This window comes from Zea mays, chromosome 6, assembly GCF_902167145.1.
Source record: "Zea mays cultivar B73 chromosome 6, Zm-B73-REFERENCE-NAM-5.0, whole genome shotgun sequence".
In the NCBI taxonomy this organism is placed as follows: Eukaryota; Viridiplantae; Streptophyta; class Magnoliopsida; order Poales; family Poaceae; genus Zea; species Zea mays.
Window position 1 is genome coordinate 172,646,131 of NC_050101.1, and position 70,409 is coordinate 172,716,539.

At 42.9% G+C, this 70,409-nt stretch overlaps 6 protein-coding genes across 8 annotated transcripts; 1 reads left to right on the forward strand and 5 right to left on the reverse strand.

The window, feature by feature from the left end:
* The first annotated feature begins 24,699 nt into the window (after positions 1-24,699).
* On the forward strand, positions 24,700-29,610 carry LOC103630654 (tRNA(His) guanylyltransferase 1). The gene is made up of 15 exons (XM_008651698.2): positions 24,700-25,243; positions 25,591-25,795; positions 25,924-26,055; positions 26,387-26,431; positions 26,554-26,723; positions 26,961-27,046; positions 27,125-27,232; positions 27,302-27,431; positions 27,525-27,624; positions 27,721-27,852; positions 28,148-28,192; positions 28,281-28,450; positions 28,681-28,766; positions 28,847-28,954; positions 29,319-29,610. Exons 2-15 carry the CDS (start codon positions 25,689-25,691, stop codon positions 29,454-29,456), a joined length of 1,557 nt encoding a protein of 518 aa, XP_008649920.1. The 5' UTR covers positions 24,700-25,243; positions 25,591-25,688; the 3' UTR covers positions 29,457-29,610.
* A 247-nt stretch (positions 29,611-29,857) lies between these two features.
* LOC103630655 (type IV inositol polyphosphate 5-phosphatase 3) lies at positions 29,858-36,495 on the reverse strand. Of its 3 annotated transcripts, none has more exons than XM_008651700.4 (10): positions 36,032-36,495; positions 35,739-35,919; positions 34,711-34,782; positions 33,960-34,047; positions 33,622-33,726; positions 31,532-32,036; positions 30,836-31,020; positions 30,616-30,724; positions 30,404-30,546; positions 29,858-30,325 (listed from the first exon to the last, which is right to left on the reverse strand). In XM_008651700.4, the coding sequence occupies exons 1-10, from the start codon at positions 36,152-36,154 to the stop codon at positions 30,199-30,201; spliced, it is 1,638 nt and encodes a 545-aa protein (XP_008649922.1). In that variant the 5' UTR covers positions 36,155-36,495; the 3' UTR covers positions 29,858-30,198. The 3 variants fall into 3 exon arrangements, with proteins under 3 accessions (XP_008649922.1, XP_008649921.1, XP_008649924.1); XM_008651699.4 differs by having other exon boundaries at positions 35,739-35,925; positions 36,032-36,484; XM_008651702.4 differs by lacking the exons at positions 35,739-35,919; positions 36,032-36,495 and adding an exon at positions 35,046-35,263.
* A 559-nt stretch (positions 36,496-37,054) lies between these two features.
* LOC103630656 (type IV inositol polyphosphate 5-phosphatase 3) lies at positions 37,055-41,531 on the reverse strand. The gene is made up of 8 exons (XM_008651703.3): positions 40,704-41,531; positions 39,863-39,959; positions 39,455-39,562; positions 38,569-39,052; positions 38,065-38,249; positions 37,844-37,952; positions 37,627-37,769; positions 37,055-37,550 (listed from the first exon to the last, which is right to left on the reverse strand). Exons 1-8 carry the CDS (start codon positions 40,717-40,719, stop codon positions 37,328-37,330), a joined length of 1,365 nt encoding a protein of 454 aa, XP_008649925.1. The 5' UTR covers positions 40,720-41,531; the 3' UTR covers positions 37,055-37,327.
* Positions 41,532-43,097: 1,566 nt separating this feature from the next.
* On the reverse strand, positions 43,098-45,587 carry LOC542355 (histone deacetylase103). Its single transcript, NM_001111932.2, has 9 exons — positions 45,485-45,587; positions 44,764-44,834; positions 44,423-44,637; positions 44,271-44,332; positions 44,007-44,188; positions 43,852-43,914; positions 43,676-43,775; positions 43,424-43,559; positions 43,098-43,337 (listed from the first exon to the last, which is right to left on the reverse strand). Exons 1-9 carry the CDS (start codon positions 45,495-45,497, stop codon positions 43,277-43,279), a joined length of 903 nt encoding a protein of 300 aa, NP_001105402.2. The 5' UTR covers positions 45,498-45,587; the 3' UTR covers positions 43,098-43,276.
* A 7,803-nt stretch (positions 45,588-53,390) lies between these two features.
* Positions 53,391-55,217, reverse strand: LOC100281691 (UDP-glycosyltransferase/ transferase, transferring glycosyl groups). Its single transcript, NM_001154611.2, has one exon. The coding sequence runs from the start codon at positions 55,163-55,165 to the stop codon at positions 53,717-53,719; it is 1,449 nt and encodes a 482-aa protein (NP_001148083.1). The 5' UTR covers positions 55,166-55,217; the 3' UTR covers positions 53,391-53,716.
* An 11,330-nt stretch (positions 55,218-66,547) lies between these two features.
* Positions 66,548-67,719, reverse strand: LOC103630652 (uncharacterized). The gene is made up of 5 exons (XM_008651697.3): positions 67,406-67,719; positions 67,233-67,317; positions 67,028-67,152; positions 66,865-66,936; positions 66,548-66,765 (listed from the first exon to the last, which is right to left on the reverse strand). The coding sequence occupies exons 1-5, from the start codon at positions 67,596-67,598 to the stop codon at positions 66,680-66,682; spliced, it is 561 nt and encodes a 186-aa protein (XP_008649919.1). The 5' UTR covers positions 67,599-67,719; the 3' UTR covers positions 66,548-66,679.
* Between the last annotated feature and the right edge of the window lie 2,690 nt (positions 67,720-70,409).

Below are 70,409 nucleotides of genomic sequence, written 5' to 3' on the forward strand. Positions count from 1 at the left end.
GTTGGAGTTCTGACTTCTAGGCCCGCCTTGATGTCCGGTGGCGCACCGGACATGTACTGTAGAGTGTCCGGTGCGCCAGCATGGGCGTGCCTGACCTCTGCGCGCGCTGGCGCGCAATAAATGCGCTGCAGGTAGCCGTTGGCGCCTGAAGTAGCCGTTGCCCCGCAGATGCACCGGACAGTCCGGTGCACACCGGACAGTCCGGTGAATTATAGCGGAGCAGCTGGAGAAAACCCGAGGCTGGCGAGTTCCTGAGCCGCGTCTCAATGGAGCACCGGACACTGTCCGGTGTACACCGGACAGTCCGGTGAATTTTAGCGTGCTGGCTCTGCATTTTCCCGAGGGCGACGAGTTTGAGTTGAAGTCCTCTGGTGCACCGGACACTGTCCGGTGGCACACCGGACAGTCCGGTGCGCCAGACCAGAGGAGCCTTTGGTTGCTCCTTTGCCCTTTTGTTGAACCCAACACTTGGTCTTTTTATTGGCTAAGTGTGAACCTTTTGCACCTGTAAAACTTATACACTAGAGCAAATTAGTTAGCCCAATATTTGTGTTGGGCAATTCAACCACCAAAATTATTTAGGAACTAGGTGTAAGCCTAATTCCCTTTCAATCTCCCCCTTTTTGGTGATTGATGCCAACACAAACCAAAGCAAATATAAAAGTGCATAATTGAACTAGTTTGCATAATGTAAGTGCAAAGGTTGCTTGGAATTGAGCCAATATAAATACTTACATAATGTGCATGGATTGTTTCTTTGTTTTTGACATATTGGACCACATTTGCACCACATGATTTGTTTTTGCAAATCCTTTTGTAAATTCTTTTCAAAATCCTTTTGCAAGATAGTCAAAGGTAAATAAGATTTTTGCAAAGCATTTTCAAGCTTGAAATTTTCTCCCCTTGTTTCAAATGCTTTTCCTTTGACTAAACAAAACTCCCCTTCAAATAAATTCTCCTCTTAGTGTTCAAGAGGGTTTTAAGATATCAAGTTTTGAAAATACTACTTGCTCCCCCTTTAGAACACAAAGAGATACCAATTTTGAAATTTTCCATCCAATTGAAAATCATTAATTTTAAAATTAGGGTGGTGGGTGGTGCGGTCCTTTTGCTTTGGGCTCATACTTTCTCCCTCTTTGGCATGAATCGCCAAAAACGGAATCATTAGAGCCCTTTGAAGTACTTTCTCCTCCTTTGGTCATAAAATAAATGAGTGAAGATTATACCAACGTTGGAGAGTGATGCGGAGCGACGGCGAAGGATGAGTAGTAGAGTGGAGTGGAAGCCTTTGTCTTCGCCGAAGACTCCAATTCCCTTTCAATATACCTATGACTTGGTTTGAAATACACTTGAAAACACATTAGTCATAGCATATAAAAGAGACATGATCAAAGGTATACGTATGAGCTATGTGTGCAAGTTTAGCAAAAGAAATTCCTAGAATCAAGAATATTAAGCTCATGTCTAAGTCTGGTAAAAGATTGTTCATCAAGTGGCTTGGTAAAGATATCGGCTAATTGATCTTTAGTGTTAATGTATGAAATCTCGATATCCCCCTTTTGTTGGTGATCCCTAAGAAAATGATACCGAATGGCTATGTGTTTAGTGCGGCTATGCTCAACGGGATTATCCGCCATGCGGATTGCACTCTCATTATCACATAGAAGAGGAACTTTGGTTAGTTTGTAACCGTAGTCCCGCAGGGTTTGCCTCATCCAAAGCAATTGCGCGCAACAATGGCCTGCGGCAATATACTCGGCTTCGGCGGTAGAAAGAGCGACCGAATTTTGCTTCTTTGAAGCCCATGACACCAAGGATCTTCCCAAGAACTGGCAAGTCCCCGATGTGCTCTTCCTATTAATCTTACACCCCGCCCAATCAGCATCCGAATAACCAATCAAATCAAAAGTGGATCCTCGAGGGTACCAAAGCCCAAACTTAGGAGTATAAGCCAAATATCTCAAGATTCTTTTTACAGCCGTAAGGTGTGATTCCTTAGGGTCGGCTTGGAATCTTACACACATGCATACGGAAAGCATAATGTCCGGTCGAGATGCACATAAATAAAGCAATGAACCAATCATCGACCGGTATACCTTTTGATCCACGGACTTACCTCCCGTGTCGAGGTCGAGATGCCCATTGGTTCCCATGGGTGTCTTGATGGGCTTGGCATCCTTCATTCCAAACTTGCTTAGAATGTCTTGAGTATACTTCGTTTGGCTAATGAAAGTGCCCTCTTGGAGTTGCTTGACTTGAAATCCTAGAAAATACTTCAACTCCCCCATCATAGACATTTCGAATTTCTGTGTCATGATCCTACTAAATTCTTCACATGTAGATTTGTTAGTAGACCCAAATATAATATCATCAACATAAATTTGGCATACAAACAAATCATTATCAAGTGTTTTGGTGAATAAAGTAGGATCGGCTTTGCCGACTTTGAAGCCATTTGCAATAAGGAAATCTCTAAGGCATTCATACCATGCTCTTGGGGCTTGCTTGAGCCCATAAAGCGCCTTAGAGAGCCTATAAACATGGTTAGGGTACTCACTGTCTTCAAAGCCGGGAGGTTGCTCAACATAGACCTCCTCCTTGATTGGTCCATTGAGGAAGGCACTCTTCACGTCCATTTGATAAAGCTTGAAGCCATGGTAAGTAGCATAGGCTAATAATATGCGAATTGATTCAAGCCTAGCTACGGGTGCATAGGTTTCACCAAAATCCAAACCTTCGACTTGTGAATACCCCTTGGCCACGAGTCGAGCTTTGTTCCTTGTCACCACACCATGCTCGTCTTGTTTGTTGCGGAAGACCCACTTGGTTCCTACAACATTTTGGTTAGGACGTGGAACTAGGTGCCATACCTCGTTCCTTGTGAAATTGTTGAGCTCCTCTTGCATCGCCATCACCCAATCCGCACCTTGGAGTGCTTCCTCTACCCTGTGTGGCTCAATAGAGGAAACAAAAGAGTAATGCTCACAAAAATGTGCAACACGAGATCGAGTGGTTACCCCCTTATGAATGTCGCCGAGGATGGTGTCGATGCGGTGATCTCGTTGTATTGCTTGGTGGACTCTTGGGTGTGGCGGCCTTGGTTCTTGCTCATCCTCCTTTTCTTGATCATTTGCATCTCCCCCTTGATCGTTGCCGTCATTTTGAGGTGGCTCATCTTCTTGATCTTCTTGTTCAACATCTTGAGCCTTATCCTCAATTTGAGTTGGTGGAGATGCTTGCATGGAGGAGGATGGTTGATCTTGTGCATGTGGAGGCTCTTCGGATTCCTTAGGACACACATCCCCAATGGACATGTTCCTCAGTGCTATGCATGGAGCCTGTTCTTCACCTATCTCATCAAGATCAACTTGCTCTACTTGAGAGCCGTTAGTCTCATCAAACACAACGTCACAAGAAACTTCAACAAGTCCTGAGGACTTGTTAAAGACTCTATATGCCCTTGTGTTTGAGTCATATCCTAGTAAAAAGCCTTCTACAGTTTTAGGAGCAAATTTAGATTTTCTACCTCTTTTAACAAGTATAAAACATTTGCTACCAAAAACTCTAAAATATGAAATATTGGGCTTTTTACCGGTTAGGAGTTCATAGGATGTCTTCTTGAGGATTCGGTGAAGATATAACCGGTTGATGGCGTAGCAAGCGGTGTTGACCGCTTCGGCCCAAAACCGATCCGGTGTCTTGTATTCATCAAGCATGGTTCTTGCCATGTCCAATAGAGTTCAATTCTTCCTCTCCACTACACCATTTTGTTGTGGAGTGTAGGGAGAAGAGAACTCATGCTTGATGCCCTCCTCCTCAAGGAAGCCTTCAATTTGAGAGTTCTTGAACTCCGTCCCATTGTCGCTTCTAATTTTCTTGATCCTTAAGCCGAACTCATTTTGAGCCCGTCTCAAGAATCCCTTTAAGGTCTCTTGGGTATGAGATTTTTCCTGCAAAAAGAACACCCAAGTGAAGCGAGAATAATCATCCACAATAACTAGACAGTACTTACTCCCGCCGATGCTTATGTAAGCAATCGGGCCGAATAAATCCATGTGTAGGAGCTCTAGTGGCCTGTCACTAGTCATGATGTTCTTGTGTGGATGATGAGTGCCAACTTGCTTCCCGGCTTGGCATGCGCTACAAATCCTGTCTTTCTCAAAATGAACATTGGTTAGTCCTAAAATGTGTTCTCCCTTTAGAAGCTTGTGAAGATTCTTCATTCCAACATGGGCTAGTCGGCGGTGCCAGAGCCAACCCAAGTTAGTCTTAGCAACCAAGCAAGTGTCGAGTTCAGCTCTATCAAAATCTACCAAGTATAGCTGACCCTCTAACACTCCCTTAAATGCTATTGAATCATCACTTCTTCTAAAGACAGTAACACCTACATCAGTAAATAGACAGTTGTAGCCCATTTGACATAATTGGGATACGGAAAGCAAATTGTAATCTAAGGAATCTACAAGAAAAACATTGGAAATGGAATGGTCAGGAGATATAGCAATTTTACCCAAACCTTTGACCAAACCTTGATTTCCATCCCTGTTGGGGACCTTCGGTATCCGAAGGTCCTCAAAAACAGTATTTAATAGTGTTTCTGGAGTATAATGTGTGAACAGGTATCTTCGGACTCAAGTCAGGCATCACAGTAGACCAGAACAATACGAAGGTTGGTGAAGCGCCGAAGGTGTAAGCAGGAAAGCTTCGGCGAGACAGCAGCAGTTGAAACCGACTTAAAGATGAAAAGGCTATTAAGACCTCGACAGATTACTATAGGATTATCATCAAGTGTAAAGGGCATTAATGTAATTTTGTACGGGCTGCGTCCCGTGCCTATAAATAGGTGAACAGTACACCCGTACTGTTCACGCTGACTTGGCATTCGCTTTTTGCGTCACGCTTGTACTGTCATCTCATTCCGATTGAAGGTACACTTGTAATTCAATGGTATTTCTGTTTATACCTAATAATAATATATAATTGTTCATGTTGTCTTTTATATCCTTTATATTTCATCCTTCGTCATTGTTTAATGAATTTATGAAGGTACGTCCTTCATAACCTTCGTCCGCAAATCATTATATCCTAAGGGAAATAATGCTTCGGAGGACGAAGGACCTTAACGATTAACATTTTCTATGTTGCCTTGTTCTTAACTCATAGCACTTGAGAACAAGTCCCCAACATTGGCGCCCACCGTGGGTGAACTCACTTCCACTCTCAGTTTTTTGAACACCTTTGGCGATCATAAACCTTCGTCATGGCGCCGAAGAAGGCTTCAGCGACTGGGGCTGCAGCTCTGCAACCACTGGACCACAATCAGGAGACAGTCTCCCTGCGGGAGGCCCGAAGCCAGAAAAGGAAGGCTGTCAGCCCGACACCACCAGAGGACGAGATAGATCAAGAAACCAGAGATTTGGAGATGCTTCATCAACAAGTACAGAGGAAGAAAGAAAAGATGGCCAGGCTAGCTGAACTGCAGAGGCAGATAGACGAAGCCTCTGAAGAAGTTTGTCATCTTACCCAGGATGAGCAGCACCGAAGGCCTCAACACCAAGATCTTCATCAGGAGGGTTTCCCCAACGAAGATGACTGGTATGACAATTTCCATCATGGGAATTTCGTTTTTGATGATGCTTCTCCTCTGTCCGCTGAGCTGCAGGCTACACCTTGGCCTCCGTCCTACAAGCCGCCCCAGCTCCCTGTATTCGATGGCCACTCAGACCCGAAGCAGTTTTTGATGAGCTACGAAGCAACAGTATCTTCGTATGGTGGCAATGCTTCAGTCATGGCCAAATCTTTCGCTATGGCTGTCAGGAGTGTGGCTCAAACCTGGTATTCCTCCCTTCGACCAGGAACGATCACTTCGTGGCAGAAGCTGAAGGACTTGTTGTTAACTAGCTTCCAAGGATTTCAGACGAAGCCGGTCACTGCTCAGGCTCTGTTCCAGTGCACCCAAGATCACGAAGAATACCTTCAGGCGTATGTCCGAAGGTTCTTGCGTTTGAGGGCACAGGCACCAACGGTGCCCAATGAAATTGTCATTGAGGCCATGATCAAGGGGCTTCGGCCAGGACCGTCAGCTCAGTATTTCGCTCGGAAGCCTCCTCAAACTTTGGAGAAGCTGCTCCAGAAGATGGACGAGTACATTCGGGCCGATAATGATTTTCGCCAAAGAAGGGAGGAGGCTTTCAGGTTTTCTGAAATGACCAGGGGCTTCGGAGGGAGGTTTTACCCGAGGCACGTGAGGTCAATTCATAACTCTACACAAAATGATGATAGAGGAAGCCAACAGCAAAGGCCACAATGTTCCTCACAGGCTTCGGGGCAACAGCAAAGCTCCTTCCGACCACCAGCTCCAAGAGGCAGAGGCGCCAGGGGCTTTGGAGGAAGATTTGGCGATCAACCAAGAAGAATCTTTTGCTTATTCTGCGGTGAGAACAAAGGCCATACTACCAGGATGTGCCATGTTACTATTCAGAAGCAAAAGGAAATAGCTGAAGCAGCAGCACAACAAGCTCAGCCGAAGCAGGTCATGCATACAACTTCGTATCATTCGCCCTACATCCCAGAATATGTGGGCAATCATCCTGCAGTTTCTGTTGCTTCGGCAAGTTAGCCTCAAGCTTCCTGGCAACAGCCTCCGCCTCCACCTCCGTTGCAACAAGGCCAGCAGCCAGAAGGGAGCCAGTATGCTCCACACCAGAGGGACTTCAGAGAGCAGTCCGAAGCTCGTACAGTCAATAGCACTGTGCCAGAGTCAAAGCACATCTATTGACAAATATCCTACCTTAATAGCAATCTTTTTCATTCAGTTTTATTTTCTGTAATAAAGGACATTGTTTAGGTTTCATGTAATCAGTTTCGTTGATTCCTACAAGGAAAATATATTTTCTTCACAGGCATATATTGATTAAAATTCAAAGACTTGTGATGACAAAGACGACCTTCGAACTATCGGAAATTCTTCGAAGCAACAAAAAGTCGTTCTAAGGAACGCAGAGTAAGTTTACCGAAGTCACAAAAAAGTCGTTCCAAAGGGAGCGCAGTGTAAGTTTTCTGCTCCAAAGTCGTTCCAAAGGGAATGCAGAGCATACAGCGAAAAGTCAACGCTGATACCGCCTAAGTAAAAGGCGAAGCGCGAAAAGTCAACGCGAATACCGCTGAAAGTAAAAGGCGAAGAAGCTCCTAAGGGAGGCTTACAGCGAAAAATAAACGCTGATTCCGCTGAAGTAAAAGGCGAAGAAGCTCCTAAGGGAGGCTTATAAAAGATTGTGTTTTATTGCAGGGATGCGTATGTATCTTCGGAGTAAACATCATCTCACATAACATAACATCATCGCATCATTTCGCATAGCATAAGCATCATACATCATTTTGCACATGGCACAAGAGGTGGACACATTATCAATCTACGGAAGAACGCTTTGATAAAAAAGAGAAATCAGTCACAGAAAGATACATCATTGATCTTCGGAAGGGTAGCTTCGGAAAATATTTTTACGAAGCCTGGATATTATTCATCAGAACATTGGATATTGTTGTGACAATGAAAAATTCTTCTTCACGAAGCATGAAAAGAAGGGAAGGTGTTTTTTCGTCAAAGACTCAAAAGCGGTACGTGTAAAGTTTCATGCATCGTAAAGAATTTACTAACAAAAATAGGTATATTACATTTGCGGTTACAAAATGTTACAGTATATTACATTTCAGAAGTTTTCACAAAAATATTTAATCTTCTCTCAAAACGACTTCTGCAGCCTCATTCAGGAGCCGATTGACGACTTCGTCCATAATATCTTCAGCCATCTTTTTAATTTCGTCGTCTCCTTTCGGCTGAGGACCCGAAGACGTTTTAGCAGGATCTGAAGTAAGACAGGATACGGCTACATTGCTATTACAAATCGCAAACAAATTTTAAAGGCTAAAGATTACAACACAATAAAAACTATTAGTTAATACCTATTTGACCTTCGGCCTCTGCGTTCTTTTCAGCAGCCTCAGCTACTTCTCTAGCATCGTGAATGCCCTTTTCACTTCTTCGAATAATTTCTCCGGCCATTTCTCGGCCACCATTATCCCAGATATCGGTAAAAAATTTTCCACCAATTATACTAGCTTCGGCCGAAGGATCTCTTGCATCTTCAAAGGACAAAGCAGCTTCGGACTGTGCTAAAATTTTTACATGTTCGCAGCCCTTCTTCTCTAAGATGGTGGCAATCCCTCTGGCACCAGAGAAGGCACATATATCTCCTCGGCTATTTAAAATTTCTTCGAAGGCCTCAGCTTCGTGGTCAATCCACTCGATGGGACCTTCGGGATTGCCTCTCGTGAAGTTTTCTTCGCTTGAAAAGGCGCCAACCCTGGCGAAGCTAGCTTTTAACTTCTTAACACACTCTATAGATTTGTTATAGCATCTCTTTCTGGACGAACGAAGCTCTTCAACAGTTATTTCTAGGTGATCGGCCCATTGGTCGCTGAGTTCTCGTTTTGTTTCTTCAAGTATGCGTTCTTCCTTGGCTCTGGCCAGTTGTTTCCAAAGATCTTCAATTTCCCGCTTCTGAGCTTCAGCTTGACCTTTAAAAGCAGCTTCGTCTTCCTTTATTTTATTTATCAATGAGTGTAATATTTTATCTTTTTCAAGACCTTCGTTCCTCAGTTCAATAACTTCGGAACGAAGGTTGCTCAGGGCTATAGAACACCCTTCGTCTTCAACATCTTTCTGTGCCCTAAGGGCATTGCTAAGTATCAGGCCCTGCAAAGAGAAATATGTGTGCGTCAATAGGTTTAAACAAACGAAAAATTTTGGACTCAACAAAAAATACAAGGATTTCATTTGTTGCACCTTTAAGCTATTGTAAGCTAGGCTGTCGGCCAGATCGTTCTTCGACAGCACCGAGAGCCCGTCTTCTAAAGTTGGGAATCTGAAGCTCCTGCTCATCTCCCGGCAGACAGAAATTTCCTTGCTGTCGGGGAGACAATACAAGAAGTCTTCTTCTCCACTGCCATTGAATATTAACGCCCCCTTTGGATATTTCAGTTTTTGGGCGTGGTGCTGGGCCTCTTGCTCTTCTTTTTCTGATAGTTTTTTCCCCGAAGCATGACGAACAATATAATCACGAACTTTGGGGGATGCTTCGGGGGCAATGACACCGGTTTCTTCAACAAAAGTTGGCTTTGTTATTTTTTCTGCCTCACTTTCCAAAGATTTTATCTTTGCAGGCTCTGAGGGCCCAGCTTCGGCTTCAGTCTCTTGCCCGGGAGCTTTAGAACCAGAAATTTCAGTTGTTGTTTCAGAAATGACAGCAACCTTCTTCGGAGGTGTGCTTGAAGATTTGATCGTTTCCAGTACATCTAGCACATTAGCCATTCTCTTTCTTTTTGGAGTCACTGCTGGCACTTTTTGATTTTTTACTGTCTCAATGTTTGCTGCAGGACTCAAAACTTCTGATGTTTTGGATCCCTCAGTTGCTTCTTTTACCTCTTCTATTTTTTCTATGGACGGCGCTTCGGCTTTCTCTTTCGTTTCTGATAACAAAATCTTTGTTTGTTCCAATTCTATCTTTGTTGGCACTTCGGCCGTTTCTGCAACTTCTGGCAGCATGGTTGGCTCGGCTGGTTTTTCGGCTTCGGTGGCCGAAGAAGTTTCTTCGGTAAACTCAGGCACCGAAGCTGGTTCAATATAGCGCGGCCGATGTGTAAGGACCTTTAACTTCTTTCTTTTTGGTTCTGGCTCGCTAGGAGCAGTTGCAGCTTCTTCTTTTGCAGAGGTTGTGTTTTTTCTCTTCTGTCTTCGAATGGGATAGCAATAGTCAGGATAGACAAACCCGATTGCATCAAATACCCGATTCAGCCTCTTCTTTTTTCGGCCTCCGAAGGCAGCTGACATTGCGGTGTCTTCGGCCTTCGAATAAGCCCCAAGCAGTTCATCACTTAAATTTTCAATACTTTTTAACCAGTCGTCATCTGGCTCAACAAACTTATCTCCAAATTTAAAAGTGTACTTCAACCTGATAAGTCCACCTTCGTCGGCCTCTTTTACGGTTTCTTGTGGCATTTCCCATTTCTCCGCGAGCGGCCATACCCTGAAGGCAATATGCTCTTGTACTAAGTCTCTCGTTCCAATGAAAGAGCAGACTGCGCCGAAGGCTCTCTGGCATTCTTCGGCAGCTTCATTCATTTCAACCTTCGGCCTCCGAAGGCCGAAGCTTTGCCAGATAGGGCGCATAATTACACCTTTGATATCTTCTCGTATTGTCAGATCATTTTTCACATAAAACCATTCTGTCATCCAGTCACCGGGCCATCTCTTTCGAATGGTTGGTACGGGGCAGCTTGACCCGGACCGAGAAACAAAACTGTAGCAACCAAAATTATTGTGATACTGTTCCTTACCCCAAGGTTTTGTCTCATATGATAATTCGTGTATATTACAGAAGCTTTTTGCATCAGGCTTCAGACCTTGGCTTCTCACGGCCCACACAAAGATATTCAGCTTTATAATTGCCTCGGGGGTAAGTTGATGGAGATAGATTTCGAATATTTTCAGCACCTCCACAACGAAGCTGCTCAAGGGAAATCGCAGTCCAGCCTTCAAAAAGCTTCGGTACACTACAACTTCATTCTCTTCAGGATGTGGGCAAGTTTTTTCCCCTTCGTCCGCCCTCACAATGGACAAATCCCGGAAATACCTTCCTCTCATATTAACAAGATGATTTTCTTTGATAGTTGATTTACCATAAACTGAATGGCTTGGTCGCCAGGGACGATCTTCGGAGTCTTCCCCACCACTGTCCACATCATAGCTGTCACTATCACCAGTATCCTCAGACAAACCTTCCAGAATCTCCTTGGTGATTTTTTCTGTGTTGGTCTTTGACATCGCTATAAGAAACCCCAAATTTTTCTCTTCGTCGAGGCTTAGTTTCGTCTCAGCAGCAGTCTTCTTATCTTCGGACATCTTCGGAGACACTAAAAAACTATTTTCAAAGCCGAAGCTTCAAAACTAAAAGCTTAAGCAAATCGTAGTGCGCAAGAGCTAAAATTTGAGTGAGCGGAAGCAGTTGGCCAGAGAGCGTGTCAAATGCGTTTGCGGTATGGCCCTATTTATACGCCAAGTGCGTTGAAAATTGAAAGACCCCGCTTGTCAGTGAATGTTGCTATTCTAGCAAAGGGAAGGTGTTTTTTCGGACCTTCGGCGTAAAGCCTTCGTCCAGATCGCAATCTAAATTTATTATTTTGAACAAATTAATATTGCGAGGGGCTACTGTTGGGGACCTTCGGTATCCGAAGGTCCTCAAAAACAGTATTTAATAGTGTTTCTGGAGTATAATGTGTGAACAGGTATCTTCGGACTCAAGTCAGGCATCACAGTAGACCAGAACAATACGAAGGTTGGTGAAGCGCCGAAGGTGTAAGCAGGAAAGCTTCGGCGAGACGGCAGCAGTTGAAACCGACTTAAAGATGAAAAGGCTATTAAGACCTCGACAGATTACTATAGGATTATTATCAAGTGTAAAGGGCATTAATGTAATTTTGTACGGGCTGCGTCCCGTGCCTATAAATAGGTGAACAGTACACCCGTACTGTTCACGCTGACTTGGCATTCGCTTTTTGCGTCACGCTTGTACTGTCATCTCATTCCGATTGAAGGTACACTTGTAATTCAATGGTATTTCTGTTTATACCTAATAATAATATATAATTGTTCATGTTGTCTTTTATATCCTTTATATTTCATCCTTCGTCATTGTTTAATGAATTTATGAAGGTACGTCCTTCATAACCTTCGTCCGCAAACCATTATATCCTAAGGGAAATAATGCTTCGGAGGACGAAGGACCTTAACGATTAACATTTTCTATGTTGCCTTGTTCTTAACTCATAGCACTTGAGAACAAGTCCCCAACAATCCCGAATGTGATTGCTCGTTGGGGATCTTGGTTTTTCTCATATGAGGAGAACATCTTCTTCTCCCCTGTCATGTGGTTTGTGCACCCGCTGTCGAGTATCCAACTTGAGCCCCCGGATGCATAAACCTACAAAACAATTTTAGTTCTTGACTTTAGGTACCCAAACGGTTTTGGGTCTTTTAGCATTAGAAACAAGAACTTTGGGTACCCACACACAGGTCTTTGACCCCTTGTGTTTGCCCCCAACAAATTTGGCAACTACCTTGCCGGATTTGCTAGTAAGCACATAAGAAGCATCAAAAGTTTTAAATGAAATAGCATGATCATTTGATGCATTAGGAGTCCTTTTTTAGGCAACTTGGCACGAGTTGGTTGCCTAGAGCTAGATGTCTCACCCTTATACATAAAAGCATGATTAGGGCCAGAGTGAGACTTCCTAGAATGAATTTTCCTAATTTTGCTCTCAGGATAACCGGCAGGATACAAAATGTAACCCTCGTTATCCTGAGGCATGGGAGCCTTGCCCTTAACAAAGTTAGACAAGTTTTTAGGAGGGGCATTAAGTTTGACATTGTCTCCCCTTTGGAAGCCAATGCCATCCTTGATGCCAGGGCGTCTCCCATTATAGAGCATACTTCTAGCAAATTTAAACTTTTCATTCTCTAAGTTATGCTCGACAATTTTAGCATCTAATTTTGCTATATGATCATTTTGTTGCTTAATTAATACCATGTGATCATGAATAGCATTGATATCAACATCTCTACATCTATCACAAATAGACACATGCTCAATAGTAGATGTAGAGGGTTTGCAAGATTTAAATTCTACAACCTTAGCATGTAACAAATCATTTTTAGTTCTAAGGTCGGAAATAGTAGCTTTGCAAACATCAAAATCTTTAGCCTTAGCAATCAAATTTTCATTTTCTACTCTAAGGCTAGCAAGAGAATCATTCAATTCCTTAATCTTAGTAAGCAAATCATCATTATCATTTCTAAGATCGGGAATTGAATCAATACAAACATGAGAATTAACCTTAGCAGTTAATCTAGCATTTTCATTTCTAAGGTTGTTAATGGTCTCATGGCAAGTGCTTAGCTCACTAGACAATTTTCACATTTTTCTACCTCTAGTGCATAAGCATTTTTAACCTTAACATGTTTCTTATTTTCCTTGATTAGGAAGTCCTCTTGGGAGTCCAAGAGATCATCCTTTTCATGGATGACACTAATTAGCTCATTTAATTTTTCCTTTTGTTCCATGTTAAGGTTGGCAAAAAGGGTATGCAAATCATTTTCCTCATCACTAGCATTATCATCACTAGAGGACTCATATCTAGTAGAGGATTTGGATTTAACCTTCTTCCTTTTGCCGTCCTTCGCCATGAGGCACTTGTGGCCGACGTTGGGGAAGAGGAGTCCCTTGGTGACGGCGATGTTGGCAGCGTCCTCATCGTCGGAGGAGGAGTCGGTGGAGCTCTCGTCGGAGTTCCACTCCCGGCAAACATGGGCATCACTGCCCTTCTTCTTGTAGTACTTCTTCTTTTCTCTCCTCTTTCCTTTCTTTTCGTCGCCCCTGTCACTGTCACTAGACATAGGACATTTTGCAATGAAATGACCAGGCTTACCACATTTGTAGCAAACCTTCTTGGAACGGGATTTGTAATCCTTCCCCTTCCGTTGCTTAAGGATTTGCCGAAAGCTTTTGATGATTAAGGCCATCTCTTCATTGTCGAGCTTAGAGGCGTCAATTGGTTGTCTACTTGGTGTAGACTCCTCCTTCTTCTCCTCCGTCGCCTTGAAGGCCACCGGTTGCGCCTCGGACGTGGAAGGTTCGTCAAGCTTGTTGATCTTCTTTGAGCCTTTAATCATGCATTCAAAGCTCACAAAATTCCCGATAACTTCCTCGGGGGTCATTAGTGGATATCTAGGATTACCACGAATTAATTGAACTTGAGTGGGGTTAAGGAAAATAAGAGCTCTTAAAATAACCTTAACCACCTCGTGGTCATCCCACTTTTTGCTCCCGAGGTTGCGCACTTGGTTCACCAAGGTCTTGAGCCGGTTGTACATATCTTGTGGCTCCTCCCCTTGGCGAAGACGGAAACGACCGAGCTCCCCCTCGATCGTTTCCCGCTTGGTGATCTTGGTGAGTTCGTCACCCTCGTGCGCGGTCTTGAGTAGGTCCCAAATTTCCTTTGCATTCTTCAACCCTTGCACTTTGTTGTATTCCTCCTTGCTTAGAGAGGCGATAAGAATGGTTGTGGCTTGGGAGTTGAAGTGCTCGATTTGGGCCACTTCGTCCGTATCATAATCCTCATCCCCTATTGATGGTACCTGTGCTCCAAACTCAACAACATTCCATATACTTTTGTGGAGTGAGGTTAGATGAAATTTCATTAAATCACTCCACCTAGCATAATCTTCGCCATCAAAGGTTGGCAGTTTGCCTAATGGAACGGAAAGTAATGGAGTATGTCTAGATGTACGGGGATAGTGTAAGGGGATCTTACTAAACTTCTTGCGCTCTTGGCGCTTAGAAGTTACGGACGCCGCGTCGGAGCCGGAGGTGGATGTCGATGAAGAATCGGTCTCGTAGTAGACCACCTTCCTCATCCTCTTCTTCTTGTCCCCACTCCGATGCGGCTTGTGGGAAGAGGATTTTTCCTTCTTCTCTTTGTGATATGAAGAAGACATTTTCTCCTTCCCTTTGGAGGAGACCTTCTTCTTCTCCTTCCTCTTGGTGCGGGACTCTTCCGATGAAGTGCTCCCTTGGCTTGTAGTGGGCTTGTCGCCGGTCTCCATCTCCCTCTTGGTGTGATCTCCCGTCATCACTTCGAGCGGTTAGGCTCTAATGAAGCACCGGGCTCTGATACCAATTGAAAGTCGCCTAGAGGGGGGGGTGAATAGGGCGAAACTGAAAAACTCAAAAAACAATCACAACTACAAGCCGGGTTAGCGTTAGAAATATAATCAAGTCCGCGAGAGAGGGCGCAAAACAAATCGCAAGCGAATAATGAAGTGAGACACGCGGATTTGTTTTACCGAGGTTCGGTTCTCTCAAACCTACTCCCCGTTGAGGAGGCCACAAAGGCCGGGTCTCTTTCAACCCTTCCCTCTCTCAACCGGTCCCTCGGACCGAGTGAGCTTCTCTTCCTCAAATCACTTGGGAATCAAACTTCCCGCAAGGACCACCACACGATTGGTGTCTCTTGCCTCAATTACAAGTGAGTGTTTGATCACAAGAAAGAATGCCAAAGAAAAAGAAGCGATCCAAGCGCAAGAGCTCAAATGAACACTACAAATCACTCTCTCTAGTCACTAAGGCTTTGTATGGAGTTGGGAGAGGATTTGATCTCTTTTGGTGTGCTTTGCAATGAATGCTAGCTCTTGTATAGTGGTTGGAAGCTGGAAAACTTGGATACAATGAATGGTGGGGTGGTTGGGGTATTTATAGCCCCAACCACCAAACTTGACTGTTGGTGGAGCTGTCTGTCGTATGGTGCACCGGACAGTCCGGTGCACACCGGACATGTCCGGTGCGACAGCCACGTCACCAAATAGCCCAATATTTGTGTTGGGCAATTCAACCACCAAAATTATTTAGGAACTAGGTGTAAGCCTAATTCCCTTTCAAGAGCAACACACACAAGACTCAAAACCAGAGCACAATCACGCACACAAGCCACAACTTGAGCTCAAAACACAACTCAAGGAGTTCTCTACTCAATTGGAGCTCAAGTCACTATCTCAAAGAATCGAATGCGCGAGAATGGAGTCTTGGTGCTTAGGAATGATCAAAGAATGCTTGAATGACTCCTCCATGCGCCTAGGGGTCCCTTTTATAGCCCCAAGGCAGCTAGGAGCCGTTGGAACCCAACAAGGAAGGCAATTCTTGCCTTCTGTCGGGTGGCGCACCGGACAGTCCGGTGCACCATCGGACAGCCACTGTAGCATGTCCGGTGCGGATCTCCTTCCATTCCTGGCACAGCCGATCGTTGGATCTTCGGGCTGGTTGGCGCACCGGACACTATCCTGTGCACACCGGACAGTCCGGTGCCCCCTGCCTACCGTTGGAGCAGGCCACGCGTCGCCCGCGGATTTGGCGGCCGACCATTGCGCTGGCGGCTGTTGGCTCACCGGACAGTCCGGTGAATTATAACTGTACGCCACCAGAAACTCCCGAGAGCAGCCAGTTCGCCGGAGTCCAGCCTGGCGCACCGGACAAGCCGGTGCACCCAAACTGAACTGAGTCATGATGTTCTTGTGTGCATGATGAACACCAACTTGCTTCCCTGCTTGACATGCGCTACAAACCCTGTCTTTCTCAAAATGAACATTGGTTAGTCCCAAAATGTGCTCTCCCTTTAGAAGCTTATGAAGATTCTTCATCCCAACGTGGGCTAATCGGCGATGCCAGAGCCAACCCATGTTAGTCTTAGCAATTAAGCAAGTGTCGAGTTCAGCTCTATTAAAATCAACTAAGTATAGCTGACCCTCTAACACTCCCTCAAATGTTACTGAATCATCACTTCTTCTAAAGACAGTAACACCTATATCCATAAAAAGACAGTTGTAACCCATTTTACATAATTGAGAAACAGAAAGCAAGTTGTAATCTAAAGAATCTACAAGAAAAACATTGGAAATAGAATGGTTAGGTGATATTGCAATTTTACCAAGTTCTTTGACCAAACCTTGATTTTCATCCCCGAATGTGATAGTGAGAGCACCTAGAGGGGGGGTGAATAGGTGATCCTATAAAATTCAACAACTAATAGCCACAAAACTTGGTTAAGTGTTAGAATGATAAAACCAAGTGGCTATAGATCAAGCTCTTGTGAGTCACAATAATCACACAGAAAAGCAATCACAAGAGACACGCAAGTTATCCCGTGGTTCGGCCAAGTATAACACTTACCTACTTCCACGTTGTGGCGTCCCAATGGACGAGGGTTGCACTCAACCCCTTTCAAGTGATCCAATGATCAACTTGAATACCACAGTGTTCTTCTTTCTTATACTTTCTCCCGTTTGCGAGGAATCTCCACAATTTGGAGCCTCTCGCCCTTACAATTGATGATCACAAAGAAGCACGGAAGTAAGGGAGGGAGGAGCAATACACACAAGACTCAAAACCAGAGCACAACCATGCACACAAGACACAACTTGAGCTCAAAACACAACTCAAGGAGTTCTCTACTCAATTGGAGCTCAAGTCACTATCTCAAAGAATCGAATGTGCGAGAATGGAGTCTTGGTGCTTAGGAATGATCAAAGAATGCTTGAATGACTCCTCCATGCGCCTAGGGGTCCCTTTTATAGCCCCAAGGCAGCTAGGAGCCGTTGGAACCCAACAAGGAAGGCAATCGTTGCCTTCTGTCGGGTGGCGCACCGGACAGTCCGGTGCACCACCGCACAACCACTGTAGCATGTCCGGTGCAGATCTCCTTCCATTCCTAGCGCAGCCGACCGTTGGATCTTTGGGCTGGTTGGCGCACCGGACAGTCCGATGCCCCCTGCCGACCGTTGGAGCGGGCCACGCGTCGCCCGCGGATTTGGCGGCCGACTGTTGCGCTGGCGGCTGTTGGCTCACCGGACAGTCCGGTGCACCACCGGACAGTTCGGTGAATTATAGCTGTACGCCGCCAGAAACTCCCGAGAGCAGCCAGTTCGCCGGAGTCCAGCCTGGCGCACCGGACACTGTCCGGTGCACCCAGACTGAACTGAGTCTTGGTTGCTTCGAGCCAAGTTCTCCTCTTCTTTTCTTTTCTCTGATTCCAGCACTTAGATAAATATATTAGTACTCAGAAACCAATGTACTAAGTCTAGAATCATACCTTCTTGTTGATTTGCACTTCATTCATCATTTGGCATATAATAACTCACTTAAAAGGTGTTGGACACTTAATCACCAAAATATACTTGAAATGGCCCAAAGGCATATTTCCCTTTCAGATAGCTCGTTGGGGATCTTGGTTTTTCTCATAGGAGAACATCTTCTTCTCCCTGTCATGTGGTTTGTGCACCCGCTATCGATGATCCAACTTGAGCCCCCGGATCCATAAACCTACAAAACAATTTTAGGCCTTGTTCTTAGGTACCCAAACGGTCTTGGGTCCTTTCACATTAGAAACAAGCACCTTGGTACCCAAACACAAGTCTTTGACCCCTTGTGTTTTCCCCCAACATATTTGGCAACTACTTTGCCTGATTTATTAGTTAAAACATATGATGCATCAAAAGTCTTAAATGAAATGTTGGGTTCATTCTTCATAGGCAATTTAGCATGGGTTGATTGCCTAGAACTAGATGTCTCACTCTTATACATAAAAGCATGATGAGAGCCAGAGTGAGACTTCCTAGAATGAATTCTCCTAATTCTGTGTTCGGGATAACCGGCAGGGTATAAAATGTAACCCTCGTTATCCTGAACCATGGGAGCCTTGCCCTTAACAAAGTTAGACAATCTTTTAGGAGGGACATTAAGCTTGACATTGTCTCCCTGTTGGAAGCCAATGCCATCCTTAATGCCAGGGCGTGTCCCACTATAGAGCATGCTTCTAGCAAATTTAAATTTTTTATTTTCTAAGTCATGCTCATTAATTTTGGCACTAAGTTGAGCTATGTGATCATTTTGTTGTTTAATTAAAGCTAGGTGATCATGAATAGCATCAACATGCTCAATGGTAGATGTAGAGGGTTTGCAAGTATTTAATTCAACAATCTTAGCATGTAAAATAGCATTCTCATCTCTAAGATTGGAAATAAAAGCATTGCAAACATTTAAATCTTTAGCCTTAGCAATTAATTTTTCATTCTCAGTTTTAAGGCTAGAGAGGGATGCATTCAATTTGTCAATCTTAGCAATCAAATTAGCATTATCATTTCTAAGATTAACAACTGAATCATCACAAACATTTGATTTCTCAACCTTAGCAATCAATTTGGCATTTTCATTCTAAGGCTAGAAATAGTGTCATGGCAAGTGCTTAGCTCACTAGTTATTTTTTCACATTTTCTACCTCTAGAGCATAAGCATTTTTAACCTTAACATGCCTTTTGTTTTCCTTAATAAGGAAGTCCTCTTGGCTATCCAAGAGTTCATCCTTCTCATGAATGACACTAATTAATTCATTCAATTTTTCTTTTTGTTGCATGTTTAAGTTGGCAAAAAGGGTGAGCAAATTATCCTCATCATCACTAGAGTTTTCCTCATCACTAGAAGTTGTGTATTTAGTGGAGGCTCTAGATTTTACCTTTTTCTTTTTGCCGTCCTTTGCCATGAGACACTTGTGGCCGACGTTGGGGAAGAGAAGGCCTTTGGTGATGGTGATGTTTGCGGCGTCCTCGTCGGAGGAGGAGTCGGTGGAGCTCTCGTCGGAGTTCCACTCCCGGCAAACATGGGCATCGCCGCCCTTCTTCTTGTAGTACCTCTTCTTTTCTCTTCTCTTTCCCTTCTTGTCGTCGCCCCTGTCACTATCACTAGACAAAGGACATTCAGCGATAAAATGACCGGGCTTACCACATTTGTAGCAAACCTTCTTGGAGCGGGGTTTGTAATCCTTCCCCCTCCTTTGCTTGAGGATTTGGCGGAAGCTTTTGATGATGAGCGCCATTTCCTCGTTGTCGAGCTTGGAGGCGTCGATGGGAATCCTACTTGGTGTAGAATCCTTTTTTTTCTTCTTCCGTTGCCTTGAATGCGATGGGTTGCACCTCGGGTGTTGAGGTGGCGCCTTGCTCGATGATTTTCTTGGAGCCTTTGATCATCAATTCAAAGCTCACAAATTTTCCTATCACTTCCTCGGGAGACATTAGTTTATACCTTGAATCACCACGAATTAATTGAACTTGTGTAGGGTTAAGAAAAATGTGTGATCTAAGAATAACCTCGACCATCTCATGGTCATCCCATTTGGTGCTCCCGAGGTTGCGCACTTGGTTCACCAAGGTCTTGAGCCGGTTGTACATCGCTTGTGGCTCCTCCCCTTGGTGAAGCATGAATCGACCGAGCTCCCCCTCGATCGTCTCCCTCTTGGTGATTTTGGTCACCTCGTCTCCTTCGTGCGCGGTCTTGAGCACGTCCCAAATCTCCTTTGCACTCTTCAACCCTTGCACCTTATTATACTCCTCTCGACTTAGAGAGGCGAGGAGTATAGTAGTGGCTTGGGAGTTGAAGTGTTGGATTTGTTCGACCTCCTCCGAATCATAATCCTTGTCCCCTTCCTTTGGTACCTGCGCTCCATACTCAACAATATCCCATATGCTTTTGTGGAGTGAGGTTAGGTGATGCCTCATTTTATCACTCCACATAGAATAATCTTCACCATCAAACATATGTGGTTTGCCTAATGGGACGGAAAGTAATGGAGTGTGTTTTGAAATACGAGGATAGCAAAGGGGCATCTTACTATACTTCTTGCGCTCATGACGCTTAGAAGTGGCGGATGCCGATTCCAAGCCCGAGGTGGAGGGTGACGAAGAGTCGGTCTCGTAGTAGACCACATTCTTCATCTTCTTCTTCTTGTCACCCTTCCGTTGGGACTTGATGGAGGAAGAGGATTCCTCCTTGTGCTTGTGGGCGGACTCCCTTGAGTGTGTTCTCCCCGAGCTTGCGGACTTGTCGCCGGTTCCGATCTCCCTCTTGGCGGATGCTCCCGACATCACTTCGAGCGGTTAGGCTCTAATGAAGTACGTAGCTCTGATACCAATTGAAAGTCACCTAGAGGGGGTGAATAGGCAAATCTGAAAATTTATAAACTTAAGCACACACTACAAGCCGGGGTTAGCGTTAGAATTAAATTCGAGTTCGAAAGAGAGGGCGAAAACAAATCACAAGCAAATAAGGTGGATGACACGGTGATTTGTTTTACCGAGGTTCGGTTCTTGCAAACCTACTCCCCATTGAGGTGGTCACAAAGACCAGGTCTCTTTCAACCCTTTCCCTCTCTCAAACGGTCACCTAGACTGAGTGAGCTTCTCTTCTCAATCAAACAGGACACTAAGTCCCCACAAGGACCACAACACAATTGGTGTCTCTTGCCTTGATTACAATTGAGTTGGAAACAAGAATGAATGAAGAAGAAAAGCAATCCAAGCGCAAGAGCTCAAATGAACACAAATGTCTCTCTCTCTAGTCACTAATTTGTTTGGAGTGATTCCAGACTTGGGAGAGGATTTGATCTCTTTGATTGTGTCTTTGAATGAAGTCTAGAGCTCTTGTATGAGGTTTGATGGCTGAAAACTTGGATGCATTGAAGTGTGGTGGTTGGGGGTATTTATAGCCCCAACCACCAAGTTGACCGTTGGTGGAGGCTGCTGTCGTATGGCGCACCGGACAGTCCGGTGCGCCACCGGACACTGTCCGGTGCGCCAGCCACGTCACCAAGCCGTTGGGTTCCGACCGTTGGAGCTTCTGACAACTGGGCCACCGGACATTCACTATTCACTATCCGGTGCGCCTTCTGGCGCTGCTCTGACTTCTGCGCGCGCAGGCGCGCACTGTTCACTTTTACTGTTCTGTTGCAGACGACCGTTGACGCTGTGTAGCCGTTACTCTGCTGGCACACCGGACAGTCCTGTGGTGCACCGGACAGTCCGGTGGTGCACCGGACAGTCCGGTGAATTATAGTGGAGCGACTCCCAGAATTCCCGAAGGTGGCAAGTTCGGAGTTGGGTTCCCTGGTGCACCGGACAGTCCGGTGGGGCACACTTCGGTAGTCTTTTGCTCTTTTTATTTGAACCCTTTCTTGGTCGTTTTATTGGTTTGTTGTGAACCTTTGGCACCTGTAGAACTCATAATCTGGGGCAAACTAGTTAGTCCAATTAATCTGTGTTGGACAATTCAACCACCAAAATTCATATAGGAAAAGGTGTAAGCCTATTTCCCTTTCAGTGGAGCTGATGTGGCAAATGGTTATGACGCTTATCAATATGACATGACACTTTTTCCGATGACGAATTTTATTGTCGTAATTTATAAAATGTCTCATGCTAATGCTGGGCCAAATTTGTGGCCTCACTAAATCTAATTTATAATTTTCTATGAACACCATTTCATATTATCAAATATTGTATCCCATTTTTAGCAATCTAATTCAACCATACAAATGTTCACACGACACATTTCATAAAATTTACATTTCCAATGACCATAATTATAGCAGACCAATTCATTGGTCACAATACGTCTCGCAAGAAGCAACATTGTTCAACAAAACTTGAAGCTACCAGTAACAAAAATCAACAAAATGGACCCGCCAGGCCCTCCACCAAGGGAGCACCGCCGCCGTCGCAACGTGCCCTGACGTGTCGGCCAGCTCCGTCGCGGCGTTCAACCACTCCGTCGCACCGGACAACTCCTGCAGGTAATTTTTTTCAATTTTGATTTTTAGTTACTTAGTTATAGTTAGTAACTTAGCAAATTTGGTATAGTTAGTTACTTAGTTATAGTTGCTTAGTGTATATAGTTAGCTAGCTATTTAGTTGTTAGTATATGTACATGGAATGTGTATGTCAGCCATCATGTTGTTCTTCTGTTGTTGTGGTTTGTTTGTGGGTTTTCTGTATTGGTTAGTGTGCATGGCAGCCATCGTGGTGTTGTGTCTTTGCAGGTTTTAGAAATCTCACCGTATAAGAGAGGCGTTGTTGAATTTTTTACTGACAGTACTATTTTTTTGTACATAGGTGTCCGTCCGACTCGACATTCGCCATCGTTAGCTTGACTCATCCACGATCTCAGTTATACCTTGTTTTCATACATTATTCGTAGATTATATAATTCTGTTTGTTGTGGTAATTTAATAGTTACTATATAGTTATTAGTTATTTATTACTTAGTAGGTATTTAGGCATTAGTTTGTAGGCATTAGTAATTGATTAGGCATTATTGAGTTATGAATCCGTGTTTGTAATAGATGGACGCCTTAGTGACACTATACTATGGAGGAAGCATGGAAGGAGATGTTTATGAGAATGTTAATTTTGATGGAAGAATGAAGAAGGTGACGGTTATGTTTGATGAAAGACCCTCTTTTGGCCAGATTTTTGCTAGGGCTTGTGAGGAGGTTCGTTGTAATTTAAATGACCCTGGCATATCAATTGAGGTTTTATTGTCACATGTTGCATCTGGGACACAAGTCATAAGCTATGTATGTTAAAACTGTCACAAGTGTAGAAGCAACGAGCAGCCGTGTCTGGATGTTTGGATTGACATACTCAGACCGGTCTGCTACAATCACAATTAGGCACAGGAAGATCAGGAGGAATATGATCATCCTTACTAGATACATTCGGATATAACTCACGAGGACGACCTCTCTTCTGCGAGGAAATATCTTATGCAATCACTTATATTGGTGCAAGCGTGCAATCAAACGATTTGGTGCATCTAATCTAGATCTAATGATGACTGTTATTTTACATTTAACCCCTTCCACCTGAAACATAGTACCTATTTTACTTTTAACCCACTTTCATATGAAACCGTTGGATCTAGATTGGATGCTCTGGATGGTTTGGTTGCACGCTTGCACCAAATGAGTGATTGCACAGGATATGTCCTCCTCTTCTGCCACAACAACTCCCGATACATGTCTTTCATCTAACAAACGATTATATATTAACACAACTATATAGAAATAACATAAATGATTTTAACTTATAAATACATGTTTTTTCACAAACTATCTAACAAATTATAGTCATCATATGAACCATATATCCTAGAAATCATAACTAATAGCAATATGCGCACCAACCAAAGCTAATTAATCGAAACTATACATCGCAGTATATGTAACAAACGCCAACTATATACAAATAACATAAATGATTTTAACTTATAAATATATGTTTTTTCACAAACTATCTAACAAACTATAGTCATCATATGAACCATATATCCTAGAAATCATAGCTAATAGCAATATACGCACCAATCAAAGCTAATTAATCGAAACCATACATCACAGTATATGTAACAAACGAATCAGTGAGACACCATACCTTGGTCTTCAAGATATAAGGATCAAATCAATGTTTTCCAACTCGAATACGAAGATTGGAGCACTTCTAGGTGGTATGGAAGCAGATTGAAACGATGAATTCAAATGGTTGGACGAAGCTCTCAGTCAGAAAACAACCGATTTATAGGTCTTCCTAGCTCGACGCCAAGATCTGTGGCGTCGAGCTAGATGCTAAGCCTCACGTGCCAACGAGTCAGGTACCTTGGCGCCATAGGCTGTGTGACTGAGCTGTACGCCGAGCAAAAGGTCTAAACACATAAATAAGTCGTTCCGTAGTCTGTGATTTTTTTTCAAAAAAAGATCAAAATAAAAAATCCGGGTGCCTTGTCGAGTGGGCCGCTGCTATGCGGTAGTTCACTTCTTCCCTCTGTATTGGGCACACCAGATCCTCAATTAGGTGCCTTCTCCCATACTCGGCCACTGGAACGGGGGCAAGCCTGATGGATAGTCTAGGGTGGCATTTGGGAACCAATAGATTTTAAGAATCTAGATCATGCACGTTATCCAATAAAATTCAACACAAATTTAATAATTGAGATTCTTTTTAGCAAAATGTTTGAAATTATAGTAGATAAAGTTTATAGGTAACAAAATATGGCCTAGGTAGTCCCATGAGAGTATGAGACTACTCTAGATTTTGAGCTAATTTTTTTTATCTCTAAGACTATCTTCAGTAGATAGGATAAAATAAGGGATATAAAATTGTAGATGATACTTTACACACACTTTTATTTGTATAGAATGAAGTTTGAAATATGTGATGAGATAATAGAGTGGTGTACATGCCTAAACCTAACTACTGCTGAGCGGCAGCGGCCCAGCCCCGTCCGTACGCGCCTGGCCACCTCCTCCGCAGGACCGCAGCCCTACCCTCTATCGCAGCACGCGCGCGCCTGTTCACCTCCGCCGCAGCACTAGCGCGGCACGCGCCTGCTCGCCTCCATCCCCGGCCACCGCGGCGTCGCCCACGCACGGGCACGACTCACTCTAGCCGACCAGCTCCGGCCGCCGCCCACCGCCACGCAGGCGTGCACTCCAGCAGTGAGCGGTCCAGCCTCGGCCACCGCTCGTGCCCCGTGGCCCACGTGCGTCGCTGCATCCAGGATCGACCCACCGGCGCGGTCGTCCGGCCAGCCGCAGCTCCGGCCCGGAACCCGCCCCGCCCCGCCCCTGCCGGCTGTGTCCAGCGCGGCAGCGCCCAGTGGCCCAGCGGCTGGCGCCCCCTCGATTCCTCCACACCCGCTCCGTCTCAGCCCCCTGCCCCTACTGCCACCTGCGATTGTCTCTGCAGTATGTGGCAAATGTAAGATATCTTCAATTCAATTATTTCTTTGCAATTCAATTCAATTATTATTTGTCTCTGCAAAAAAAAGTGAGATAATGAATGGAAGTATTGCATTGATTTTTCGAAAAAAAGAAGAGAAAATTGCATATCGTGCTCCTCCAAATCTTGTATTTATGTAAGATCTTACCTACTTTGAACCTTTATTTTGTAAACTATGCAACTTTCAACCTAATTTGATGATTTAAATGTATTATAAGACATTTTGGTTATTTTCTGCTCATTTATCGAATTGATAAAAATCATATATTTGTGTTACTAAATTAAATGGTATTGCATGTCAATTTTTTGGTCCTCGACTACCCTAGGTTCAAATCCTAGGTCCGCCATTGCACCTGAAGCGTAGCTCTAGGAACAAGACGTGTCTAGTTGTGTGCGTTGGGACTGGGGGAGGAATAAGGGATTGATGGCCAACAGCGAGTATGAGTACGTGAAGAGGGAGTTCGAGTTTGATCGCTGCCTCCCGCCCTCTAACTGGATCGTTGTCCGTATCGACGGTTGCCACTTCCACAGGTACACCTCCCAAATATCAATGCATCCTTTTCTCTTCAGTATACATAGGTTCTGTAGGGACCAAGCTTCTATTGTGTTGTTGTATAATCTCTTTTGCTTCTCTGCTAATTTTAGTTTCTCCTTTGTAGGTTCTCAAAGGTCCACGCCTTTGAGAAACCAAATGATGAGAACGCTCTAAGATTAATGAACGCTTGTGCCACTGCTGTGCTCGAGAAATTTCCTGACATAGCCTTTGCTTATGGTGTTAGTGATGAGTACAGGTATGACATCAGACATTACTCACATGTAAGTTCTATTATAGAATTTAGTTTATGCAGTACAGTATACCACCCGTGAAAATAATATCTGATACAAATTGCTTGATGTCCATTATTTATTTCCCAGAGATACATGCATCACATTATTTATTTATTTGGCTAAAGAGCTCATTATGTAATTCGTTAAGAGTTCTATTGGTACACTGCAAGTACTAAATGGATCTGGGGGGTGGGCAGATGCATATATAAAATTTTAAAAAATGAACTTTCTAGCAATATTATGCATTATCTGCTCTATTACTATAAATTTATTATATTCATGTTTACCATGCAGTTTCATTTTCAGAGAGGAAACAGAGTTCTATCACCGGCGAGAAAGGTAACTCATTCAGTTTCACTTTTTTGCTGATATTTCAATGTTTATTTGTCTGCCTTTTGTTTATGAGCTATGGGAAAATGTTCATGGCACCATGATATTGACATCTCTACCAATAACTTCAGCAAAATTCTCTCTTTATGTGTTTCCTACTTCACTTCTGTGTACGTAATGAAGTGGAAAGACTTCTTTCCTAACAAAGAGCTGAAGGAGCCACCATATTTTGATGCTCGAGCTGTATGTTACCCGAATTTGAAGACTATTCGTGATTATTTGGCTTGGAGACAAGTGGACTGTAAGCTACTGGAATTGATTCAAATTATCTTGTATAGCAAACGCCACCTCATATTTGTTCACACAACTTTTTTTTTGCCCTGAAGTCCTACAAGGAAACTACATTATATACACCAAAGTTGTACAAAGCATGAACCTTCGTGAACATAAAAAGAAAAGAGTGATCTATGTACGTGTCAGAATCAAACAGTAATTTTGTTAGTTCACTGATATGCATATTCTTTGTTTGTGCCTTCAGGTCATATAAATAATCAGTACAATACCTGCTTCTGGATGTTGGTGAAATCTGGAAAAAGTGAACAAGAGGCCCAGCTAGCTTTGAAGGTAGTACAATTTTTCTTGAGTTGGTGACCTTTCTATCACAATGGTATAAATGTTTTAATTCAGATTTTGTTTTTCTAGGGAACATTTGCAAAGGACAAGAATGAGCTGCTTGCTAAACAATTCCAAATAAACTATGATGATGAACTGGCTATGTTCCGCAAAGGATCTAGTGTTTACCGAGAGAAGGTGATACTGCAAATATTATCAGACATGCTACATAACATCTATCTTATAATGTATTACATATAATTGTAGGTAGAAACAACTGTGAAGATTGATGACTATGGGGAGCCCATAAAAAGACCAAGATTGAAAGTTACAGTGGCACATGTTGATACCATAGGGACTGCGTTTTGGGAAAACCATCCACACATTCTTCGAGAAGGTTGGTTTGAATTTATTCAGCTGTCCTTTAAACTACAAATCAATCTACGTGTGTGCATATAGTATTAATTTAATTGATATATTTTGGGAACAGGAAAATTTATGCACGGGTTTGTAAAGAAATTTGGCATCAATCACATATTTTCACCTTGTAATTGGATCATTGTTCGCATCATTGCTTGCCAATTTGACCAGTGAGGACCCCTCTTCTTTTTGTCTATCAAAAGCATGCTGGTTCTCGAGAATTAGCTCAGTTGCCTTATTAACTTGGTTTCTTCATTCCCTACCAGATTCTCAACAATTCATTCATTTGACAAGCCAAATGATGAGACTGCACTAAGGCTGATGAATGAATCTGCATCTTTGATGATGGAGCAATACCCTGACATTGTCTTTGGCTATGGTTTTAGCAATGAGTATAGGTATGTTATACTCCTTAAAATAACTGTCCATGGAGACGACTTGATAAAAAAGAAAAATAAATTCATGATTTGTACTGGAAAAAACATATGTTTTGGATGGCACAGTCATCATCTAATGAATAGAAGTGATCTGAAATAAATGTGGACTTGGCATGATAAAGATTAATAAAAAGTATTAGTAAAACACACAATAAATCTGGAAATGTTAACATACATTCCTTATGGATGATGATTATTTATTGACATCCATGATCCATTGCAGATGACCATTCTTACTTTGTTGTTACTGTTGCAGTTTTGTGTTCCATGAGAAGAGTGAACTATACCAGAGACGGGAAAGGTGGTTATTATCATTATGCAGAATGTGTTGTATTTATAATTCATGGGCTAACTGCTTTGGTTTAAAATGATGCTAACTTTTTTTGCAGCCTAATCCTTTCATCATGTTCTTCATATTTCACTTCTCTTTACATGACGAAATGGAAAGAGTTCTTCCCCTACACAGAATTAATGCAGACACCACACTTTGAGGCAGATGCTCTATGTTATCCAAAACTAAAGATCATATGTGAATACTTATCATGGAGGCAAGCAGAGTGTAAGTTGTATATGCTTGAATTCATTTGTTCATCTGAATTAGTGTGAATCAACTTGGTTTCAGTGCTTGCATAGCTATATGCTCGGATCTATCATCTATACTATTTATGTCTATGCACCTTATTTTTTTTAAAGATATCCTACTGCAAGCGATTGGCTACTCCATCAGCTAAATAAGCCACAAGAACAAAGACATAGATTGACTCATTTATTTATATCTCTAATTTTCAGGTCATGCTGGCAACCAATACAACACATGCTTTTGGATGCTAGTGAAATCTGGAAAAAGCGAAAAAGAAGCCCATGAGATATTGAAGGTCTTCTTTCAAAATTAATGCTTTAAAATATTTCCCCCTCGATCCTATGCAAGCACTGATTGCTATAGTTTTATCTGCAGGGAACGTTGTCTAAAGATAAAAACGAGTTGCTTTTTCAGCAATTCCAAATGAACTACAACAATGAACCTGCTATGTTCCGAAAGGGTTCATGTGTCTATCGGCGAAAGGTATTTTTTTTACTAATATCCTAGAACAACTGGAGCTGCAGCGTTATGCTCTGCGCCTGTGCCCCATACTACTACAACGCAGAAGAGTGACATAGTTGTAGCATTGTTAAAGCCGTAAATAAGCAGTTTTTATAGCTTGCCTACATGACTGACGCAACTTCGAAATGAAGTTTCGGCCTTTGATATCATAATATATTTTCAAAGATGATAAGACTCATTGGTAGCACTCCAGTCGATTCCACATTGCATTTGCATCAATCCAACTAAATCAAAGCTTGGCAACCAAGTTACTACCAGATCTAGTGTGTCTTACTCCTATTCCCAGTTTGTGTCATTTAAATGGGCATACCGCAAATGCCTACAGGTGGAAGAACTTGCGGGGGCTGAGGACGGCGGCAATGGCACATCAAGAGAGCGGTGGCATGTGAAGGTGGACCACGTTGACCTAGGGCCCGGTTTCTGGCGAAAGCACCCGTGGTTAATGACTAATTGCACTCAGTAGTCCCGACTGATACATGGTTTTTGTACTGGTTTATCAGTGTATGTAACTCTTGCTGACACAGGTCTAGAAACGAAAGACGGTTGTTTGTTCACACATCGAGGCTTCTCTTCACCCTCTATTATGTTCTGATGGTTTTCTGAGTCGTCTGCCTGAAGCCTTGCTAGCGTTGTTTTCCTTCTGAGCTGTGAAAACCTTTTTTCCCATTTTTTTAAAAATAGCTGCCATGAACGCACGCACCTCACGCTTTGCCTGAACGAGGTAGAACATGCCATGCGTGTAGGGTAATGGCGCTTTTGACAGGAGGCCAGAAATGACAATTTTGGATGGTGTCTTGGTTTGAGCAGCAGACAATCATATTATCGTGCAAACATGGTTATTTGGCAAGCACGACACACGAAGCATGTTGAACCATCCCTTCCTAGTTCAAAACAAGAAAAGAACATTATATGAACAAATTTGACATTTTTTTCAAAGGATACTATGTCATGGAGCATAGTGCTTGAGATGCTCTTCATCAAACAAGCGTGCAGAAAAAATAATCCATGGCAAATATGCTGCTTGTGAAGGATGATACAATAATGCAAATCAACAATGTCTGACTGAATTCTAAAAACTGTCATTGGCATGGCACCACCTCACTTGGAACTTGTGCTAGGAAATTGCATATCTCGTGGTTCGGCGACCTCTTTGTTCAACCAGTCCATCCATCCTTCTCTGATGATAGATGGTCCTGCTCTCTGCATCAGTGGAAAACTTCAATCTCTGCCACGTAGACTGCAGCCACAGGGCGGTGATCAGAAAGTGTAAGCTCCCCCCTCTTGTACGAAAGTAGCCTGATTCCCTTCCCGTATGAGAGAATGCGGTCACACCTGCACACGTGTAAGAGAGCGTTTGCTTATCGCTGTTTTCTGGCATGCTCAGTGCTGATTTCTAGAAGGACAACATACCATGCAGGAGTTCTTCTCCCAGATTCACTCTCATCGCTTACATAGTTTTCTGAGTCAAACTCATATTTGTATGTTGGGGCAAAGCTGATAACTCCTTCGAACCAACCGTCAAATGTGCATCCTTTCCTCAATTCTCTTTTCAGCTGTCACAGAAGAAGCATGAGCTGGAAAACCATGTGAAAAATAAACGAATAAACACACCCATCAAATACCTGATCCCTCTCGAACAATCCATCCCAGTCCTGTTTGGAGATTAGTTCATGTGCCCTTTCATAGGATAAGTTGATCCGATAGTTGAGGTCTCCTAACCATATAATCCGCCTGAAAGTAAGGACAGAGATTTAACATAAGAAATCAGACATAGGCATTGATAATTGAGTGCAAGCATTGGAATTTAGTACAAACTACCAGAAGGCAGATTACCCAGCTTACTTATGGTCATATATTCTCATAGGCATGCCTACAACATTCTCTGGGTTAAACACTGTTCTTCGAAGTATTTCTTCGGCATTTGAATTCCTTTTTAGGTCATCTCCATCTTTTTCACCAGCAGTCAGGTGGCAACAAACAAAGCAGAAAGGAGTCTCATGTACAGACATGCTGACCGATATTGATCCCTACAGCATATTGAAGGAACATATGTCAGCACAAGGTATTTTAGATTAGATGACAGACATGTGTATCCATGTTGAATATAACGGTAAGTAACCGAGTGAGACAACTGTCAGCTTGTTAGCCTTTGGCTAACCACTTTGCAAGTATTCCTCTTTGTAACCTCTGTCCGTTGTTTTCAGGTACAAAGTTCTGGGGAGCAGTTGCTCCGCCAAAAAAAAAACCGAGACTATAGTATGATAACTATTCAAATTTGAAGATTTTGAACTTAAAGGAACAACATTCGAACAATGGTAACCAGCTCTCTTTAAAAGAAGTTCAATTGGCCCTTTCAGTGTCCTTGAAAGGATGCCAATACCAAAACATGCACTTTTGAAACCCAATTCTCGTCAGGATAAAATACCACATAATGCGAAAAGAAACCTCCTAAGTTTCTAACCAAGTATAATCCAGTCATTACGGAAATCTCAAGCAGCACAAACAATATAAGAAAAGAATATCAAATCTGGCACTTGCCTTGTTACCAATATAACCTATTGCGCCTACACCAACTGTTGATACTCTCAAATTCTTAATGTGCTTCCGCAGGCTTCTCCGAACCCAAATCGAAAGAAATATCCCGACCATTTGCTTGCTTATTATACGTACAAACTCTGGCCTTTTCCTTTTTGTTCTATTATCAATGATGGCATCACAGGCTAAATTATCTTCTGGGAAAGCTTCAAGATTTTCATTTGTTTTAGCTTGAAGTCCACAATTATGGTCTCGTTCAATCAATGGATGAAGCTCCCCATCACTATCCTTGTCAGACTCACTAAGCAATCCATGTTCCATGGAAAGAACAACATCTGATGGATTAAACCTTGATGGTGAAAGAGGATCACTATGGCACTTAAACCCTGATTTATCTGAACAATTCTTATTCAAAGTTTCACGGATGATGTGCTCCCATACTGCAACTGGACGATTGTCTTCAGCACCAAATATATTCCCAGCATTGAGTGGAACAATCTCTTGAAAGCTGAAAGATAACCCTGATCGGTAAATGAAATCCTTTTTGAAACACAAAGTATATTAATGAAAGGAGTGGCATTAATCATCTCATCACCAAATTGTAAGCTATCATATAACATATGTACAACAGCTTGCATATTAAATTGTTACTAGTTGGTTGCCCGTGCGTTGCAACGGCTTACAACAATATCCATGTAAACTATCCACCAAAAACATCTCAAGATTTTTTATTGATTGTCTTCGCTCTCCGTTTTTTTTGATTTGGCTAACTGATGTTATTGTTTACTACATCCAATATGTCTTGGTACAACATGGGCAATAAAGTGAGCGAATAGAAGAGAGTTCACAACGACTAACTTAACGAACAGAGGTTATAGAATGACATAATTCCACCATACAGATATCAAATAAGAGAAAGTTTGTGAGCTCAAGTTTCTAAAATAAGTCTCATGAATTCAAACTTATAAGAAAAGATAGATTAAAATATGGAGTGATTGCTAAAGTAAGGCATCAATAAAAATTGGATGCGCTCCATATAAATTATGCTACTTCGTAGCAATTACTAACGTTTAAAACCAACAAATAACCTTTCATTTTACTGTTAGTGTAACAAATCATTGTTGCTCCATCCAATTCAGCAACCTCAAACACTATGGAGTACATTGCGCCAATGTGGTCTCAGAAACGACCTAATGCTTGCAAGAGCCAAGAACGCGGTGTCGTGCTTGAGCTGTAGCCTTGGCCCATAGTGTTGGTCCGGTCCGACACGATTATATATTTTCATTTTACAAAAAACGTATATACATATATTCAATTTATATTCAATATTAAAAACATTTGAGCATAATATTCTACTGGTTAGACAACTTCACTCAGTGTCTCTCGCCCTTCTTCCATCTGGACATGGGTTCAAATCCCACCTCCTGCACCGTTTTTTAACATTTTACGCTGATTTAATCAAATGGACCGACGGGCTAACGGGCTGACCTGACACAGTCAGCAGGTCGGCATGACGTGTCTGGGCCAGAGTTGTGGCCCGTGGGCGTCTGGCCCGTGCCGGGTCACCGTTTGGCCATCTATAGGCGTGCAGCGGATTAATTTGAAATAGCTATAAGGGGTTATTTGTAAAAAGATGACGTGTGACGACCGTTAAAACTGGTGCTTTAAGTATAGTATAGATTAGTGCATGTAATAAACAAATAACTTTTAAATACAATCTATACCTAATATTAAAGAGGCAAAATTTCTCTCCACCCATTTTTTGTCCGTCTCCCTGACTGTTTGGGCACTCCTGTCTAATATATGACTCAGACTCGTGATTCATACTAATATGAGTTAGAACAACTTGTATCTAACGATGATAAATACAGAATCCGATTCCAATACGTATTCCGCACCTTACATATCTCGTATGTGACCAGAACTCATGACCCGCACTCATACAAGTTAGAACAAACCATGTTTTTAGCCTATGTGTATTGGGTGTCGTTGCAACGCACATATATGTGTTTGCTAGTAAATAATCAAGTATCTAGTGCATGTTCCCTGTTTTTCTATAAAACTTAATAATGGGTTGTATAGTGGCTAATTACCCGATAACATAAATTTCAGCTGGCTCCTCCGTAGCCAGCCATTCTTCAATGTCCAAGTCACTGGGTGGAAATCTGCCTCCAACATTCCATGTCCCTACATAAATCCTGCATAATAAACTTGCAGATTAGCTGAAAGAACATCATCATAAAACTAATAAATCCTTTTAATTCCAGCCCAGTAGAAAATTTTACTAATCTTCTGCAATATGATAATAACAGGAGGAATAAGCACCAGGAATATCATTTCGATTCAAAGAAATGCTGAGAGAAAAAGTACTGTAATGTCATAACTAGGAGCCAGTGAATACTACGAGGGGACTAGACTTGTAGTTGATTACCTGAGTTCTCTAACATCAACATACTGAGCACGACTGATCTCTGATCTGTGCATTCTAAGGCAGTAAGGTAAATCGCTCATTTCGTCACCTACAGCATCAGTGTGATTGTGTAAGGCAACAAGCCAACCCAAAACTTTATATCAAACATATGCTTGTGCATAGTATGCAGCCAAAAGAAGAAGAAAAGAAAGGAAGCTTAAGCAGTTCAGTCAGCAGTCAGCACACATAAGGTAACCAATCAATCTATGCCTTAATCAAGCAGAAGCTTAATGTAACAAAAATGGACTTCAGTGTAAATCAAAACACATGCTGAAATACATTCAAGTTTTCTTCCTCACTTTTCATCGATTATGTTTCTGTTCATTCTCATCCATGAATCATATTGAAATATTTACCAAGAAGAACTAGGAAATCCCATCAGAACAGTGTAATTTCAGAATCCTATAAGCTTCAATTATTTTCAGAAGGATCATTAAGAAGTTGGGGACCAAACTGAGGCCACAGGAGCTGCCCATTTGGTAAATAAACTGCAAATAACTCTGTTGCCTCTGCATAATTAAACTAGCAACTTCTATGTCCAGGTAAATATTTCGCCAGCATTACTGTGTGCCTACTTCCTTGTCTACAAGTCAACTAAACCCAACTCACAGATGAATATACATAAAGGGAAACATGATATGATTATTAGACACTAACTTCTGCATGTTTATCCTTTACTTAGGAAAATAAACATTATACGCTCATAAATTACCAGTCGTGCTTGCACCCAATCCACCTAATATCCTTTCTTCGTTACATAGGGCATGATTCAAACCAGACATGCCTGCACAAATGACATGAAAACACAGGAATTACAATTTATCATTAAAACAATCCACACAGATCTTCACAAAAAAGTTAAGCTAAGGAAAAGCGAAAATACAAATGTATTGCAGATTTTCTTTCGATAAAGAGAAAAATATATATAGCTCATAGAACGTGGGGCACAACAACCATTAGATAGTGAAGTCAACTAGAAGATGCTCACATCAACATTCCTGATATTCTATTTCTTTCCAAAAGATGAAAAGAACAGCCAAAAGTTACCTTTAGAGGCAATAGTGAACTTAGGGAGTGTTTGGTTACTAGTCCCTCCATTTTATTTCACTTTAGTTCATAAATTGCTAAATACGGAAACTATAACTCTATTTTAGTTTCCGTATTTAACAATTTAGGAACTAAAGTGGAATAAAATGGAGGGACTAAAAATTAGTCCCTAAAACAAAACACCCCCTTAATAGCCTTCTTGGTTTCCTTAAAGAAGGTCGAATATTCGAATGTACCAAAAGAAATATCTGGTCCCAAGAAAGTCCTAGCCGCTAGCCGCGCACGTCACAACGGTCATTCTCAGCCAAATGATCAAACATCCATACCATATAAAAACATGTTGCAAATAATGAACAAATACAGTAACCTAATGAAGCAATCATCAAACAAGCAATGCAATCCAGCGTGAGCTGACCAATTATTGAAGATGACAATTTTCTAATCCAGTTGTAAAGAAGTAGAGAAAAAGAAACCACCATAACCCAAACGGTAGCGTACAAGAAAGAACTTCCACTGCACATTGTGTTGTTAGCTCTGCATAACCGTCAACGCCTACCTCTCAAACTTCCAGACCAAATCTCCATAATTTCAATCCAAACAAGAGCAAGCTTGAGCAACCAGATCGATTCAGAAATTCAGAACATTCCGCTCAAGAAACAGAAAGGGCGGAGGAGAAGGGAAGAGTGAAGTAACCTTCGCGGTCGGTCTCGCCCTCCGAGGTATCGTGCTCGTCGGCGCTGAAGTCGGAATCCCCGGACCCCGCGCCGATGTTTAGCCACTTGCGCAGCACCACCCTGTTCCACAGCTGCGACACGCAATTCCAATCCGCGCCGCAGCACAACACCATCTCGGCCCACCTCTGCATCACAAGATCCTTCGTCTCGCGCAAAACAGAGACAAGAACAGCAAAAAGGATCAGAAATTTGATCCTAGAAACAGCTGGTTGAAGAACTTAAGCGAAGAAGCTCCGGGCATTAGACAACTACCAGCATCTGCATCCCGCCGCCGTTACGCAGAGAGGCGCCGGCCGAAGCGGCCATGGCTGCCTCATGGTGCGCTCGGTGAGGCGGGATAAATAACCGCGTCAGGGAGGAGGAAGAGGACGCCATACACACGGCTGCAGCAGCTCCCCTACCCAGAGAATGAAACTGAAACGTGATGGTCACTTGGACCTTGGCTAGTTGGATTCCCTTTTCTAGTCTAGAAAGCCAAGAAATAGACCGACCAGTCTATCTTCAAGAACCGTGGTGGGGCTCGGTTGGCGTCTCTGCTGTTCGAAAGTTCTTTGCGCTGGCGCGCGCGGACGCAGTGGAGGTGGAGGGTCGTGCTCCTACATCATTCTATCGAACAGCTTAAGTGCATCCTCTAACTTCTCATTCTGCTGAAGTACATCAACCATCTCATCGTAGCTCTCGACCCCAAACCTTATCGTCGATTTTGGGATGTGGCCCAATGAGGGGTCCTTTAGAACACAGAAATGTCATAAAAATTTAACAGAATTTATTTCACGTAGGATTCAGAAAATTTTCCTTTGTTATAAAGAAGACCTAATCTAAAGTCGAGCATATCATCCTTAAGCTCGACGGCATCCATAAGCCAGCCATGGTCGGTAACGAGGCACTCGACGACGACACATCCACTCTAACAGACAACAGGAATGGTTCTGTCACAACACTTGACTCCAAATTAAACAATATTTTCTAAAGGATTATCTCATCCAAACTCGTTCTGTTATTGCAAGCAAGCATAACTTTAATAGACGACGTGGATAGCCTGTCAAATTAGGGCCAAGCCTTTAATATATAAAGATGTCGTCATTAATCTCTAAAGATTTCTAAAATATATTTAATTTAAAATAAAAAATCATGCTGTTTGAAAAGTTTGTTTTAATCTTATAGTTATTATTAAAGGACATATTTAGCCTCATACAAAGTAGCAATGAGTTGTTGTTTTTATTTTTGAAAATAAAACTAGACGCTGATCAGCCTGTCGTATGACTTCGATCAATCTTCAAAGAATTTAATGATTGTTTACTCAAACCAATGGCATCGTAATACGGTAATGGCAAGGATACAGATACAATGACTCAAAAGGAGTCTGTAATCATGGTCTCACAACTCACAAATACTATACCCTTGATCAAATAAGGTTGTTGCAAGGATGGAAATGCACATCCTACTACTACTACTAATCTATGCTGTGCAATTGAATCTTTCTAACAGATTCAGAAATCAAGGATCAGCATTGCATTGCGTCGAGCTAGGAAATTGCCTGGCTCATGGTTAATTGGTCTTAGGTTCAAGGTGTGCTTCCTTCCTAGACAACAGGTGATCCTCAGCCTCTGCGTTGCTGAATGTTAGAGCTCTTTGCAGCCTCCTGGGGCAGACAATTTCAACATCTGCCATATAAACTGCAGTCACCGGTCGATGATCAGATAATATAAGCTCCGCCCTGTTGTATGAAAGTAGCCTTGTCCCCTCCCCATACGAGAGGATGCGGTCACACCTATACAAGCAGGTGAAGATGTTAATTTCCTTATTTCCATAGACATATCTCAAGTTTGATGTCTAGTGGAGCATACCATGCGGGTGTTCTTCTCCCAGATTTCGTCGCGTCACTTACATATTTTTCTGAGTTAAACTCGTATTTATACGTTGGGGGGAAGGTGATAGGCCCTTCAACCCAACCATCAAATGTGCACCCTTTACCTAGTTCCTTTTTCAGCTGTCACAGAGAGAAGGATGAGCTGGAAACTCTGTGCAAGTATATATTGGGAAGTATTAGGATATCTAAATTACCTGATCCATCTTAAACAATCCATCCCAGTCCTGTTTGGAGATAAGTTCATGCGTAGTCTCATACGATAAATTGAGTCGATAGTTGAGATCCCCTAGCAGTGTAATCCTTCTGAAAATTTTAAGGAGACACATTTATTTAATATAGAAGCCATTGGGAATTGTTGATTCCTAAGTGCGTATTGGAGCGTAGCGCAAAATATTGAAGACGCGTATTAACTCACTCATGGTCATGTATTCTCTGGGGCACACCTATCGTATGAACTGGGTTAAAAACAGTCCTTCTATTGATTTCTTCAACATTTGCATTTCTCTTTAGTTCGTCGCCGTTTTTCTCACCAGAGGCCAGGTGGCAACATACAAAGCAGAAATGAGTTTCATGCATAGTCATGCTGACTGATACTGATCCCTGAAGCATGTTGAAGGAACAAATGTTAGCATGTGCTTTACTTTTATACAAACAAATTTAAACAAGTATGTCCACCACGAATGCAATACTAAGCAGGTTAACTTTTAAGGAAATAAACAAAATTTCTCTCTTTTCATGATTCTTGAAAGTATGGTATCATCAAAACATGCATTTGTTTTAACTCCAGTTCTCAGAAGAGATATTTAAAATCGCTGTGGGCAATGTGGCAAGCAACATTTTAGGATTCCAAGTATGATACAATTATTGTTGTAACCTAAATCTGCATGAGTAATAAAAGACATAAATTTTTGTCACTTGCCTTGTTACCAATAAAACCCCTTGTACCTACACCGACAGTTGACACTCTCAGATTCTGGATGTGCTTCTGCAGGCTTCTCTGGACCCATACCGAAAGAAACACTCCTACCATTTGCTTGCTTATTACCCGTACATACTGCAGCCTTTTCCTTTTATCCCCATTATAATTGTGAACGCCACAGGCTAAATCCAATGGCCGGAGACGGCGTCGAGCTGAATCGGATGATTCTGCATTGTGCAGCCGATGAAGCTCCCCATCGCTATCACTGTTGGATTCGTTATGCAACTCATTCTCCACGGCAAGAACATAGTCTAATGGATTAAACCTTGCTGGCGGGGGAGAGTCACTGTGGCGTTTGGACTTCGATTTATCCGGACACTTCTTGTTCAAAGTTTCGTGGATGATATGCTCCCATACTGCGACCGGACGAGTGTCTTCAGTTCCAATCATATACCCGACTTCCAGTGGGATAATCTCTTGAAATCTGAAAGGTAGCGGCAGTTTTCATGGTAAATGGAGCTTTTTTTTAATTTGTAAGGAATATTAGTAATTGAAGCAGTTCTGCATCTTTTTAATGTTGATTCAAAAATAAAAAGGTAGTGTCAAATTTCATAACCAAATAGCATGTGGGCCTACAGTATATGAGTAACAGCTCTCTTAACTGCCACCTTTAATATACTTGTCCAGCTGCATCTGTTTGGTAAATGAATTTCAATTGAGAAGGCATAATTTCTTCAAAAATAAATATGTACGTGGACAATTTTCTTGCAAAAAATATATATAAAAGGTTTACGTTATTGATTTTTTCCCTTTAGAAGTCGGCGGCATGTTTAAGTATAACCCACCCGAAAGAGAGAAAAAAAGGTTTATCTGAGAGAAAAATTACCCGAGAACATAAATATCAGCTGGTTCATCATCTATATCCAGCCATTCTTCAATATCCAAGTCATTGGGTGGACATATGCCTCCAACGTTCCATGTTCCTGCGCAGACCCTGCATTACCAAAACTTTGCGGATTAGATGACAGAACATCACTCCAAATTACAAATTACAAATTACTGAATAATAATTAAGTAGCATGCTTTTATACTATACGTATATTTGAGCTAGCCAACAAGTAGCAGCTGAGTGCGATTGCTGTTTCTGTGACATGTTATCACTGTATCAGGAATTCAGGAGTAAGTAGTGAGCAGCAGCAGCAGCAGGAATGTCAATTCAGTCCAAAGAAATGCTGGGAGAAGAAACGGTAACGTAACATTAGATCGACTGAATCTGTATGGATGGTGCCTGTACCTGAGTTCTCTAACGTCAACATACTGAGCACGAAGGATCTCCGATTTCTGCCTTCTAAGCCTGCATGGTACGTGTGCTGCCTGCTGCATTTGACTCTCTGAGAGGCAAAGTGGACTACATTAGCATACAGGGCGGCATGCAGAACGATGAACGACAACCGCAATAATGAAACACTCTCTCAATCCCACATTACCATTGCTGTCAAATGTTCAACTACCTTTATAAAGTTAACGCTCTTATTTATATTGATCAAATATCTCTACAAAACTTTTGTTTGTATTTATAGGTATTAACCTATAGTATTTTCTAAAAAAATGTTAGCATATAGTTTTTTTTTGTCGGTCTAGAGAATATCTAGGTGGGACCCGTATGTTTGTCTATAGTGACATTTTATATGAGATAAAATTTGAATGCTATATGATAAAAAAATTGGATCGAAGAATGTAGATATTCTAAAAGGTGGATTAAATGGAGGAGGATAAAAGAGGAGTCCCCTTCTACGTACGGGGACCAAAATGCCAGATGAATTTCTAAAAGGTGGATTAAATGGTGGAGGATAAAAGGGGAGTCACGGCCCCTTCTACACAGCCACGGGGCCAAAATGCCAGATGAATTCAAAAGATTACCCTGGTAAACAGAAATGACCGATAGTAGAGCCCAAACTACTACTAGCTGACAATAGTAGATAACTTCCATGGCAACGTAGCGTTTCAGAAATGAATACAAGATCAAACATGAGTAAAAACGGATCAGATTCAGATCAGACCACGCACTTCCATATCGGAACATCTTGCGCGCGCAAGAAACGAACGAGGAGGAGGAGAAAGGACAAGCTAATGACCTTCACGGTTGGCCATGCGCGGCGCCCGTGGGGAAGCTGCTGGGATAGGCTGGATGGGCCTATGCTACGGATGCCTCCTGGCGGTCTTGGCGAGCTCGGAGCAATGGCCGGGGACGAAGGAGGACGGAGAAAGGATGAGCGAGACAGCTGCAGTGGCCCGCCAAAACAAACCACGCGAGGGTTGTGATTGTGAGTGGTGAACTGGTTGATGATGGCCGCTCTGGGCCTTGCACACCTTTTATCAGCGAAACTGCTAGCTCGAAGAGCTTGCAATTATGCCAAGAGGCAAGAGCGTTACCAACCCAGCAAGGACGATCTGGACGGAGTTGATGAAAGCCAATAAAATTTCCGTGCACAAAGTTATTTTGGTTTGTTTTTCAAATTTTATTCCCATCCTTCAAAACACCAAAATTCTCAAATGAGGCGCTCACAAGTCAACAAGTGGCTGGATATTATCGGTGATGACTAACAAACACAGCCAAACACTTGAATGTCTAAAAACAAGTTCATAAGGAAGAACTCTCCAAAATGTGAAACTTGAGCTCTTTACTTCAACAGAGATGAAAAAAATGTCCAAACAAAAACATAATACTTGAGCTCTTTACTTCAACGGACATGGAAAAAATGTCCAAACAAAAACATCATAATTAACTAGTAATTGGATACTATGTAAAAGTTTATGAAGCATACATACATAAACTCAAGAAAACAAATGAATCGCAAAGCTGACACCCGAAAGCTCAAAATTGCTCAAAACAATGACTCCTCAACTTGTTTCCGAAAGCCCAAATCAAAACTCCAAAAGACAAAATTGGTCCAAACATACCGGCGACAACATGATTCACTCTATCATGCCCTCGCACATATCGGTGTCCACGTATGTCATCCACCACAGTTAGTCACTTGACTTCTCCATTCTCTCAATTAAATCCTAGCGCTCATCCTTCGCCGCCCTCAATCCATAGGCACGAACCCGCGTGACATTCACCTTTGACATTAACCACCGAATTCGGATTTCACATATGCACATCACAAGCTAAGAGACATGTTGTACACATCCATGTCCCGACTAGTCCACAAACCCAAAACACTACTCCATGACAATAACTTATGACAAAATCGAACGATGTTCAAATCAACCTTGTGTGTTCACATGCACATTTGTCATTTCTTTCTATTTTAATAAAATGGGCTTTGGTTTATAGCTTATTTGATAGAGCTACGATTTCAAGCAAAATAGTTTTTATTTCTTGCTCTAATGATAGGAACAGATCACCAATCCCATGCCGTTCTCGCATAATGTTTTAATTTGTTAATACGGCTGCCTAAGCACGCTTCCATGATCACATCATATGGTCAACTGATAGGCCCGCGCCAGAAAGATCCATGCGTTTTCATTTCAGCGCATCAGATCAGCCAACGTGATCGATCATTGTCCCATCAATCCAAATCCATTTTCAGAATCACAATAATAATAATAGTAGTAATAATGGACAGGCTCTTTGTACGGTCGAATGTCATAATCGTTATCTCCTCCTGCCTAATTAGATTATTTTATTCCAGCTTGGTGTTTGCAGCGGATGCCTCGGTATATGTAGACGACCGCAGTTTTAGTTTCTTCCTGTGAATTCTGCTGCGCGCACCAGCTAGTCAGTCTTAGCTCGGACGAGTAGAGATCTGTATGATCTAATCTAATCACTCATGTACCCATGTCGTAGCACGTGAAAGCATGAGAGGAACAAATTAATTGCACGACAACCGCCCATATATGCAGCCGATGTGTGACGGCATTTTTCTTTGGAACTAATCATTCCGCATTGCGCATGGAACACGGTGTTGAATTGAATATTAGCACGCGCCTGGCTCACACAAGACTACAGCAACCCGATCCGATCCAAATATTCAAGCCAGTCCATAAGAATTAGTACTAGTATTTGAGCTACTAGGAAATGAGAGAGGGGCCTGAGAGGGGGGAGTAGAGCACTGAATCCTCCGACGACGCATGTCCTGGCACATCTGCCGCCGTCAACATCGGCAGTGGCGATTCGAGCATCCATCATGTTAACATGGAAGGGGAGGGTTCACAGGCAGCAGGCAACGAAGGAGCAACCATGGTCAAAGGTGACGGTGCAGAGAAGATGGAAAGTCGACCAAGCAAGCGCTCCCTCACATAAAACATTAGATCCCGGTGTTTTCCTTTGTTTGGTCCATCATCACATTCATAGGCTACCTCGAACGCAGAAAAATCAACAAGGCAAGCACTGGCAGTTCCCAAGAAATAGAATGCGACAGGTCTTTCAAATAGAGAAAGAAACGTGACACTATCTCACCATAGCGACAGAAACAACCAATTCGCACCACAACAATCCGAGACACGTTCAAAAAAAAATTCGAAACACACAACCCAAATATTGAAGTACACAAACCACAGCCTTGTTTTGCTACATCGAACGCATAGCCCGTCTCTAAACAAAATAAGGTTAGGCCTACTTCCACCGACACTCTTTCGAGACTCTCGCTTACCCTCCTCTCCCATGTTTCGCATTTGTTGTTGACTCTATTGGACCTGCGACTCACTTGCCCCCATGCTTCGCCTTCGAGTGAGCCTGAAGTGCCGTCTCACTGATGAATGACCTGGGCAGAACAAATAACAGAGAGTAAGGATCGATACATTGACTTCTCACCGAATAACCAGAAAGGCTAACCAAATAAAACCTTACTTGCTGCACGATTTGCAAGGGACACCAGATTTTGGCGCAGATTTTGGAGACTTGACCGATTTGTCATTGTTTACAATGGTCTTGCCTTTTGCTGGGTGTGGAGTTGCCACATGGACGGCGGCGCCCTTCTTGCCACCTGCACAAGGAGCAACAGTTCCATGGTAGGAAGACTAACTCTGGCATAGCAATAGCAGCAGTTCTATGGCAAGCAGAAAGGTCTAGCTCTAGCATAGCAACAGTTCAATGGCACACCTGTCTTCTGAGATGACGGTGTGGCAACCTTTGCTTTCTTATCAGATAGAGGAGTTTTCAGCACGGAACTTTCAGCAGCTCTCTTCTTGCCTACCTCAGGCTGAAGAAACAACAACACATCAATATTATCTAATAACAACAAATTAGAAAAATAAGTAAATCCATGAAGTCCATACCTTCTTAGGAGTTGGAGTGTCTTCCTCCTCATCGTCACTGGTATCATCTTCATCACTTGAATCCTACAACAGGACAATCAAATCAAAGTTCATAAATATGGAACAGCCCTGATATGAAGACAAACCATCTCTCCATCTTTCAACAACTAACTCACATCATCGCCTTCTTCAGGAGACAAACCCTCATCAGAATCGTCCGTCTCATCCTCATCAGAATCATCAGTCTCGTCCTCATCAGAATCGTCGTCATCCTTGCTCTTCTTGGAATCCGGACTTGATTTTGAAGGTGCAGCAACTGCCTTTTCTTGACTTTTCTGTTTCTTCTCATCAGCTTTGCCTTGATACAAGTAAATGCATTCATAATCCAAACAACCCAAAACACCACCAGCAAAAACAGGCAACAGATAAGGTATAAATACCATTTTCCTTGACTACTGGAACATTCAGCTCCTCGTCTTCATCTTCAGAATCAAGATCCATTGTGGAAGAAGGCAAACAAGAGGTCAAGGAAACAAAAAAATCCGATCACTTCTACTGGAAATAGAGCTAATTCAATGCTAAAAAAGGATATTCATCTTCCTCGAATGGCTGCTCAACCTTGTAGCCAGTGAAGAAAACGCTGGTAGTTTTTGATGTGTGCGACAGCTCAAACTCTTTATCGAAAATCAGATCAAATTGTATGTGTGGGTTCTTGTCAACAGAGAGGGTTCCAATGGCAAGTTTCTGATCATCAATTTTGACATACATCAAGGCATTATCACTCTTCTTCGATTCCCCAAGAGCAGCCTGCCAGATCAAATCATAAGTATACGGAGCAATCTAAAGTAAAACAGAGAAAAGTAAATACAATCCAACAGAGGAAAGCAACTACAATCCAACAAATGAAAGTAAGTACAGAAGCAAAAGTTTTACCTGGGAAAGGTGCAGCACAAAGCCATATCCAGGCTCACACTTAACAGTGGAACCAGGCTTGACCTCGAGACCTGCAAAACGTGGAGCAATCTTGTATCTGTTACATTATGAGCGCAATCTTATATATGTTTCTGCTGTTGTTTAACAAGGGTAGCGAAAGAACAAACATCCCGCAATGTGCAAAACAACAAATTCAGGAGTGTCACGTCTTGTACCAAGACCAACAAGTTCATGCATGATTCCAACCATTTTATCTACTTTTCCCTGCCATGCTGGGCATACTTGAAGTAGAACAAAAGAATCAATCTGAGAGAGGTTACATTAAGAACAAACATCCAAATTCAGTGGCATCACGTGCTATAATAAGACACTAAACAAACAGAACACGTTCATGTACGATTTCAACCATTTAATCTACATTTTCCTAACACACTGGGCAAATAGGCAATGCCACATTGCTATTGGTAGTAGAACAGCTACATCCTAAGATGTCAGTAGCGAGTAGTAGCGAATCAAAACACTACCCATGATTCGCATGGACCTAAAAACATTCGAATATAAGTATAATAGTAGCGAATCAAACCCGGCCCTTGATTGCGAGGGCACTAATAAAAGGCTAAACCACCAAAAAAATTCAAACAAAGGAATCGCAACAAAACGAACACAGAGCAGGTATCGCGGCAAATTGAGTTTGCGAGAGAGAGAGAGAAAGGGAGGTAACCCCAGAACTCCATCTGCAGCGGCGGAGCTGAAGCGGCGATGGGAGTGAGAACTAGGGTTTAAGCCGCCGGGTGGAAGGACAGGACGGGAAATGCAACAGAGAGGAAGAGAGCAGTCGAGTCGGACAGCCATTTAAAAGGCGGAGAGCGCGGCTTCGCCGTCCGATCTAGACTACACACCATCCTAGCCGTTGTTGTTTAAAATTTTATAAGCTAGATAATAGAGATGGTAGCCTACATGGGCCAGAAGCCCACCCAAACATCATTGGGCTTGTACCAATTTGGTACATGGGCCAGAGCGCCGCCGTGCCGTGTCAGTCAAGCCGCCCTTGTTGGCCGAGTGCGGCGCGGGCGCCAGAGACCGGGCGTAGCGTGTGCTGCCGATGGAGGCGCGCGTGCTGTGGAGCCGAGGTGGAGCGCAGCTAGTGGTGCCGGTGAGACCGTGAGAGATCGGAGGAGGAAGACGCACGGGGATAGATCAGGGGATGACAGGTAGAACCCGCTTGTAGGTGAAGTGGAGAGGAGGAGCAATTTACATAGTTTTATACTTTTATTAGGGAAAAAAGAGCGTATGCATACAGACGCCTGAATATAGGCCCATGCGATACTTGTTGGGGACTTGTTCTCAAATGCTAGGAGTCAAGAACAAGGCAACGTAAAAAATGTTAATCGCTAAAGTCCTTCGTCCTTCGAAGCATTATTTCCCTTAGGATATAATGATTTTCGGACGAAGGTAATGAAGAGCGTGTCTTCATAAATTTATTATACAGTGACGAAGGATAAAATGTAGAGAATATAAGAGATAACATAAATATATATTACCATCAGACATAGACATAAACATCTTTGAATTACAAATGTACCTTCAGCTGGAAGGAGATGATAGTACAAGTGTGACGCAAAAAGCGAATGCCAAGTCAGCCTGAACAGTACGGGGGTACTGTTCTCCTATTTATAGGCACGGGACACAACCCATACAAAATTACATTCATGCCCTTTACACTTGATAATAATTCTATAGTAATCTGTCGAGGTTTAAATAGCCTTTTCATCTTTAAGTCGGTTTCACTTGTTGCTACCGCGCCGAAGCTTTCCTGCTCACACCTTCGGCTCTGTATCAACCTTCGTATTACTCTGGTCTATTGTGATGCTGACTTGAATCCAAAGATATCTGTTCACACATTATACTCCAGAAATACTGTTAAATCCTGTTTTTGAGGACCTTCGGATGCCGAAGGTCCCCAACAGTAGCCCCTCGCGATATTAATTTGTTTAAAATAATAAATTTAGATTGCGACATGGACGAAGGCTTTACGCCGAAGGTCCGAAAAAACACCTTCCCTTTGCTAGAATAGCAACATTCACTGACAAGCGGGGTCTTTCAATTTTCAACGCACTTGGCATATAAATACGGCCATACCGTAAACTCATTTGATACGCTCTCTGGCCAACTGCTCTCACTCACTCAATTTTTAGCTCTTGTGCACTAAGATTTGCTAAGCTTTTAGTTTTTAAGCTTCGGCTTTGAAAATAGTTTTTTAGCATCTCCGAAGATGTCCGAAGATAAGAAGACTGCTGCTGAGACGAAGCTGAGCCTCGACGAAGAGAAAAATTTGGGGTTTATTATAGCGATGTCAAAGACCAACACAGAAAAAATCACCAAGGAGATTCTGGAAGGTTTGTCTGAGGATACTGGTGACAGTGACAGCTATGATGTGGACAGTGGTGGTGAAGACTCCGAAGATCGTCCCTGGCGACCAAGCCATTCAGTTTATGGTCAATCAACTATCAAAGAAAATCATCTTGTCAATATGAGAGGAAGGTATTTCCGGGATTTGTCCATTGTGAGGGCGGACGAAGGGGAAAAAACTTGCCCACATCCCGAAGAGAATGAAGTCGTAGTGTACCGAAGCTTTTTGAAAGCTGGACTGCGATTTCCCTTGAGCAGCTTCGTTGTGGAGGTGCTGAAAATATTCGAAATCTATCTCCATCAACTTACCCCCGAGGCAATTATAAAGCTGAATATCTTCGTGTGGGCCGTGAGAAGCCAAGGTCTGAAGCCTGATGCAAAAAGCTTCTGTAATATACACGAATTATCATATGAGACAAAACCTTGGGGTAAGGAACAGTATCACAATAATTTTGGCTGCTACAGTTTTGTTTCTCGGTCCGGGTCAAGCTGCCCCGTGCCAACCTTTCGGAAGAGATGGCCCGGCGACTGGATGACAGAATGGTTTTATGTGAAGAATGATCTGACAATACGAGAAGATATCAAAGGTATAATTATGCGCCCTATCTGGCAAAGCTTCGGCCTTCGGAGGCCGAAGGTTGAAATGAATGAAGCTGCCGAAGAATGCCAGAGGGCCTTCGGCGCAGTCTGCTCTTTCATTGGAACGAGAGACTTAGTACAAGAGCATATTGCCTTCAGAGTATGGCCGCTCGCGGAGAAATGGGAAATGCCACAAGAAACCGTAAAAGAGGCCGACGAAGGTGGACTTATCAGGTTGAAGTACACTTTTAAATTTGGAGATAAATTCGTTGAGCCAGATGATGACTGGTTAAAAAGTATTGAAAATTTAAGTGATGAATTGCTTGGGGCTTATTCGAAGGCCGAAGACACTGCAATGTCAGCAGCCTTCGGAGGCCGAAAAAAGAAGAGGCTGAATCGGGTATTTGATGCAATCGGGTTTGTCTACCCTGACTATTGCTATCCCATTCGAAGGCAGAAGAGAAAAAACACAACCTCTGCAAAAGAAGAAGCTGCAACTGCTCCTAGCGAGCCAGAACCGAAAAGAAAGAAGATAAAGGTCCTTACACATCGGCCGCGCTATATTGAACCAGCTTCGGTGCCTGAGTTTACCGGAGAAACTTCTTCGGCCACCGAAGCTGAAAAACTAGTCGAGCCAACCTTGCTGCCAGAAGTCGCAGAAACGGCCGAAGTGCCAACAAAGATAGAATTGGAACAATCAAAGATTTTGTTATCAGAAACGAAAGAAAAGGCCGAAGCGCCGTCCACAGAAAAAATGGAAGAGGTAAAAGAAGCAACTGAGGGATCCAAAACATCAGAAGTTTTGAGTCCTGCAGCAAACATTGAGACAGTAAAAAATCAAAAAGTGCCAGCAGTGACTCCGAAAAGAAAGAGAATGGCTAATGTGCTAGATGTACTGGAAACGATCAAATCTTCAAGCACACCTCCGAAGAGGGTTGCTGTCATTTCTGAAACAACAACTGAAATTTCTGGTTCTAAAGCTCCCGGGCAAGAGACTGAATCCGAAGTTGGACCCTCAGAGCCTGCAAAGATAAAATCCTTGGAAAGTGAGGCAGAAAAAATAACAAAGCCAACTTTTGTTGAAGAAACCGGTGTCATTGCCCCCGAAGCATCCCCAAAGTTCGTGATTATATTGTTCGTCATGCTTCGGGGAAAAAACTATCAGAAAAAGAAGAGCAAGAGGCCCAGCACTACGCCCAAAAACTGAAATATCCAAAGGGGGCGTTAATATTCAATGGCAGTGGAGAAGAAGACTTCTTGTATTGTCTCCCCGACAGCAAGGAAATTTCTGTCTGTCGGGAGATGAGCAGGAGCTTCGGATTCCCAACTTTAGAAGACGGGCTCTCGGTGCTGTCGAAGAACGATCTGGTCGACAGCCTAGCTTACAATAGCTTAAAGGTGCGACAAATGAAATCCTTGTATTTTTTGTTGAGCCCAAAATTTTTCGTTTGTTTAAACCTATTGACGCACACATATTTCTCTTTGCAGGGCCTGATACTTAGCAATGCCCTCAGGGCACAGAAAAATGCTGAAGACGAAGGGTGTTCTATAGCCCTGAGCAACCTTCGTTCCGAAGTTATTGAACTGAGGAACGAAGGTCTCGAAAAAGATAAAATGTTGCACTCATTGATAAATAAAATAAAGGAAGACGAAGCTGCTTTTAAAGGTCAAGCTGAAGCTCAGAAGCGGGAAATTGAAGATCTTCGGAAACAACTGGCCAGAGCCAAGGAAGAACGCATACTTGAAGAAACAAAGCGAGAACTCAGCGACCAATGGGCCGATCACCTAGAAATAACTGTTGAAGAGTTTCGTTCGTCCAGAAAGAGATGCTATAACAAATCTATAGAGTGTGTTAAGAAGTTAAAAGCTAGCTTCACCAGGGTTGGCGCCTTCTCAAGCGAAGAAAACTTTATGAGAGGCAATCCCGAAGGTCCCATCGAGTGGATCGACCACGAAGCTGAGGCCTTCGAAGAAATTTTAAATAGCCGAGGAGATATATGTGCCTTCTCTGGTGCCAGAGGGATTGCCACCATCTTAGAGAAGAAGGGCTGCGAACATGTAAAAATTTTAGCACAGTCCGAAGCTGCTTTGTCCTTTGAAGATGCAAGAGATCCTTCGGCCGAAGCTAGTATAATTGGTGGAAAATTTTTTACCGATATCTGGGATAATGGTGGCCGAGAAATGGCCGGAGAAATTATTCGAAGAAGTGAAAAGGGCATTCACGATGCTAAAGAAGTAGTTGAGGCTGCTGAAAAGAGCGCAGAGGCCGAAGGTCAATTAGGTATTAACTAATAGTTTTTATTGTGTTGTAATCTTTAGGCTTTAAGATTTGTTTGCGATTCGTAATAGCAATGTAGCCGTATCCTGTCTTACTTCAGATCCTGCTAAAACGTCTTCGGGCCCTCAGCCGAAAGGAGACGACGAAATTAAAAAGATGGCTGAAGATATTATGGACGAAGTCGTCAATCGGCTCCTGAACGAGGCTGCAGAAGTCGTTTTGAGAGAAGATTAAGTATTTTTGTGAAAACTTCTGAAATGTAATATACTTTAACATTTTGTAACCGCAAATGTAATATACCTATTTTTGTTAGTCAATTCTTTACGATGCATGAAACTTTACACGTACCGCTTTTGAGTCTTTGACGAAAAAACACCTTCCCTTCTTTTCATGCTTCGTGAAGAAGAATTTTTCTTTGTCACAACAATATCCAATGTTCTGATGAATAATATCCAGGCTTCGTGAAAATATTTTCCGAAGCTACCCTTCCGAAGATCAATGATGTATCTTTTTGTGACTATGATTTCTCCCTTTTTTCAAAGCGTTCTTCCGTAGATTGATAATGTGTCCACCTCTTGTGCCATGTGCAAAATGATGTATGATGCTTATGCTATGCGAAATGATGCGATGATGTTATGTTATGTGAGATGATGTCTATTCCGAAGATACATACACATCCCTGCAATAAAACACAATCTTTTATAAGCCTCCCTTAGGAGCTTCTTCGTCTTTTACTTCAGCGGAATCAGCGTTTATTTTTCGCTGTAAGCCTCCCTTAGGAGCTTCTTCGCCTTTTACTTTCAGCGGTATTCGCGTTGACTTTTCGCGCTTCGCCTTTTACTTAGGCGGTATCAGCGTTGACTTTTCGCTGTATGCTCTGCATTCCCTTTGGAACGACTTTGGAGCAGAAAACTTACACTGCGCTCCCTTTGGAACGACTTTTTTGTGACTTCGGCAAACTTACTCTGCGTTCCTTAGAACGACTTTTTGTTGCTTCGAAGAATTTTCGATAGTTCGAAGGTCCTCTTTGTTATCACAAGTCTTTGAACTTTAATCAATATAAGCCTGTGAAGAAAATATATTTTCCTTGTAGGAATCAACGAAACTAATTACATGAAACCTAAACAATGTCCTTTGTTACAGAAAATAAAACTGAATGAAAAAGATTGCTATTAAGGTAGGATATTTTTCAATAGATGTGCTTTGACTCTGGCACAGTGCTATTGACTGTACGAGCTTCGGACTGCTCTCTGAAGTCCCTCTGGTGTGGAGCATACTGGCTCCCTTCTGGCTGCTGGCCTTGTTGCAACGGAGGTGGAGGCGGAGGCTGTTGCCAGGAAGCTTGAGGCTGACTCGCCGAAGCAACAGAAACTGCAGGATGATTGCCCACATATTCTGGGATGTAGGGCGAATGATACGAAGCTGTATGCATGACCTGCTTCGGCTGAGCTTGTTGTGCTGCTGCTTCAGCTATTTCCTTTTGCTTCTGAATAGTAACATGGCACATCCTGGTAGTATGGCCTTTGTTCTCACCGCAGAATAAGCAAAAGATTCTTCTTGGTTGATCGCCAAATCTTCCTCCAAAGCCCCTGGCGCCTCTGCCTCTTGGAGCTGGTGGTCGGAAGGAGCTTTGCTGTTGCCCCGAAGCCTGTGAGGAACATTGTGACCTTTGCTGTTGGCTTCCTCTATCATCATTTTGTGTAGAGTTATGAATTGATCTCACGTGCCTCGGGTAGAACCTCCCTCCGAAGCCCCTGGTCATCTCAGAAAACCTGAAAGCCTCCTCCCTTCTTTGGCGAAAATCATTATCGGCCCGAATGTACTCGTCCATCTTCTGGAGCAGCTTCTCCAAAGTTTGAGGAGGCTTCCGAGCGAAGTACTGAGCTGACGGTCCTGGTCGAAGTCCCTTGATCATGGCCTCAATGACAATTTCATTGGGCACCGTTGGTGCCTGTGCCCTCAAACGCAAGAACCTTCGGACATACGCCTGAAGGTATTCTTCGTGATCTTGGGTGCACTGGAACAGAGCCTGAGTAGTGACCGGCTTCGTCTGAAATCCTTGGAAGCTAGTTAACAACAAGTCCTTCAGCTTCTGCCATGAAGTGATCGTTCCTGGTCGAAGGGAGGAATACCAGGTTTGAGCAACACTCCTGACAGCCATAACGAAAGATTTGGCCATGACTGAAGCATTGCCACCATACGAAGATACTGTTGTTTCGTAGCTCATCAAAAACTGCTTCGGGTCTGAGTGGCCATCGAATACGGGAAGCTGGGGCGGCTTGTAGGACGGAGGCCAAGGTGTAGCCTGCAGCTCAGCGGACAGAGGAGAAGCATCATCAAAAACGAAATTCCCACGATGGAAATTGTCATACCAGTCATCTTCGTTGGGAAAACCCTCCTGATGAAGATCTTGGTGTTGAGGCCTTCGGTACTGCTCATCCTGGGCAAGATGACGAACTTCTTCAGAGGCTTCGTCTATCTGCCTCTGCAGTTCAGCTAGCCTGGCCATCTTTTCTTTCTTCCTCTGTACTTGTTGATGAAGCATCTCCATATCTCTGATTTCTTGATCTATCTCGTCCTCTGGTGGTGTCGGGCTTACAACCTTCCTTTTCTGGCTTCGGGCCTCCCGCAGGGAGACTGTCTCCTGATTGTGGTCCAGTGGTTGCAGAGCTGCAGCCCCAGTCGCTGAAGCCTTCTTCGGCGCCATAACGAAGGTTTATGATCGCCGAAGGTGTTCAAAAAACTCAGAGTGGAAGTGAGTTCACCGGAGGTGGGCGCCAATGTTGGGGACTTGTTCTCAAATGCTAGGAGTCAAGAACAAGACAACATAAAAAATGTTAATCGCTAAAGTCCTTCGTCCTTCGAAGCATTATTTCCCTTAGGATATAATGATTTTCGGACGAAGGTAATGAAGAGCGTGTCTTCATAAATTTATTATACAGTGACGAAGGATAAAATGTAGAGAATATAAGAGATAACATAAATAATTATATATTACCATCAGACATAGACATAAACATCTTTGAATTACAAATGTACCTTCAGCTGGAAGGAGATGATAGTACAAGCGTGACGCAAAAAGCGAATGCCAAGTCAGCCTGAACAGTACGGGGGTACTGTTCTCCTATTTATAGGCACGGGACACAACCCATACAAAATTACATTCATGCCCTTTACACTTGATAATAATTCTATAGTAATCTGTCGAGGTTTAAATAGCATTTTCATCTTTAAGTCGGTTTCACTTGTTGCTACCGCGCCGAAGCTTTCCTGCTCACACCTTCGGCTCTGTATCAACCTTCGTATTACTCTGGTCTATTGTGATGCTGACTTGAATCCGAAGATACCTGTTCACACATTATACTCTAGAAATACTGTTAAATCCTGTTTTTGAGGACCTTCGGATGCCGAAGGTCCCCAACAATACTACAAAGATAGTACAGATCATTTCATAACAAATTGTAATGACATGATTACAAATATAGAAACCAACAATAGTGTATTTCCAAAACGTAACATTTATAATGGTATCATTCAAATCAACGCATGATACCCTACATACGACTACCTGGAAATTTGGCCCAGAAACTTTGTTCAGTGCCCCGCCAAAGGGGCTCTAACTTAGCATCATTTGCAATGCCGCACAAGATTCAGGTCAAGACGGAGCAGCACACGAAGTTCTTCACTTCACCGGAGATTCATCGCCCGCAAGAAATCCTCCATCGCCTTCCTCGATGACCCGCCTCCGTCGTTCCAGGACCCTTCCACCACCTCCTTGATCTCCCACACGCGCCGCCGCATCTCTGCAGCCTTCGCCGTCTGGCCCATCACCGTCTCCACCACGTCGGCAACCGCAGCCCTGTTTACCATAGTATCCTCCATGTTCCCCCTCGCCACTTCCACGCACACTCCCCACTCCTCTTTAAGCATCTTGGCATTGTAGAACTGCTCGCCGGCGAGCGGCCAGCCGATGATTGGCACGCCGTGCGTCACGCTCTCCAGCACTGAGTTCCACCCGCAGTGGCTCAGGAAGGCGCCCGTCGACGCGTGCGCCAGGATCCTCACCTGCGGTGCCCACCCGCGTACCAGCAGCCCTCTGTTGCTCGTGCGCGCCCTCTCCTCGAACCCGTCCGGCAGCCACTGGTCGGCCCGGAACTCGCCCTTGACGTCGTGTCCGTCCGGCGGCCTGACAGCCCAGACGAACGGCCGGCCGGTTGACTCTAACGCCAATGCCAGCTCCGCCATGTGCTCTGCTCGTATGGAGTTCTGAGAGCCGAATGAAATGTACAGCACCGACGACGGCGGGTGGCAGTCCAGGAAGCTCGCGACGGCGGCCTCGGCCTCCGGCGAGACTGGTAGGTTGGCGGCGCGCACGAGAGGGCCGATGGGCCAGACCGGGATCTTGAGGGTGCGCCGCAGCATGTCGAGACCGGTGGGCTCGAACTCCTCCACGGTGTTCACGAGCACCGCACCCGTCTCGTAGCCGAGAGGGATCTGCCGGCCGTAGAATCCCGCGGCGCAGTTGCTGACGGCGGGCGGGGCGGACGCGTTCTTGGAGAGCTGCGAGCGGTGGATTACGACCTCGGGGTACTCGGGCAGGTGGACGCGGCCGGTAGCCGGGTCGGGGCGGACGGGCAGGTGGCTCCAGAGCGAGTGCACGACGGCGCTGCCGTACGCGCCGCAGGAGGCGAAGAAGGCGTGCGCGCAGCCGCGGCGCCGGGCCGCGGTCACCGTCCACGCCGTGAACGGGTCGGAGACGACGCAGACGTCGTGGCCACCGCCGGCGGCGGCGGAGATGGCGGTGTTGAGGTAGTCGTCGAACGCGGCCTCGAGCGACTCGAACGCCACGAGGAGGAACGCGATGGCGCCGGGCTGTACGGCGTCGGACGACTCGCAGTCCGGAGGCAGGCCGTGATCCGCCGGGGTGAAGGGCAGCGCGTGGAAGCCGAGGAACGGCGCGTTGGACCACGCGGAAGTCTGGAGCGAAGCAACGTTGCGCGGGGTGGAGACGAAGGTGATAGCGGCGTCGGGGAGAGCACTGTGTAGGAGGCCGGCGAGAGACATGAACGCGGAGAGGTGGCCCTGACCGGGGAACGGGAAGAGCACCACGTGCTTGGCGGCAGCGGCGGCGGCCATATTGGGGAATGGGGAGCAGCTAGCTTTGTTGGCTTATCAGCGTGGTGGGCTTAGCCTGTAGGAGTAGAGCATGGCGCCATGGCCATCCATCGCTCGTTGAAAAATGATCACGATGCGACCTCCTCCGTCCGGATGCACTATCATTTTCATATACAAATTATTATCAAATATATTTTTATAATAAAGTTATTTAAATATGCAAATGTGATAAATATGGTTATACTTAAAAAGAGTTTCATTTGTATAGAAATCTAAATAAATTTGTTTTTAGCACAGAGTATGGACTCTTTAGAACTGCTCCACAGACTTTAGTGCGGAACAGCTTAAAAAAAAAGAGTTTGTGGAGCATCTCTTTTGGTGCTCTAATAAGTTCACTTTTTTCGTGAAGCACAGTTGCGTAGAGTTAAATTCGTTTGGCTAAAACATAGAGCAAAGCATCAGAATAAAGTGAAGCAGTCCAAAAAAAACTCCCTCTAATGAGCGTTTGGTGAAGTTTCTCCATCCGTTCTTGGAGGCCCTCCAGAGTCCAACCTCTCCCCCCACCAAACGAGGAGTCGGGGACAACTGTCTCTGCCCGCTCCGATCGTCACATGAGTTATATGAAATGGTGAACATCGATGCAAATGTGGCGACTAAGAAGAATTTTGAAGAAACAAGTGAAGATGATGTTAGATTGTATAAAGTTATTAGTGACATGGTATGGCTATCAGTAAAAGAGGACATGCATAGTTAGTGAAAAATAATTTAGATGTCCGTGTTATGATAGAATTTGTTATGGGGATTACCTTTATAAAATATATACGTTGTCTAATTCCCCTGCTTTTGATCACGAGAAATTGTGGGCTTTACTGAGCTCTGAATTCTACATGGACTATCTTTAATAAGAAATCTTGGGAACATGTTATATGTGTTTTTAGAACAGAAAAAAAAATACAGATACAACTGAGACATTCTATGGAAATGTAGGTTCATGTGTGAGTTAAATCGTCATAAAAGTGTAGACCCGATATTCCGGTAATGACACTGCCGTTTTAAGATGGTAAACTAGGATAGCCTAAGATCCTGAAGACATGTCAGTCCGCCTCATGTAAATCACATTTTTAGGGGGTATTTGATTTCTATAAACTATTTTTTAGTTGCTTCATTTTATTATATTTTAGTTTCTAAATTGTTAAATACAGAAACTAATTTCTGTATTCGGTAATATAGGAACTAAAATAGAATAAGAGAGAGACTAAAAATTAGTTCTTAGAAACCAAACACACCCCTTATGATGGACTGAGGCCAGCTCTAGCATGCCATGTAAACGGACGTATAAAATAACTAGGTGGATGCCCGTGCGTTGCAACGGGAAGATAAAACATCACGATAACTCATATACAAATGTGTTATAATATTATAGAAAAAGGTTACAAATGTGTTATAATATTTAGGAAAGAAAACAAACTCACATCCTATGCATTCACTGGGACCTGAAAACATTAGGTGGACTAACCTCTCCACAGGACGAAAAAGCAATAGAGTTGCAATTGCAAGCACACAAAAAAGTGGCCTGCACAAGAAAGTGTATATCATGACAGATGTTCTTCGGACTTGACAAATAATACACGAGAAAAAAAGACATGGAAAATATGTAGTTCTACACGCCTATTGTTGATGCACCATCGGTATTGCACGAATCAACTTGTCTTACAATTTCTAATAATAGTCAAATATGTCGACAACCGTACATTAATCTAATCTTTTTTAGCGATACTGATTAGTCGTTGTTGTATGTTTAGAGGGATAGCGTAGCGGCATGAATTCTCCTCGTAACTTAATAGATCAATTACAAAGTTCCTTCGAAGAATCTTTGCATCCTACACACAAAGACATAAGAGAACAAAACGTCAAATTTATATTATGTAACTGAAATGTATGTTTGAACATGATACTCCACTCACCCTATTAAATTCCATTCGTCTACCACTCCCCCACATGACCATAGCTTGTAGAACGAAGTAGCTTGTATTAACCCTACGGAATAATGTTTTGTCAACTATATTATATACAATGGTTATCATAGAAAAAAATTAAACTGTTGAGATCATAGTATTGAGAAAATACCCTTTTAAGTCCAACGGAAGACCAGACCGAATTGTATGTTCCCACTTAAAAATATCATCTGCCCATCCAGAACGTTTCTTATTGTAGGCAATCTTATATTTCTTGGAGGCCATGATAATTGCTTCTGCAAACCTCTTGTATGGCATGTGTTTACACCAATCTTGAGTGGGTGTAAAGTCTATAAAGGTTACGTGCTTTTTACCATGATCGATTATGAAAAGTGCGTAGCATCCGTTGAATTTCCATGGCATAAGAACCTACAAAATATCAGTCATTAGGATTGCAACGAAATGTATTTTATAAATACATTCGAAATGAACACATACTTACATATTTACAACCAGTGATATAATAGTTCAATGAAGGCCAACAGTCGAGTGTGTTAGCTAACTCTTCTGCTGTAGGATCCTGATGGTACTTTGGAAGTTTACCAAAACCAACCATTCTCTAGATAAATATATATACATGTCCACATGAGGATTATATGTATAGATACAATATATTACTACATTATTGATTGGAAACAAACTTACCCAGAATCGCATGTCCATATAATGTTTTTTTATCCTTTATCATTTCATCTTTCGACATATGTGACTCTTTAATGGCCAACAATCGAACAGCCATGTCAAAACATTTTAGAGTCATATCTAGATTTACCCTTAATATGTTTTGCAGGTCTTTGACAGATATTTCTATCTTAAAAGGGTTGAAACTTCGCACCCATGTCATCCTGTAATGCAACATGACAAAAGTATATATCAAAACTCTACGTAATTGGTACATATAAAATAGATAAAACAATGAGCACTTACTCTAATGTCGTATCATCTTGGATTGTCATGATGTAATCACATAGAACATTTATTAAATCAGCTTTGGTCACTGGCATGTCCTTTGTGGAAAGGCCACTCAGTAAAAATTCATTAGTGCACTCATCGGTCGGGATTTTTATAGGAGTTTTTTTTATCCCAATCATGAACAAACCACCTTTCTAAGTCTGCTTGAGTGATGGGGCCATCATCATCTTCCATCAATACTTCGTTTTCTTCAGATACACAAAGTAGTTTCCTCTTCTTAGGATTTGTGGGACTATCTAATATCTGAACATCAGAGGAGCATCCAGCATCGACTTCTTTGTCATACTTGTATAACGGACACTCCTTTCTCTTGTTTATATCTGAAGATAGCAATATAGCAGCCAATTTTTTCCTAAAGTGTGACATGTCGTCCTGCAAATAAGAAACAATTTATTTAGCAATTATATGTATCAATTGGTTTGACATAATAACAGAAGACAGCAAACAGATATTCATGTTATAGCCACATGTAATTTATTGTTAAAAAAGAGACCCATCAGAAAGTGCAAACTGCCAACAAGAAAATCTGTTCATAGTAGTAATAATATACCTGGGTAAAATTATCAGATAGTTCATCCCCTGTCCAGTATTCGATATAGTTTAGTAGAAAGAGGCCACACGAGGAGCTACATCAACCAGATGATAAAATGTCAAGATTAACAGCAATGAATATTAATAGCAACACATAAGAATGTATGGTGTACCTATCTGTTTGCTTTGCATATTCCATTTCTATTTCTCTAAGTGGCCAAGAAGCAACTCGAAGGTCTGGCCACCTGTGATCTTTTAACTCCTTACGCTGAGATACCATATCAATTTGTCTTTGGAGTCCTTTTATCTTTATATTATTATAAAAACATAGAATTAGAAGTTGAGATTTTAAGTTAATAAGGGATTAGTAATTGTTGAGTTTGTATAAACTCACAGTGTCAATGAGGTCATTGCGACCGGATGATGTACCAAGTGAGTCGAGCACTTGTATCTCCATATTTCGTGCATTGATCATGGCAAGATACCAGTGCATTTCTCGGATATTTATTGGAATAAACACCTACAAGTCAATTATAAATATTGCATAATAATACATGTAAACACTAACCGTGTAGATTGCAATATTGTATTTACCATGTCATGGTCTAGATAAAGTAAAACCCTTCTTTCAGCGCTAGATATTTGTGCCATGTCTTTACTTGGATATAACTCATCTGTTTTAGTTTCAACATCATCGTCTCGCTTTAGAAAGTTGAACTGAAAAGCATTTTCTATGTGTACACGACCTCCAGATCGACATTTTAGATGCTCTTGAGCTTTTATTAAATTTATGTAACAGTCTATCACCTGCAAGTATGTAAGTTATGGTTTAAAATACCAGGGTGAGTATCTTAGAAGTGTGGTGCTCCTAGCTAGTTGAGTTATCATGAATTACCTCATCACCTAGATATGCGTCCGGTTGAAATAGGCATTCCATCCACTTCCTTTCCACAAAGGCATCATCAATAAGCACGACTTCTACCCTTGGTTCACAAGGGGTTTCTTTAATCCAATCGATGAGTGCAAGATCACCCTGCGTGCAAATATAATCTATGAACAAAACAGTCATGAGATCAAACATAAATCACTTGCAATAAAAACAATACAAATTGATCCATACGGTAGTATGGAAGTTATCATACCTTTCGGAACTATTGTAGTAGTCACCGATTTTTTTGGCTTGTTATGAGACAAGGACATTAGTAGAGATTCATCTATAGATAATGTATTATCTCTTTGGAATCGTGTAAGTGCAACAATTTCCTCTTTAGATTCCATCAACGGGAGACAAAAACCTATAATCATTGTTACTATGTATTATTTGATACATGATTCAAATGTTTGTACTATAACCAGCTAAACAATTTTACATGCATTAGTGATAACATAACAATGAACAATTAATATTGCAAATAAAATGATATAAACATATTGTAGAGGGGAGGCGGCGACAGTCTACAGTCAATCATTTGAATGCAGATTTACGTAACATTATTCTCCAGAGACTAACATACTGCACTGCAGTTATTAACTTCAATAAATATAAATAAAATCTGAGACTGGTTGTACAATTTTTGACCCCAATAAAATATGAAGCTGCATTCAACCTCAAATTATCCACAACACGAAACATCCGCATATAGTGTTCACATACAGTGTTGGCCAAGTTCACAGACATTATACCAACAGAAATAAATTCACAGTCTAGCTACGGTGTAAGGACCTCCTTATAGACAATATTCTTTGTGTATGCTACGCCATTTATTGTTGACTTCTTTTCCACCCCCTTCTTCATTTTATCATCAGTGACTGGAATTACAAGTACCTTCACATTCAATCGAGTTGTGGCCCTTGAGAGAGCAACATATAGCTGGCCATGAGAGAATACTGGTCCGGGCAAGTACACAGCAACATTAGGAATCGTCTGTCCCTGAGACTTGTTAACAGTCATGGCGAAACTTAGTCTTACCGGAAACTGCTTCCTTTTAAAATGGAAAGGGAACATCTCGTCATCAGAAGGGCACAGGGGTATACGAGGCAAGAAAACCCGTATTCCAGCATGCTGACCAAGGACAATTTCAGCATCGATACTATTTTTTTGGAAACCACGTACCACTAGCCGTGTACCGTTGCAAAGTCCGTTAGCAGGGTCTATATTCCTAAGCAACATGATTGGGCACCCAATTTTGAGCTTCAGAACGTGCGGGGGTAGTCCATTAGGAGTCAACGTGTTTAGGAATTCTGATGGATAATAGTTATTAGGATCGTCCACTGCGGTGTCAAAGCTATGGTACATCATCTGCTCCCGTTGGAAACGATCGATCATCCTCATATTTATCATATCCACCCAGTCGTTCCGAGTAGTCAATATTGCTCTTGAAGTGATGTAGCTTGTATTAGACATGTTTTCGTTTAGACTGGGGTAAATGTCATCTATCAATCTGTCAAGGTCGCGGTCATCACCGGTATATGGCACACATACCTCATCTGGAAGACGAACATCACCATCGTTGTTCACTTCCTCAGTTCCACCACCGACACGCAATAAATATTCTGCAAACCATGGGTCGCTCTTTGCTCTCATGTTGCGAACAAGCTTTAGGTGGCACATTGATTCCCATAGGTAAGAACTCCGTAGAGAGGCAGCAACTATCTGAGCCCTTGACCCTTTACGTACAACAGGGAGTACTTGTCTGAAATCTCCCCCAAACACAATAGTCTTCCCACCAAAAGGCAGATCAGGGCGTCCCATGATATCACGCATGCTGTTGTCCAACGCTTCAATTGATTGTCTCTTAGCCATTGATGCCTCGTCCCAAATAATGAGCGACGCTTTCTGTAGCAACTTTGATGTCCCACTTTGTTTCGTGAAGGTACATATAGCACCATCATCAATAGTAAGTGGTATCTTGAAGCGTGAATGGGCAGTTCTCCCACCAGGCATTATGGAAGCCGCAACCCCAGATGTAGCTGTTGCAACTGCAATCTTGTCCTGACTACGTAGCACCGCAAGCAATGTCTTATACAGATAAGTCTTCCCAGTACCACCAGGCCCATCCACAAAGAACACACCGCCATTACTGGTGTCAACAACAGATAAGATCTTTTCATAGGCAGACTTCTGCTCCTCATTTAGGGTTTCTTGCAAAGCAACATCTTCTGCCGTCGCCTCGATAATTTCCTCCTCGTAAATCTCTCTATCAATACCTTGTGAATCGTCATATCTATCGATGATAGCAGGTAGAGGGAATGTCTTTATGTCTTTACCCATTGACTGCAACATGTTTCTAATGTCAATCAAGACCATCTGCTGCAAATGGGTTTTGCTCTGAGTAATACGATGATAATCCTCGGACATTGTGTCAAGGTGTCTCTGCCACAATTCGGCCACATCATTCGGCTCACAGAAAACTAGTATCGTTGCAAACAACCTCCGTAGCGCTGATGGCATTTGGTAAAGAGCAGCTTCATTGAGACACTCATCTATTGTGTTGTCTGCTTCAAGTAATCCCCTTCTTTGTGCTGCCTCACGAAACGATGGTAGTGTGTCACCGTCTACTGTCCTTAGATCCACATAGGAGGTAGCACCAGTCACATGATTTAGGAGGAGCCGAAGATAGAAGCGCTCCCCCTCAGATGGTAGAGCAGAGACGATTCTACCGACTTGTCCACCCGTATTCCGTTTCCTCCTTTGCCACACTTTGCCCTGCTGCCAAGTGTACCACTCAGGGAAGTCACGATACAGGATGCCCCGAGCCTCCTCGTATAGCTTATTCGCCTCAAAATATGCTGTAATCATTGACCTATCAGCACCTGGACGGTTGACGACTCGCTCGACCATTTGTTGCTCGTGAAACGTCACCATGTGCATGTTTGGAAGATGGAGTTGCAGCTGCATCACAGATGGAGAGTTCTGGCTAAGCTCAAATCCATATATCCTCCATAAGGCTTCCGGAGGAGTCACCCACCTTGCATCTCTATACTGCTGGATCTCATCTACATCACCATTTTCCTTACTCGCATCTCTCATAACAACAGACGCACGATCATGACCTTTGTATATGTACTTGAACAGGTACTTAACAGCCTTGATGCTCCCACACGCCTCAACATTGATGTGACAGTTGAAGAGCCGAAGGAGGTAAGGGTTGTAAGGGACAACCCATCTATTGTCCAATTCACATCCTCGAACCTTTTCCTTGCACCCATCGTCACGACGTCTGTAATTAGGATATGAATCCTTCCCTTGCATGGTTGCCTCACGGAAATGCCGGGGGTATTGATTCTTGCACGATGCACGACCCTTAGTGCACGGGCAATTAGGGTTTAGCGACCCGCACGGGCCATGCATCATATGCTTGATAACCATCTTTCGTAGTTCAGGGTACCTGTTGGACGGGATCTCAGCTGAGATCAAAAGGTCATATTGTTCAGAGCACGTGAGCTTGTACTTCCTTTGCATGATGAGTATAAAATGGGCATGTGGCAACCCTCGTTTCTGAAATTCCACGACGTAGACGTAGGCTCGGACTTTACCGAGAATATCCTGTTTAGTCAACCTATGTTTTAGCTCCTGTAGTTTCGCATGAAAGACACGCACTACAAGATCCGGACGATCTTGCGGTGTCTGTCCAGGTAGAAGCTCTCTCCTTATCTCATCCCAGTTAGGGTTACATGTCATGGTAAGAAAGATGTCTGGTTTACCAAACTTCCGCACCAGAGCCATAACATCCATATATGGACGTCTCATGCCACGAGGACCGCCAATAAACGATGGTGACAACACAGTTCGCTTTCCAACCTTCTTTCCTCTAACATCTCCATCTAACATGCTATCCACCAAGCCCTGGTATAGGTCTGCCCTTAATCGATCCTGGTTCTTACGTATGAAATCTAAATGAGAGCTCTCAATCTTAATGTATGTGTCGACCGCAAACTGCTGGAAAAGTCGTTTACCATGAAGTATTGGATTGAATACCCCTCGACGTATCTGAAATTTGTAGCAGTAGTAATCACGCACGGACACACATAGATGGGTAGGAGGTTCTGCATACGCAAGAATCGATTATTGAGTGATGCCGAAAACATATTTAATAATATGAACAACTTAGAAATTACAAAGAAACAACTAACCCGCATCTTCATCATTTGCATTACTTGCCCTATGCGTCGCCCGGTATGCATCCACTTCGTCCATGGATACACCAACCTTTGGGATATTTGCATGCCATCCAAGTTCACCTCTAGGGAAGAACAATGGATATGATAGCGCATCGTAGCATCCATGGTATGAGCGGATGCCATGGCTTGACCTATCCTTCCCATGTAGCATAACACTCTTGCTGAACTGGCCTCGCCGTTCGCTCCCCTCGATCCAGACAGCGGCCACCTCTGAAGTGAGAGGTGTGTTATATGTCTTCTGGTTCAACGTCTAGTCAAGGTTCAATGCGATGTGATAGTCAGCAAGGTTCTCAACATGACCCATGCTCCTAAGGTGCTCAGAGTACGGATTTCCACGAAGTATGCCAACTATTTGTTTAATAACCTCTTGGTCTTTCTGAATCTGATCTTCACGACACTTACGGTATCGATGCTCGAGACTGGGATCATCATCGTAAAAGTAAAGCTCCAGGTGTTTATGCTCTGCCCCACATTCACTACCGAATGACTTGATATTATGGTACATCATGCCTTGTGCACGGAATGTGTATATACCAGAATCCCTCATATTAGTTGTCATACTGTCGAGGCAACAGTACAGGGAAGTGAAAGAAAAATGGCCATTAAAAAACCAGATGTTATCACGAAAGTGCCTAGCATTAGAGTCTGCACTATCCCACAACCTCCTGAGCTGGGGAGGGGTCTCTAGTGGGGCTAGCTCAACCTTCCCACCTCGACAGCAAAACCCAGGCGGCTCATACTCAAACTTCTTCGCAGTGCAATAACCACAGTCGGGAACATGCTTCAGCATATGTGTTTCTTCAGGGATGTTACTGTAGACCTTGTCGTACGGGTCAGGCACATCAGTGACAACAGATTGATCTTGAGTACCACCTATCTCGAAGTCCTCGTTAGTGTCCTCATTTGATATTTTTTTGGAAAAGAACTATTAAGACATTTGACTTTAGATACACATTGGTATTGTAATAGAAATTGACATTAGTACATTTACCAGCGAATAGATATCCCTCGTTCTCATCATTATCCTCTCCGAATATGACACCCTCATCATCGTCATCAACTGGATCGTGAAAATACAATCCAAGTAAAAGACAGGGCATTCAGGGTTGAGAAAATATATAACCTCAATAATGATTTTTAACAATTACCATTGGAAATGAACCTTGGGATCGACTGGCTTTGCTCCAACCCACTTCTTTGTTCGACCATGTTTGCACTCCCATTTGTTGCCACGATCGCACTTTGGCGTGTATTCCTATATTGTACTGATGGCAACACACGTTTAGTCGGACTACATTTTATCGTCGTCGTGCAAGATCCATTTAAAACCGGTTAGTATAATTACCAGTGTTGTTGATCTCTATAGTTGAACCGGGTTGTGTCGAATCATCCATTTGTCCGACGTCACTGATAGTATCCTCAGTCAAAGTAGCCACGTTACGTGCAATGTTTGCTTCAAATTTCTTGTTTTGACGGGCTAAGATAGCTTGTCTTTCACCAGGCAGAACATGATTTTTATGTCTTAGTGGCCCAGTAGACATATCGGGTGAACCGACATCCCCATTTTGTGTTGAAGCTGGCATGAACGGTGTACTGGTGTATTCAGGGATAACCCAGTCGCATGCGTTATCAGAGGATGAATCAGGTTCCGATACATCTGCTGTAGGGTGTACAACCTCAGAGGTATATGTTGGGACCTCCATGGCGATGGACCCCTGATTCAAAGTGCTAGCTTGCAGTGCTCTACGTTTTCTTATGTACTCTAACTTTCCCTCTTTCCGCCTTGGTGTCTGATTATACAACCTAAGCTGTTCATTTTGGTCACCTATAAAATATGAACACAATTACTTTCCAATTGTAGGTTTATGCGCAGATTTATTAATTAAAATTGGACATTTTTCATCACCTCCTGACACATTGGGCATCACATTGTGTCCCTTGTTTTGTTGACGTGCTTCACGACGCTTCCTATTCTTCTCGTTTTTTTGTTCAACGGACATCACTGCATATCTTTCCCTATCCCTTTTCCTCTTACGATCCTTAGCATCGACCATTGGTGCGAGCAATTCATTTTGATCACCTATAATGTAAGTTAGTGTATTAGTGTTCCCTACTTACTACGTTTCGACGATGTATGGTTAGTTTGTGTATTGACCTTTACCTCTAATGATATTGCTAGAGATGTCTGTGAATGGTTTGCGACCGGCATTATGTCCCATCTGATCTATAACAAGAACAGCACCCGAGAAAACATGAGAATAAAAATAATACTGCAAGAACCAAGGGTGAAATGATATGACTGCAATAAACCAAGCGAATAGAAGATCAAAAAAGATGCCCTTGGTAATAGAGGTTATAGAAACAAGCATCATAACCGAGAGTAAAGAGATAAGACCTAGAGAGAGGTGATAGGAGAACGATTTTGGTGTCCGTATAAGATATTGTATTATATTCCAAGTTTGAACTGCATAGATGGATATGGGTGACGCGCTAAGTAATTGTTTTCATAACTCTGGTGATGTGGAATATCTTCCTGGAGCACGCCTAGCTCCTATAGATGGGCTTCGGTATACCGAATGTACATTAAATTTGTTTCGGATTTGATCTGTATATTTGACGTAATTTCACGAGCGAAGTTACTAATTTAATGTCAAACATGACACAACATTAAAACAATATTAGTGTTCTCAATGGAAAACGTACGGGCTAAACGATTGATGTTCCACTTATTCATTGATATGTCCCAGTAGAACAAACTGTTTTACAAATCTTGACACATGTAAGTTGCATCAATAAAAGTACATGTATTCCATCATAAAATTCAGATTTGCAATAGTTACAGACTCTGTCTACGCCTTTGTTCGTCAAGATATCTAACGGCAAATTGACGATCGTTCCGCGCCACCAAAGCCTTTTGAATTGCTGCAATGAGTGCAACATTTAATCACATGTATACTCAGTTCACAATAGAATGAAAACAAGTACATAATTTTGATGTAGGTAATCTTATAAAATACTTACGTTCAAAATAATGGGTGTTGTGATGGAACGGTTTGAAGTGTATTGTTGTATGGTCAGTTGATTCGAGACACTCTAGAATAACAAATTTAAATATTCAATATTAATCATTATAAAAGAAAAATTAGTGAATAATGTGTTTGCAAGGCGTAAACATATGTTGTACCTTGTTTTCTGAACCGCCGAAACATAGTCCCAATTATGATGCTATAATTCTCATTAGCCAACGCCCAGCGGAGTGCATTTTTGTTTAGTAAATCGCCCCAAACTTTAATGGTATGTAAAGACCACCTTATGACATTGATTTTGTGAAGAATAGATTAGTACTAATATATTTAACATCATATCGGTAATATATTAATGGAATATACCTAGCATCCATTATAACAATCTTCCTGAATGTACCCCACATTGTGCGATGGATTGTATCCAAGTGGACTACAATAGCCATAATGTCTACAAAAAGCACACATCAATTGGATTAATACTCAAAATTTTGTGTAAAGGAATTTTTAATAGGGTTAGTAGATCGATATATTCTTACCAACTAAAGTCATGTTTGGCAGCTCGACAATATCATCAAGGTTCAAGAATATATGTTTTGGAAATGGCGGCATTTGAACTGGGACAGCGTATGGCTCTATGACAGTTTGGTGGGTGAAATACAACTCCATGGTACCATTTAGATGTCGAAAATTAAATGCACCCGGATTAAGACCAAACCATACGTTGTGCATCTTGTAGACATGCTTTTCATGGAGCAAACTGTTGAAGTATTTGACTATCTCATACCGAGTTGCAATGGCCTCGATCTTGGCTCCCTAATTTGATTTCAGCACAAAATAGATTGTGGTACGAACATTATATATAGTTATGTAAATGAAACCTAAAGAGGGGTTGTCTTACATTGATGTCAGACAAAATGTAATGTTGCCTGTCACGATAACGTGGTTCAATAGGGAATTTAACTTCAACTCGAGCAACAATACTATACTTCCGTTGTGCCCCATAAAAATCTTCATCGCTATAGTCGTCGAACAACCTGAAGCTATATTAAACATGCGACTAAATAACGTTCATAAATTTGATAGCGAAATCTTGTGTTAACTATTGTTTATAATATAACTTACACAGGCATCTTGTTTTTCTTGTCCAATGCAACTCTTTCACGGTTCAATACGGCTGGCTCCATCAAAACCTATTATCATTTGACAATAGTTTAAAGTAAATTGTAAAATAGTCCAATGCATTGATATAGCACGACATAGGAGAAGTGTGGGTTGGTTGGTTGAGCACTTATTTTGGACTGTAGGTGTGACTGTAATTAAGGCTTGTAGTTCACGAGTATGCAGCTCATGCAGAGGTGGATGGCATGCATGATAGCGTATGACGGATTTGTATTGCCCAGTTGGTGCTCAAGTACGGCGTCTGCAGCTCATACTTCTGTTGATTAGAATTTTATTGATAGCGTATGCAGAGTATTAACCTGTTGGTGCTCAAGTATGAATAGAATTTGTATTAACCAGTTGGTGCTCGAGTATGCATGATAGCGTATGCAGAGGTGAATTTTATTGATGCACAAATTTGGTAGTTAGATGGTGGGTTTTTGATGAGGATGAATAGAATCCTTACAAACAGACATGAAGGTTTGGTACAAAAGCTGATTGATAGATTACTTCTGTTGAATTGCTATCCTACTAAAATGCACCATGTATGCTAATCAAACTGACATTGTTTCGGCAGTGGCACAGCGCCATGCCGATGCGGTTGGCATTGTTACCGCCTCCAGCTACATAGGCAGAGGTCATACGGACAGTCGTGGCCTTGAGCTGAGCATGGAGTCAGCAGTTGAAAGGGAAATGTGCCCTTGGGCCATTTCTAAGTATTTTGGTGATTGAGTGCAAACACAAGGGCCTAAATGTGAATTTATGTACATGGATGAACAAGGTGAAAATCATGAAGTAAAGGTATGTTTCTAAGCCTTAGTACATTGGTTTTAAGTACTAATATATTTGTCTAAGTGTTAGAAACAGAAAGAAGAAGAATAGAGAAAAGGAGAAGGGACTTGGCTGTGTGCTGCCAAGACCCAGCTCGGTCTGGAGCACCGGACTGTCCGGTGTGCACCGGACAGTGTCCGGTGCGCCAGGCTGGCGCGACTCGAACTGGCCGCTCTCGGGAAATTGGCCGGCGGCGTACGGCTAAAATTCACCGGACTGTCCGGTGTGCACCGGACTGTCCGGTGAGCCAACGGTCGGCCAGGGCCAACGGTCGGCCGCGCAATCCGCGCGGGACACGTGGCCGAGCCAACGGTCGGAAGACGGCACCGGACATGTCCGGTGCGCCAACAGCGCCAGATCTGCCAACGGTCTGCAACGGTCGTCTTCGCCGTTTAAGGAAACAAATCGGGCACCGGACAGTGTCCGGTGTGCACCGGACTGTCCGGTGCCCCCGACGACAGAAGGCAAGGATGGCCTTCCGGATTTGCTCTCAACGGCTCCTAGCTGCCTTGGGGCTATAAAAGGAGCCCCTAGGCGCATGGAGGAGACACACAAGCAACCTTTGAGCATTCTTGATCATCCACACTAAGTCTCTGCGCATTCGTTTGTGTTTCTAAGTGATTCGAGCTCTGTTCTAAGTGAGAACTCTGAGATAGTCTTGTGAGCTCGATTCTTGGCCGTGTGTGTGCGCTTTTGCTGTGGATTTGTGTGTGTTGCTTCCCTCCCTTACTCTGTGTTTCATTTGTGATCATATACTTGTAAGGGCAAGAGACTCCAATTTGTGGAGATTCCTTGCAAACGGGATAGTGAAAGGAAAACAAAACACCGTGGTATTCAAGTGGGTCTTTGGACCGCTTGAGAGGGGTTGATTGCAACCCTCGTCCGTTGGGACGCCACAACGTGGAGTAGGCAAGCGTTGGTCTTGGCCGAACCACGGGATAAAACCACTGTGTCACTCTGTGCTTGATTCTCTTGTGGTACTGTGTTTTGTTGAGATTGTTGAGACTTCACCTTAGCCACTTGGCAATAATCGTGCTAACACTTAACAAGTTTTTGTGGCTTAAGTTTGAAGTTTTTACAGGATCACCTATTCACCCCCCCTCTAGGTGCTCTCAATTGGTATCGGAGCCGTTCTCTTCAAGAAAGGGACTAACCGCCCGAAGAGATGGATCCTAAGGGGAAGGGAATTGTGATCAACGACAAGGAGAAGGAGTCCTTCGTCAACGAGCCAAGGGATGACAAGTCCAATGACTCGGGCTCGGGCCACAAGCGAAGAGATGGGAAGAAGAAGAAGACAAGACGCATCAAGGAGATCGTCTACTACGACAGCGATGAGTCCTCTTCTTCCCAAAAGGACGACGACTACGACAAACAAAGGAAACCGGTTAATTCTAACTTTTCTTTTGACTACTCTCGTATTCCGCATAGTTCAAATTCACATTTGCTTTCCATTCCACTCGGCAAGCCCCCACACTTTGATGGGGAGGACTACGGATTTTGGAGCCACAAAATGCGTAGTCACCTATTCTCTCTCCATCCTAGCATATGGGA

Excerpts from the sequence above, each read along its gene's own strand:
- LOC103630656 (XM_008651703.3), bottom strand. Across the intron at positions 39,053-39,454 it reads GCTGATATTTATGTTCTCGG|ATTTCAAGAGATTATCCCAC; the intron begins GTAATTTTTCTC and ends GCTACCTTTCAG. Across the intron at positions 37,953-38,064 it reads CAGAGAATACATGACCATGA|AAGGATTACACTGCTAGGGG; the intron begins GTGAGTTAATAC and ends TAAAATTTTCAG.
- LOC103630654 (XM_008651698.2), top strand. The coding sequence starts at position 25,689 with ATGGCCAACAGCGAGTATGAGTACGTGAAGAGGGAGTTCGAGTTTGAT. Across the intron at positions 27,432-27,524 it reads TCCACACATTCTTCGAGAAG|GAAAATTTATGCACGGGTTT; the intron begins GTTGGTTTGAAT and ends TTTTGGGAACAG. Across the intron at positions 27,853-28,147 it reads GGTTTTAGCAATGAGTATAG|TTTTGTGTTCCATGAGAAGA; the intron begins GTATGTTATACT and ends TTACTGTTGCAG.
- LOC103630652 (XM_008651697.3), bottom strand. The coding sequence starts at position 67,598 with ATGCACAACGTATGGTTTGGTCTTAATCCGGGTGCATTTAATTTTCGA. Across the intron at positions 66,937-67,027 it reads TCGGCGGTTCAGAAAACAAG|AGTGTCTCGAATCAACTGAC; the intron begins GTACAACATATG and ends TTGTTATTCTAG. Across the intron at positions 66,766-66,864 it reads CAACACCCATTATTTTGAAC|CAATTCAAAAGGCTTTGGTG; the intron begins GTAAGTATTTTA and ends CACTCATTGCAG.
- LOC542355 (NM_001111932.2), bottom strand. Across the intron at positions 43,915-44,006 it reads CTCCTGAAGAAGGCGATGAT|GATTCAAGTGATGAAGATGA; the intron begins GTGAGTTAGTTG and ends GTCCTGTTGTAG. Across the intron at positions 43,338-43,423 it reads CCTTGCAAATCGTGCAGCAA|GTCATTCATCAGTGAGACGG; the intron begins GTAAGGTTTTAT and ends TGTTCTGCCCAG.
- LOC100281691 (NM_001154611.2), bottom strand. The coding sequence starts at position 55,165 with ATGGCCGCCGCCGCTGCCGCCAAGCACGTGGTGCTCTTCCCGTTCCCC.
- LOC103630655 (XM_008651699.4), bottom strand. The coding sequence starts at position 36,154 with ATGGCGTCCTCTTCCTCCTCCCTGACGCGGTTATTTATCCCGCCTCAC. Across the intron at positions 33,727-33,959 it reads GTTGATGTTAGAGAACTCAG|GATTTATGTAGGGACATGGA; the intron begins GTAATCAACTAC and ends TTTATTATGCAG. Across the intron at positions 30,725-30,835 it reads ATGAGAATATATGACCATAA|GCGGATTATATGGTTAGGAG; the intron begins GTAAGCTGGGTA and ends CCTTACTTTCAG.